The following is a 60,948-nucleotide window of genomic DNA, read 5'->3' on the forward strand; positions in this document are numbered from 1 at the left end:
CCTTGTTCCACGGTACCCAGATGCCACCCAACTTGTTTAGTGTTCAACTGGTTCGGGTGCTGCCAGGCTGCGACGAGTTGTTACCTCCGATTCGACCCGTCGGGGCCGACGATGATGACGTGATGACCCTCAGCGCCTGCCTGAGCTGGCCCCTGCTTTGGCCGAAGAGCCAGATTCGTTTGGGGGCGGGGGACACCACCCCAAAGACAACACCGCCAGTCGTGCCGGCGCCAAGTCGGCCCCATGGCAAGACCGCCGCAACGGTGCCGGACATCCCTATGCCACTGGATCCAAACATGCATATGGCACAGGATCAGAACGACGACGACGACGATACATTTGGCAACGTCGATCAGTACTTTGCCGAACATGGGTACGATGGCGACTTCATGGGGCCTCCTTCTCAAGAACCCAACCCAACAAAAGACGTGCGCGATCTAGCTGGTACCGCGGAGAAGCCAAGTTGCAACAGGCGTCGTCTGCCGTTCAGCTCTCAGGAGACGCCTCCAGCTGCCGACTTCACCGAGCCTCAGATAGGCGAGGTGCGAAATATTATCAGCCCAAACACACTCAAGAAGGCGGTCTGTGAGCAGAACTCGGTCCCATTACAGGAGAAGAAGAAGGCACGCAAAAGAAAGACTAACAAGGGTGCGAGCCAGCCGGCACCGAGTACGATCCGTGCTCAGGACGGGCCACCTTCACCTAAGGATATCTCGAGGAGGGTGCATGTGGCGGGTAGGGCGATGCTACCGACAAATATGCTCAATGCTGCAACCGGTGCTATGCGGAGTCTGCATGACAGTGTTCTTTCTTTGGAGAAGCGGCGTCTCAGAGAGAAGGATGTGGCATACCCGGTTTTCGCGGCCAAGGTGCCAGAGGGCAAGGGCTTTGTGGATAACTCCATCGGGCGTACGATCGTCCTGCGGTTTGATGACATCCACGCTATGTTGAACCTTCATCCGCTGCACTACACCTTCGTTCGGCTATTTTCGCTGAGTATGGAGATGCGGATCATTCGCGACAAGACCCCGGACATCGTGATAGTCGACCCCTTCTACATGCGTGCCAAGATCTTGGGCAGCGCTGGGGACCGGCAAGTCGCGAGTTCTTACCTCGAAGGCGTCATTCTGGCAAACCAAGATAAGGATAACTTCCTCGTGCCTTACTTTCCCGAGTAAGTCCTCCCCTCAACCGGCCCGTAACATATGAATTCTTAGATTTCGATCGTTTTTCTTTTAACATTCCGTGTTTTCTGCAGTGACACACATTGCACGCTCATCCTCCTAAGCCCCAAATATTCCATGGCCACGTATTTCGACCCGGACCGTCAGTCGAACGTAGACTACACAAATGTCAAGAAGGTTCTTGATGATGTTCTCCCCGGCTACGCCAAATCTGGAGGCACCTTCACCAGGCCTATTCGTAAGTACGGCAAGCACGTGTTCTCCCACAATACGACGTTCTGCTGCGTCAAGCAGCCGCCTGGCGGTCAGAAGGGTGCCTACTACGCCATCCATCACATGCGGGCGATCGTACGGGACCATCATCAACTTCTGCTACCGAGTAAACTCAAAGATTGGGCCGCGAGCGTGTCGGCAATCCAGGACGCGGACATCAGACAAGAATTCTTTCGCATCCAGTCGGAGTTTGCGGAAATCATCCATCAAGATGTCCTTCGTACCTCGGGGCAGTTCTACCTCAGAAATCAACCGTCCAACAGTGACATCGACACAATGCTACAAATGCAGGCTGACAACGCCCGTTATTTCATGACTCCCACGATAGACGGCGGCTTCATCCACGCTCCGGTCCCTTGAGTCGAGTCGAAAGCAGTGATGCTGTGTCTAGTTCTGAAACATCGATTGGCTCATGTTGTAATTAAACTTTAATGAACTTGTAGTATGTCTCTTTGGTTTCGAGAGTCGTTCAACTTAGATGTAATCGATGCTATTAATGTCTTGCTTTTCTCTTCCGATCGTTCTGTTGCATACTTATATATTGCTTATGTATTGTCTGTGAATTGGTACTAACGTTTCGTTTGGCTAGTGCATAGCGATGCCGTCGTATGTCGTGTACAAGGGTAAGGTTCCCGGAGTCTACGACGACTGGGAGGAGTGTCGGAGACAGGTTCACCGATTCAGCGGTAACAGTTACAAAGGGTACACCACTAGGGCCGAGGCCGAATCTAGATACGCCCGCTATCTAGCGGGAGAGGGGAGGGAGCGTTGGAGGAACCGGATGAAGACGAGTTTCATCGTGATGACCGCAGCTCTCTTCTATGTGATGGTAGTTTAGATGATCGATATCGACTTGTAATGTGAAGACAAACTCGCTACTCGCGGTCTCGAGACTTGTAATATAATGTTCTATCTTTGTTCGGTCTTTTCAATTCGGAGACTAATATGATGAATTGTATTCGGAGACTAATATGATGAATTGTATTCAGAGACTAATCTTCTATTGTATTCGATGAATCTGTTGTTGATGTGTGCTGTCTATATTTTGTCCAATTATACATTTTGTAACCTGTGCAAAAAAACAGAAAATTAAAAAATAAAAAAAACCTAATATTCATACTAATGGCGCATCACATCACAGTGCGCCATTAGTATGCCAAAGGATACTAATGGCGCATCATTAAACAGTGCGCCATTAGTATGCCGAAGTTACTAATGGCGCATCTTGTTGTTGTGCGCCATTAGTATGCCAAAGCACCTGGGTATACATGGCCCCCTGGGAGGCATACTAATGGCGCACTGCTGTATATACTAATGGCGCATCTGAGGTCCGCCATTAGTATACCAGATACTAATGGCGCACCAGTGGTGTGCCATTAGTAAAATATACTAATGGCATGGCACTAATGGCGCACCACTAATGTGCCATTAATGGCCAAATTAGGTGCGCCATTAGTAGGCCTTTTCCTAGTAGTGGGAGGTCTTGCTGGACTTGTTTTACCATTGTCAAAATGTCTTGTGAACCGGGATTCCGAACTTGATCGGGTTGTTCCGTATTGGAGGATTTTCCTCCGCGGATCATGAGAGTTTGTGATGGACTAAGTTGGGACACCCCTGAAGGGTTTTAATCTTTTCGAGAGTGGTGCCCACGGTTATGTGGCAGATGAGAAATTTATAATATCTGGTTGTCGAGAACTTGACACCAGACCAAAATAAAATACACCAACCACGTGTGTAACCATGACTGTCTATTTTTGAGGGAGTTTGGGAAGAGAACATGGAGGGGTTATGATTGACTCGTAAGTAGTTCAGGATCACTTATTGATCATTACTAGTTTGCGACCGTATGTGTAGTTACTCTTCTTACTCTTGTACTCGTAAGTTAGCCACCATACAATGCTTAGTGCTTGCTGCAACCTCACCACTTATCCATTCCATACCCATTAATCTTTGCTAGTCTTGATACCCATGGTAATGGGATTCCTAAGTCCTCGTGGCTCACAGATTACTACAACAACATTTGCGTGTATAGGTAAAGCAATGCTTTGACGTGAGAGTGATGCTTGCTTGTTTTGGAGTTTTTCTGCTTCTTCTTCTTCGATCAAGGGATAGATTCCAGGTCGGGAGCCTGGGATTAGCAGGGTGGATGTCGTTCCTATTTTTTGTTCGATTTCATCCGTAGTCAGATCCTGCTCTTTTGTATGATGCTTTCTATGCATTGATGTATTCATGATGTAGCTTGTGGCGAGTGTAAGTCTTTATCTTGTATTCTCATCTATTTAGTACATGGTATGTTGTAATGATATCCACCTTGCTATGCGCTTGAAATGTGGTTGTGCCCCAATCATGAATTCATCACCTGATTGGGATAGGATCGCATCTTCGGTGCTACAACCCCCTACCCGAGGTCTGTGGTTTTAACACCGACACCACGCCGGAGGGTTACGACTGCAATGCAGTGATACCTCCATGAAGGTTAGCGATGGCCAGAGCTGCCGCCATCGTTGGTCATGGACACAACCAAGATAGGGTCTTCATGAGGCTCTCGACACCACCTTAGCAGCACATCAGCTCACCCCGGTGCCGACAAGTACACCAACCACCACCACCATGGATCATCTAAATGACTAAGGAGCATAGAGAGCAACCACAGTCAGCTGCAAATCGCAGAGACCATCGGCTGGCAAGCTTCATGACAAGCCGCCAAATCTGCTAATGGTCGACTGGACGCAATGCCACCGGATACAACAGAAGATACCAACCCTACCGAGCACCATGGCAACAAGGAACAGAGGATCACTATCCGAGACTAAGAACTGCCATAGTTCAAAATAGCAACCTTGTATCGGATGCACCAACGCGCTCCACGTGCGTCATCCCATGCCCACTAGAGACCATATCCGCAACACCTGGACCATGAAGCCATCCATCCATGCCATCCTAGGCCAGTAAGTCGTCCGAGTACAGAACCTCCAGGCGGCAAATCTGTGCCGCCCAACCCCAAGTGCGCCCACGCTGCGCATAACAACGTCATCCATCCCCTCGCGCATCCATACCATGCCTCTTGCTCACTCGGGCTACATGCCACCATCCGTGCAGCCCAGGCCCCCTGGCGCATCCACGTCACGCACCCGTGACGCTTGCCTTCTCATTTCGGCCCCTCATGGCTGATGGCTCTATATTTTACGCAGTTTAGAGCTCATTTTTTTGCATATTCTCTACACATACGTTGAACTAAATATATGTCCATTATGCATGATCTCTGGTTTTCACCCTTTTCATTGTGACTATTGCATAATTAGTGTTTTTTAGTTTCCCTTGATTTTTTGTGTATACATGTGTGTTGGAGCAACCTAGGACCAAGCACAATAAAAAGGCCAAGGTTGGGTTTAATATGGAGGACGACAAGCACTAGACTTAGGCGTTTCAGAAGGTAAAAAATGATTTTTTCCCAAAGTGCTCTCAATCAAGATCTAACGCCACATGTGCATCTCCGTCATTCTCGTGATTCTAGCGAAACCAAGAACGTCGAAAATGGAGTTCATATGAGAATGTTATGACTGTTTCACCGAAGGAATCTAGATTGTTTGACGGCCTTCAAGTGGCTGGTTCTACCAGGACTAGGCCCCGAAAGTTGCCCTTTCAGATTAGATTCTTCACCGCTTCTGTCTCCATTGTTCATATGTGATCCTTAGCCGATAAGAAGGGTTTGGAAGAGGATTAGGCTCTTATTGAGCATGAGCCCTTGAATCAAAGGAGAGAATCTACATTTATGTAGGAGGTGGCTAGGTTTTCACCATGGGAGCTGCCTTATTTTATACGCTTATATTATCCTGGAATAGTCACGGCAGATGTCCTAGCGAAAGGACTTAGTCGTGGAGCCATCGCAGCTAGGTTAGATTAAAGGGGTTAAACGGGACAAAGGACACATGAGTTTATACTAGTTCAGCCCCTTGCGGTGAAGGTAAAGGCATAATCCAGTTTGAGGTGGTATTGCTTATGTCTCGATTACCAAGGAGCGAATTCGCTTGACCTAGCTTTCGATCTGTTGTTTCTTGCCTTGAACCGCCGCCGGATCGTCCCTTTATATACACAGGTTGTCGCCCAGCAGCTCATGGAGTCCCGACCGGCTCATAGAAAACGTGTCCGGCTCGGTGACTACCTATACATGCCTTACAATACAAGTCTTACACGTATGGAGGTTTACTTCTATGGGCCTAGAGTCGCCCTTGGGCCTTGGGCCCTCACCTGTGAACTGCCATCTTCAATGTCTTTGTGGGCTTCATACTTCATAGGTATAACCCGGCCCCTCCTGGGCGGGTCATACCTAATAGTTATATCCCAAACATTATGCCCCAGGTTGATTTGAACTGGTTCATGTCAATCTTCAACACTTAGAAAAATCCTCCCTTCTTCATTTGTGCGAGAATTCATAACCCGCCATGACGTCATCTCCTGGGCTTGTGATAACCCGCCATGACGTCACCTATCATTAATTCACATAATATCCAATGTATCTCAATGGATCATTATCTTCAATAGTTGTCCCAAAAATCGAGGTGCCCGAGCAGCTGGATAACCATGTTTTAGCCTCCTTGTTTTTCGCGCCCACTTATTAACCTTCTCCTTATAAATAGGGTCGAACGGCCTCTTCTCATTCTCCCCCCTTTCCTTTGTCTTCCTCCTCATCATGACTCTCCTGCCACTCAAGCTCCACCGCCGCCGCGAAGTTCACCGTCCTCCCTGTCCTCGGCCGCTGCATCAACATGAACGGGACCAGAGATCGGCGGCGCTCCAACGCAGTTCACCTGCCTCTGTAAGCGTTCCTCCTTCCCTGCTCTAGATCGCATTAGGGTTTCAGCAGTTCTTCGTGTTCTTCATAGTTGTTCGTAGTTCATCTTCAACCCTAGCAACCTTTGATCTGTAGATAGCGTATAACTCGTGCGGTAGTAGTTTTGCCCTTGCTTTCAATGCGAGCGGACCCTTTTTCCTTGAAACAAGATCTCCTCAGAACCTATGAACCCCCTTGTTCTGCTTTTAGGCTTTGCTTTATTTTCTTTTTCTTAACTGCCACTTATCCAAAATAATAATTGTAATATGTGAAACATGTTCATACAGTACTTAGAAAAAATTCGCATCCTGATAGATCCACCTGTTCATGGTGGCTTACACCACCGACTGTAACAAGATTTAACACTTTAGCCAGCTTCACCTTTGATGGATATCAATTTGTTCATGGCGGCTTACATAACCCGCTGTAGCTAGTCATATACCATTAGGCCCCTTTTAAGCTGCCATTCTGAATATGTGATGTAGTACTTTTCCTCCGGCTTAACTTGAACCGGCAAATTTGTTCTTTTTCTTTTTAGGTTACTTTCTTTGCAATGGCCCCAAAGACAGCCACTTCCTGCAACTGGGTTCCCTCCATTGTCAATGAAAAAACACTTCAGGACTTTGTGAAAACCTGCTATTTGCCAAAAAAGACGGTTATGCATTATCGCGCCCCAAGCCGGAAGAAGAGAAACCTCATCCAAAGGATGATGAAGTCATTGTCTTTACTGATCACATGAACCGGAGCTTCTCACCGCCTGGCTCTAAATTCTTCCGGGACGTTCTGCACTTTTTTAACCTTCATCCTCAAGACATCGGACCCAATTCCGTGTCAAATATATGTATTTTCCAAGTTTTTTGTGAGGAGTACCTTCAAGAGGAGCCCAGTGTGGAGCTATTCAGATAGTACTTTTATTTGAACCACCCGAACGAGTACTCAAATGGACCCATCTAGGAACTTGGTGGGATCTCAATTCAGCGAAGAAGAGATGCTATTTTCCCTTATGCACACCTGCTGAGTCATCCCAAGGATTGAATAAGACATGGTTCTACAGCAAGGATACCTCTCCGGCTGACGAGAATGGACTGCACGGCTTTCGCGCCCTATGTTTCGATTCAAATCATCCTCTCCCTGACAAGCTGACAGCCGTTGAACGCAAAAAACTCGCCCCTACTATTGCCAAGGTTAAGGCTCTATTGGGAAACGGCTTAACTGGCATTGACTTGGTTCGATGCTGGGTTGCATGGCGGATCATCCCCTTGAGTCGCTGCACTGGCTTAATGTGCGCCTACACGGGTAGCAAAAAGGATCCACTTTGGCACAGCTCCGAGGATTTAACTGACGACACCATCACCGAGATGACGAAGTCTCTTCTACACGAAAGCCCGGTAGACTGCAACAAGGTGGGCCTAAGCCCTTTCTGCAAATCTAACCCGGCACCAGAAGTAAGCCGCCAAGTTACTACTTTACCTTCATCCTTAAATACTTTGTTTTAACTAAACTTTGATGACTTTGATAGGCTGATGATGACTTCTAGAAGAAGGAATATGACCATGAAGCCGCCAAAAGGGCCAGGAAGACCAAGAAAGCCGCCAAGAAAACCACCAAGAAGAGGGGAAAGAAACCCAATGCTTCTGAGATGCTTGAACTAGACGACAACTCTGAGTTGGAGGTAGCCCTTGACTCTCTTGGCTCCTTTTTCAACCATCTTATTGACATTGATTATCATCAGGATGACACGTGGACCAGTCAAGCAATCGAAGAAGAGGGAACTATCATTTCCTTCGACACCGAGCCCTTGACAAGACAGAAATTCGAAGATTAAGCCGGAAAGTAAGCTTTTCACACCCCTTAGCTCATCTGGATCCTCACTTTCTTTCGAAGCAACAGCAGCACGAGAGACGGTGACAGACTCAGACTAGCAGGGATTAAGAACTATCCTCCGGCTTGCCGAATACTCTGAGGAAGCGTTGAAATGAGGTCACCCCAGACATAAACTCTTTTTATCCTCTGGCGGGTCTCATCCGCCAACCACTTAATTCTTTCGACTCAAATTATCAGGAAACGTCTCATTCCTCTTCCGGTGACTCATCTTAATCTCATCTGCCGGCTTTCAAGACTGCTCCTGGGTAATAACAATTTACTTATCATTTGCTCATTATGATCCTTTGATACTTATCCTGGCCTCTCATGATTCATGCAGTGGAAAAGCCAAGCCTAGCAAGAAGGCAAAGGTGACAGAGCCGGCTGAAGACCCAAAAGTCAATAAGCCGGAGCAACAAACCCCAGCACTTGAGATCTCCGTTCCTCAATCATTGGAGCCGGTTCTTAATGTTCCACCAGTGACTTCCGAGCCTCCTAACGATCAAACCAGTGATGATCCTTTGAACCCTGAAACATCCAGTCCATTCAAGACAACTGATACACATGATGATGACGTGTTGATCACTAACGCCGGCTTTAGAGAGACGGGAAGGCCTACTGTCTTGGCCAAACACTCTGCCAAGGAGGAGCACATTGAACGGCGCAAAGTAAGATTTGATGTTGATGACTACTCCCAACTAAGCATTGGCGAAGTATATTTTGGTTATCTCAGTCAAGTACACAACAGTCGTGAACTTGAAGTTGATGATACGTCTCCATCGTATCTACTTTTCCAAACACTTTTGCCCTTGTTTTGGACTCTAACTTGCATGACTTGAACAGAACTAACCCGGACTGACGCTGTTTTCAGCAGAATTGCCATCGTGTTATTTTTCTGCAGAAATAAAAGTTCTTGGAATGACCTGAAACTTCACGGAGAATATTTTTGGAATTAATAAAAAAATACTAGTGAAAGAATCAAGACCAGGGGGCCACACCCTGTCCACGAGGGTGGGGGGCGCGCCCTACCCCCCTGGGCGCGCCCCCTGCTTCGTGGGCCACCTGATGCTCCACCGACCTCAACTCCAACTCTATATATTCACGTTCGGGGAGAAAAAATGAGAGAGAAGGTTTCATCGTGTTTTATGATACGAAGCCGTTGCCAAGCCCTAATCTCTCTTGGGAGGGCTGCTCTGGAGTCCGTTCGGGGCTCCGGAGAGGGGAATCCGTCACCGTCATCATCATCCACCATCCTCCATCACCAATTTCATGATGCTCACCGCTGTGCGTGAGTAATTCCATCATAGGCTTGCTGGACGGTGATGGGTTGGATGAAATTTACCATGTAATCGAGTTAGTTTTGTTAGGGTTTGATCCCTAGTATCCATTACATTCTAAGATTGATGTTGCTATGACTTTCCTATGCTTAATCCTTGTCACTAGGGCCCGAGTGCCATGATTTCAGATCTGAACATATTATGTTTTCATGAATATATGTGAGTTCTTGATCCTATCTTGCAAGTCAATAGTCACCTACTATGTGTTATGATCCGGTAACGCCGAAGTGACAATAATCGGGACCACTCCCGGCGATGATCGTAGTTTGAGGAGTTCATGTATTCACTAAGTGTTAATGCTTTGGTCCGGTACTCTATTAAAAGGAGGCCTTAATATCCCTTAGTTTCCAATAGGACCCCGCTGCCATGGGAGGGTAGGTAAAAAGATGTCATGCAAGTTATTTTCCATAAGCACGTATGACTATATTTCGAATACATGCCTACATTACATTGATGAACAAGAGCTAGTTCTGTGTCACCCTATGTTATAACTATTGCATGAGGAATGGCATCCGACATATTTATCCATCACTGATCCAATGCCTACGAGCTCTTCACATATTGATCTTTGCTTAGTTACTTTACCGTTGCCATTGTCACAATTACTACAAAACTGCTACTGTTACTTTTGCCACTGTTACCGTTACATCCATATTGCTTTGCTACTAAATACTTTGCTGCAGATATTAAGTTTTCCAGGTGTGGTTGAATTGACAACTCAACTGCTAATACTTGAGAATATTCTTTGGCTCCCCTTGTGTCGAATCAATAAATTTGGGTTGAATACTCTACCCTCGAAAATGGTTGTGATCCCCTATACTTGTGGGTTATCAAGACTATTTTCTGGCGCCGTTACCGGGGAGCATAGCTCTATTCTTTGAGTCACTTGGGATTTATATCTACTGGTCACTATGAGGAACTTGAAAGACAAGAAAACCAAGATTTATCCCTCAACTACTAGGGGAGGTAAGGAACTGCCATCTAGCTCTGCACTTGATTCGCCTTCTGTTTTGAGTAAACTTGCAACACCTAAACCTACTTCTGCTATTAATTCTGATATGTCGCATGTTATTGATGATGCCACTTCTGCTATGCGTGATGCTTATGATGAAACTACTTCTATGCTTGATAATACTGTGTCATTAGGTGAATTTCTTGATGAACAACTTGCTAGGGCTAGAGAGAATGAAATTATTGAAACAGATAATACTGATGAAAGTGATGATGAAGATTCTCCCCCTAGATATGAATTGCCTGTTGTGCACGAGGGTTATGTTATGGATGAAGAAACTGCTAGAGATTTTCTTGCTTGCAATGATAGATCTGATCTTAAGAAATTATTAGCTAACCTGAAAGAAAAGTCTATGAATGCTAGAATGAAATATGACACTGCTTTTGCTACTTCACCTATCTGTATTACTGTCGGTGGGAAATGACACCTATGGGATCACTGGAATCCCTTCTGCAGTTGCGGGGCACAGAATCGTGAGAAGAGCGGGACTAGGGGATGGCACACAAAGGATTTACCCAGGTTGGGGCCGCAAATATGCGTAAAACCCTACAATCCTACTTTGGTGGTTGTATTAGTGCTCTTGAGATCTCGAACTAGCTCTGGGTGCTGTGAGGTTCAAAAGAGCCGAATCCCTTCTCAGCATGCCATGGGCCAACTTTTATAGGCGAAAGGGGTTGCCACAGTGGCACACAGGAGGTGGAAAGTGCTACAGTGTTGCGAGGTTATCGCTAGTATTACAGGACAAAATGCATTAAATGCGGGGCTTAGGTGTCCATCACATTATTGGGGGACGGGGGTGAGGCCCGTCCCATCCGTCACCGCCCCTCATGGATTCAACACACTCCCCTGCCAGCAACGCATGCAGCGCCACGTAGGCAGGCAGGCAGCTGAGGTGGCGCAGTGGTGGAGCCTCCACGAAGGTCTGCATGCTACCACGCAGGTGCCTGCCCAGCTGGTTGGGTTGGCGGCTGCGCACGAACGGCAGTAGGAACCTGGCTGGTGCGGGCCTGGCGGTGGCCTTGCCGGGATGCTTGGCGACGGTCTTGCCGGGTGGCCCGGCAAGGGCCTTGCCGTGGCGCGTCGGCTTCCTGGGCAAGGATCTTGCCAGGGGATGCTATGGGTTTCTTCGGTGGGGACGGCCGCCTTCCTATCCCCATTTGACCTTGATTGTTCTATGTCTTCACAAAGATCTGCATGCCACCACGGAGGTACCTCCCGAGCCCTGTCCCGATACGACTGCTCAGTGTTGGTGGGCTCGAGGGTGGTTCCCTTAGTGAGTGCGGACGAGCTGCCCCGGCAAGGATCTTGCCGGGGCTGCTGGGGCTGCCCTCGGCAAGGGTCCTTGCTGGGGCAACCTGTATTGCCCATGCAACCTTTGTGGTCTTGGTCTTTTGTTGTTTTTCTTTGCTTGTCCCTGTGGCCTTGGCTTTTCTCCGGCTTCCCTCCCTTGCCTTGCTCATGTGCGGCCGTGGCAGGCGGCTCTGACTGCCCGTGCACAAGTAAAGGGGTCAAAAGCTAGGCCCCTACTTTTGTACACCGACAGGAGCCCCCGGGCCTGGGTCACACATAGGCGCAGCGCGTTGTTGGGCCAGGCCCAGAATGGTGCGCGGGCAGTTGAGGCGGATTTTACCGCGGCCACTGTTCCACCCGCTGCACTTCCCCACAACCTGCGTTGAACGCGCGACATGGGGGTCATGCGCACGCATGACGTGGGCATGCTGGCGTCACTTTTCGGTGGACAGTAAAGGGGCGGCTTGCGTGTCTCTTCGAGACTGCAGGGCCGCCTCCCATTTACTGCCCTTGCTTGGGACCCGTCGTTCCATGCGCCTCATCGCGCCCGCTCCTTGCGCCACGTTCGCTGCATGCAGAGCGAGTGACAGGCGCAGGGGTCGTGGATAGTCTCGCGCGTGCGGGTTGATTCCCACGCGCCTTCAATGGAGCGGGGAGGGCAGTCGACGGCCCCGCACGCTATCACCTCAAGAGGCCGGATTGGCCGAGAGGGGGCGGCCAAGCCTCGCCCCTGCCCCTTTATAAAGAGGGGCACGGGAGGAATGGAGCCTCCCAACCTTTAACCATCTGCCTCTTCCCATCTCTACTTCCTTTCTTCTTCTGCTATGGCGAGGGGGCGTGGCGATGCTTCATCAGTGACGGCAAGGGTTTTGGCCAGACAGCACCCCTCCCCAAGAACTCGTAGCGGTGGAGCCAGCCGCTAGAGGGAGGGGAAGGGGGCGAGGCCGAGGCCGCCATGGAGCCCGGGGGAGAGGAGGACGGGGCGGCAGATCCGCCTCGCCCCCTCCAGCAGCCCTTCCCCCAATGGAGGGCCATACCGGGGATAATCCCTGCGAATTCTTCGTCAGGCTGCGCCATCCGCCACACCGTCGCCTTCGCCTTCCGACCCAGTTTGCACGGGAGATGGAGCTGGATCCGCCGCAGGCGCTGCGGCTACACATGAGGGCTTGCGGGAATAGCGGCACGTGGGTCAACGTTGAGTTCCCTGTCCCTCATGTCAAGACCTTCGCTCACCTTAACAGCCTGACAGACGGGCTCGCTCTCCATTTCAAACTGATGGAGGGTGGCCTCCTCTTTGTTAAGATCTTCGGGCACTTTGGGACCCGTGTGAGGTGCTGCGTAGAGAGCTCCTCTGACGATGAAGAGTTCTCCTCGAGCGAGAGTGGCGAGGAGGACAACGGCAGCGATGACGAGGGCAGCGGGCGGCAGGATGACGGGTCCGACTAGGTGTCGGGCACCACACCGAGTGGCACCGGCGACCCCATCATCCGTGTTGCCGTCTCCTTGAACTTCTCGGGGTCGCCTCCTTGGGCGGCTGGTGTAGGGAGGCTGCGGAAGAGGAAGAGGACGAGCGGCAAGGCCGTCATGTCAGAGTACGCGGACACCGATGCCTTCGTCACGCGTTGGCGTCCTGCCGCCTCGTCTTCGAGCTCTGCCTCTGGCGCCGCCATCACCATCCAGCCCTTGGATGGCCACCGAGATGTTCTCTCGGTGTCTTCTGCCACTCTTAGCTCGCTTAGGCGCCCCTTTTGCCTTTCTGCTTTCTCGTTCCATTTCCTGAGGAGAGGGACAAGAAAGGGATTACGGGCACCTTATATCTTTTAGTCTTGTAAGCCTTCGGGACTTTGCTAGCTTTAGAACTTGTAATCCCCTTTTTCATGTTTTTCATTTTGTTTGAATTGTTCCTGTACGGGATGTTTTTTAATGAAAAAGCGATGTTTGTCGGGGATTTCCGTTCGTGGGAGGAACCCACGACAAGGGGTGAGTCCTTGTCATCCTTAAGACAAACATTTTTTTCCCGACAACAGGCCTTGCCGTCTTCCCACATCGCTTGACCTTTCTCACGCTCTTGGCGGAGGCAAGGATGAGGTGGGCTCAGGCCCCTCGTTCTCCTCCTCTGCTGCCGCGGCTACGACCAGATCCAGACCCAGGAAATAATCTTGAGTGCCGAAAAAGGGGGAGCACGGTAGCTTAGAGATAGAACGGGGTTTCACGCATCCCAGTCCAGAATGGAACACATGATAGGGGATAAAAGACTTATCTGGATTTGCAACCCCCGGCGATTCTGGCTTGCCGCAGAAGGATCCTGTTTCTCGCAGCCCCTCGGCATCTCTGGCTTGTCGGGGCCCGGGTGCCAGTCCGTTCCTTTTCTTTCAGGACAGCTTGGCAAGAATACTTACGTGCCCTGCGAACCAAAGAAAGACAGAAAAGAACAGAGAGACACGCACTCGAGCTCTAAGCTAGGGGTTAGCCTCCGCTAAGCACTATCAACCCTAACCTAGGAAGAGACTCAACCTAGCATGCATGCTATAACTTAGGGTGCCAGCGCTTCGTTTATTTATGCTCAGGGTCTGCACCTGGCTTTGTACAAAGGGTTACATGCCTCGCCGACAAGGCTTGTACAAAAGGGTGGCTTGCCGGGAGGCCCGGCAGCCGCACCTTATGGGTAATACTTGCGAAGATGCTCAATGTTCCATGAGTTGCTCACTGGAATGGCATCTTCGGTCTCCACCCGGACTGTGCCGGGCCTGGTGACTCGTGTTACCCGATAAGGACCTTCCCAGTTCGGTGTCAACTTGTTGGAATTCTTGGCCGACTGAACATGCCGAAGAACAAGGTCGCCTTCCTCAAGGCTCCGGGCATGAACCTTGTGGCTATGATAGCAGCGCAAAGCTTGCTGGTAGCGTGCTGCTCTCACAGCCGCCCGGAGACGATCTTCCTCAAGTAGCGTTGCGTCATCTTGGCGCAATTGCTCTTGCTCAAGCTCATCATAAGCGAGCACTCGAGGTGACCCGTATATGAGTTCCGTGGGGAGAACTGCCTCTGCCCTGTATACCAGGGCAAAGGGTGTTTGGCCGGTGGCTCGATTTGGCGTCGTTCTGATCGGCCAAAGAACTGCCGACAACTCATCAATCCAGTGCCTTCCACTCTTGCACAGACTATCAAAAGTCTTTGTCCTTAAGCCTCGCAGGACTTCTGCATTCGCCCTCTCCGCTTGGCCGTTGCTCCGTGGATGCTCCACGGGAGCAAAACAGACTCTGCTGCCGAGATCTTCAACATATTGCATGAAGGCGTGGCTCGTGAATTGTGTGCCGTTGTCGGTGATGATCCTGTTGGGTACCCCAAAACGGCACATTAGTCCCTTGAAGAACTTGATGGCTGACTGCGCTGTCACCTTCCTCACTGCCTCCACTTCCGGCCACTTTGTGAACTTGTCGATCGTGACGTACAAGTACTCAAAGCCCCCGACTGCACGGGGGAAAGGGCCCAAGATGTCGAGCCCCCAGACCGAGAAGGGCCAGGAGAGAGGGATAGTTTGAAGGGCTTGAGCTGGTTGATGAAGCTTCTTCGAATGGAACTGGCACGCTTCACACTTGGTTACTAGTGCCGTCGCATCCTGGAGGGCAGTGGGCCAGAAGAAACCTTGCTGGAAAGCCTTGCCGGCAAGGGCCCTCGACCCTATGTGGGAGCCACATATGCCTCCATGTATCTCTGCCAACAGCTTTAGTCCTTCCTCCCGGGAGATGCATATCAATTTCACTCCGTTCGGCCTTCTCCTGTACAATACGCTATCAACGAATTGGTACAGAGCAGACCGTCGGGCTACTCTTTCTGCCTCTTCCTGCTCCTTAGGAAGCTCCCCTTTTTGAAGGAATCGGACGGTGTGTTGTGCCCATGCCGGAGCCTGTGGCTCGACGGCAAGGACCCAAGGCATTTCTTCTGCCGCGGGAGCGGCCGGCTCCACGGCCATGACCCGAGGTCCTGCCGGAGTCGGTTGCCCTGCGGCAGGGTCGGCGTCCATGGCAACATCTTCACCAGCAGCTCCGGGGAGCTCGGTCGGGAAGTACTTGCCGGGGCCTAGCTTCCTCCACTTGCTCTGCCCGGTCAACGGTTCAACGGATGGTTGGGTTAACTGAAGCACAAAAGTACCTGGTTCCACAGGTAGCTTGAGGGCAGCGCGCTTTGACAGGTAGTCGGCGATGTCGTTCTCCGCTCGAGGGACATGTTCCGCTTGTATACCGTCAAAGCGCTCCTCCAGTTTCCTCACCTCATCTACGTAAGCTTCCATCAACGGGCTTTGATAATCTTTGTTGATCTGCCTGACGACGAGCTGTGAATCGCCCCTGACGATGAGCTTCTTAACTCCAAGGTCTGCCGCGATCCTAAGACCGGCAAGCAAACCCTCGTACTCAGCGGTGTTGTTGGTTGACATCTCCCGGGGGAAATGCATCTAGACGACATACTTGAGGTGCTCTCCGGTGGGTGCGACAAGCAGCACACCAGCACCGGCGCCTTGCAGCGAGAAGGCACCATCGAAGTACATGATCCAGTTGCAACTCGCTTCCTTGCCGGGGAGAGTGGTCTCCTGTACCTCTTCGTCGGGCGTCGAGGTCCATTCCGCAACAAACTCCGCCAAGACTCTGCTCTGAATCGTTGAGGTGCTTTCAAACTTCAAACCGAAACTCGATAGCTCCAGGGCCCATTCCACGATCCTCCCCATTGCATCTGGGTTGTGTAGCCGTTGCAATGGGAGGCAGGTGACTACCGTGATCTCATGCGCTTGGAAGTAGTGGCGCAGCTTCCTCGAGGCCATAAGGAGGCCGAAGAGCAGTTTTTGCACACCTGAGTACCTCGACCTAGCCCCTGCAAGAGGGAGCTGATGAAGTACACTGGGTGTTGCACCATTTTCTTTTTCTGCGCCTCTTCACCCGGTCGTGTGGGTCCTGTCGTGCTGGCGCCGGCCCCTGCCGGGGACTCGATCTTGTCGGGATCGGGCCCTGCCAGAGAGGGTTTTGGTTTGCCTTCCTCTGCCGCTATCACTGCCTTCTCGTCGACCTCCCTCTATGCCACCAGTGCGGCGCTAACCACTTGATTCATTGCCGCTAGGTAAAGAAGCAATGGTTCTCGTGGTTTGGGCGCAACCAGCACCAGGGTAGAAGAGAGGCATTTCTTCAAATCTTGCAGTGCTGCCTCGGCCTCTGGGGTCCACTCCACTGGCCCTGCCTTCTTCAAGGTCTTGAAGAAAGGTAGGGCATGCTCCATGGACTTGGAGATGAACCGGCTCATGGCAGCAACGCAGCCAGTGACCCGACGCACGTCCTTAATCCGCTTGGGTGCCTCGATCTGCTCGATGGCCTTGATCTTATCCGGGTTTGCTTCAATCCCGCGCTGGGACACAAAGAACCCGAGAAGCTTGCCGGACGGGACGCCAAAGACACACTTCTCAGGGTTCAATTTGAGGTTGATCCTGCGCAGGTTCCCGAATGTTTCCTCCAGATCTTGCACAAGCGTTGCTTTGTCCTTGGTTTTGACCACTATGTCGTCCATATAAGCTTCCATATTTCTATGTAGCTGGGGTTCAAAACCAATTTGGACCGCTCTTGCAAAGGTCGAGCCAACATTCTTCAACCCGAAGGGCATTCGTAAAAAGCAGTATGTACCACATGGGGTGATGAATGTTGTCTTTTGCTCATCTTCTTTCGTCATGAAGATCTGGTGGTATCCTGAGTAGGCGACAAGGAATGATAATAGGTCACATCCAGCCGTGGAGTCAACAATCTGGTCGATGCGTGGCAATGAGAAGGGATCCTTTGGATAGGCCTTATTGATGTTTGTGTAATCAATACATAGCCTACACTTCCCATTTGCTTTGCGCACCACTACCGGATTGGCAAACCACGTCAGATGGAGTACTCCCCTCACCAAGCCTGCCGCTTCTAGATTTCTGATTTCCTCCGTGATGAACTCTTGTATTTCTAGAGCTTGCTTTCTGACCTTCTGTTTGACGGGCTGCGCGTGAGGACAGGTAGTAAGGTGGTGCTCAATCACCTCCCTAGGAACTCCGGGGATGTCGGAGGCTTGCCATGCAAACACATCGACATTCGCCCGTAGGAAGGTGACGATCTCGCTTTCCTATTTGCCGTCAAGGGTGGAGCTTATTGTGAATGCTCCCCCTGTGCCATCCTCCTTGACGGGCACCTTCTTAGTCTCTGGTGGTGCAGCCCTGGACTTCTTGCTCTTGCTGGCGGAACTCTCTGGCACGTTCTCAACAGAAGCGCGACACCCCGAAGAGGTGCACTTACCGGAGTGGGTGCGAGGGATCTTGCCGGTCTTCTTCTCCTCCGAGGCCCCGTCGACAGGAGCGGGTGCCTTAGCGGCAGCCGCTGCAACTGCTTCCCGGTAGAGTTGGTCGGCGCAGATCGGCACATCTTTCTTGTCGGAGGGGACGGTGATGATGTTCATCGGCCCGGGCATCTTCAGCATGTTATAGGTGTAGTGTGAAGCCGCCATGAACTTGGCTAGCGCCGGGCGACCGAGGATCCCGTTGTAAGGCAAGGGGATCTCGGCCACATCAAAGACAATCCTCTCCGTCCTGTGGTTCAGCTCGCCTCCAAATGTCACGGGCAGCGTGATCTTCCCCTTCGGCTGGTTCCTCCCTCGGTTGACTCCTTAGAACGTACCCGTCTCCTCGAGGTCTTCATCAGGGATCTGCAGCCTTCTGACCACAACGGGCGAGATTAAGTTCAGGCTGGCCCCGCCTTTGACCAACATCTTCGTCACCTTGAGGTTGCGGATTGTCGGTGAAACCAACAACAGCAAGCACCCAACCGCGGTGGTGCGGTCAGGGTGGTCCTCGGTGTCGAAGATGATGGGAGTGCTGGACCATTTCAGCGGCTTTCATGCGTCGAATGATGGTTCCACCGCCGCGACCTCACGCGCCCACTGCTTGAGATGGCGGTGAGACATATGTAGCGAGGCGCCACCATCGACGCACATGGCCTCTGTGGCTTTCTGAAACTCGTGGTCGCCAGTCGTCCTCGTCATGATCATCGTCTTCCTGCTTCTTGTCGCGGCCCCGGGCGGGCCTCTCTTGTTGATTATCCTTGCCACGGCGGCCTCCCTGGCCGCCATGTTTCTTGCCGGATCCCTCAGCACCGTCTTGGCATTTCTCCTTGTCCCGCTGCTCATACTCGGCTTTATGCTTCTCGGCGAGCAGCTCTACCTGCCGGCAGTTTTGGAGATCGTGGCCCTTGGTGCGGTGGATCTTGCAGTACTGCTTGTCGGAGCCTCCTGACTTATCGGTAGCCGCCAAGGCCCGGCAAGCGTCACACTCGGCGACCTCCTTGCTGGGGTTGCTTGCCTTGGTCTTCTTGGTGGTACCGGTGTCGTCGGATCCCTCAACGGCAAGCACGGCCTTGGCCTTGCACTTCCTATTATGGCATCGGCCTTTCTTGCTGGGGCGGTGGTATCATCGGTGGAGTCGGTTTCCGCACCGGCATCTTCGCCGGGGTACTTCCTTCCTTCCTCGACACGAGCGCACCGATCGGCCAGAACATAGAGTTCGGCCACATCCTTAACCTTGTTCATCGCCAGTTCTTCACGCATCTTGCAATTGCACATGTTCTGATGGAACGCGCTGATCACGGCGGCGGGAAGAACATCGGGGATGTTGTACTGCACCCGGCTGAACCTTTGGATGTACTTGCGCAGGTTTTCTCCTTCCTTCTAGGGGATGATTTGTAAGTCACTCGCCTGGCCATGAGCTTGGTGACCTCCAGTAAAGGCGCCAACAAACTCATGGCACAGATCCGCCCAAGAAAAGATGGAATCCACCAGCAAGTGCATCAACCATGACATGACATTAGGCTTGAGTGCCAACGGGAAGTAGTTGGCAAGCACCTTATCGTAGCGGGCCCCAGCAGCTTGCATCGCGATGGTGTAGATGCTGAGGAACTCTGACGGGTGGGTCTTGCCATTGTACTTCTCGCCAATGTCAGGTTTGAACGTACGGTGGGAGGGCCACTGGAACTGCCGCAGCTCACGGGTGAAGGCCGGACAACCCACCTCCTAAGGTAGGCCACCATAGCCTCCCGATGCTGGGTGGTCCGCAGCGGGTCCAGCCCGCCTGTCCGATTGGTGGCACGCGTCGCCTCGGCGCTCAATCATAGTTCGAGCATCCTCGTGAGCCCGCTCCTGGAGGACCTGGCGCTGATCGTGGTTGATTCACGGGTCGGACGACGCCATGGAGATATCATCACGAGCGTCGCTGCGGCAGGCGACGCCCGGGGCGGTCGGGATGGAGGCGGGGAATACACCGTGGCCACGTCGCCTCCTGCGTGGTCTCCGCTAGCACGTGGCAGCCCGGCGGAGCAACGGCCGACGGGTTCCGCCGACCGCGGCCCGTCGTTGTTGGCGATGTCGAAGAGGCTCCAGACGGTGGCCCTCCATTCGTCAAGCTTCTCCACGGCAGGAGGAAAATCAAGGAGCAGCTATGAGCGCGCTAGGGCTTCTGCTGGCGTGGGCGGCGACGAAAGCTGGGTGGACCGCGATGCACCTCAACTCCTAACCATGTTAGAAGGAGCTGCATCACGGTTTCGCAGCCGTTCGCCACCTCCGTCAGCACCCCGGTGCGCACGCTGGCCCTCCTCTTCATGTGATGCGCGCACGGGACTCTTCCCAGGGCGGCGCGCAGGATCTTCGGCAGGGTGACGCTGCTCGTCACGCACAACCTGAGAGGAGCGCGCCATGGGCGCCGGTGTTGGTGTCTTGGAGGTCGCCGTGCCGCCGCCTGGCGGGACGACGGCACCCCTGAAGGGCCCCGCGCCGCCTGCAGGGGGGCCCGACTCCGTCTCTGGAGTCCGCGACCGGTGGCTCATCGCCTGGCACGCGAACGTCGCCGCTCGCCATGCCTGAACCGCCAGGGTAATGTGGATGTTCGCGGGCTGCGCCACGGGTTCTCTCCGCGACTGGCCCGCTGCTGGCTCGCACCAGTGCCGGCAACTTGGTCCTGGATGAACCGATCATCGTGGTCATCTTCTTCTTAGGAGCCATGGCGATGAAGAACAGCTAGGCCAACTGCTAGCCCAGATTCTCGCAACAGCGCTGCCCCCTACCTGGCGCGCCAAAGATGTCGGTGGGAAACGACACCTATGGGATCACTGGAGTCCCTTCTGCGGTTGCGGGGCACGGAATCGTGAGAAGAGCTGGACTAGGGGATGGCACACAGAGGATTTACCCAGGTTCGGGCCACAAAGATGCGTAAAACCGTACGATCCTGCTTTGGTGGTTGTATTGGTGCTCTTGAGATCTCGAAATAGCTCTGGGTGCTGTGAGGTTCAAAAGAGCCGAATCCCTTCTCAGTATGCCATGGGCCTCCTTTTATAGGTGAAAGGGGCTGCCATAGTGGCACACAGGAGGTGGAAAGTGCTACAGTGTTGTGAGGTTATCGCTAGTATTACAGGACAAGATGCATTAAATGCGGGGCTTAGGTGTCCGTCACTTTATTGGGGGACGGGGGTGAGGCCCGACCCGTCCGTCGCTGCCCCTCCTGGCTTCGACACGCCCCCGACCAGCAATGCATGCAGCGCCACATAGGCAGGCAGGCAGCTGAGGTGGCACGGTGGTGGAGCCTCCATGAAGGTCTGCATGCTGCCACGCAGGTGCCTGCCTAGCTGGTTGGGTTGGCGGCTGCGCACGAACGACAGTAGGAACCTGGCTGGTGCGGGCCTGGCGGTGGCCTTGCCGGGATGCTTGGCGACAGTCTTGCCGGGTGGCCCGGCAAGGGCCTTGCCGTGGCGCGCCGGCTTCCCCAGCAAGGATCTTGCCGGGGGATCCCGTGGGTTTCTTCGGTGGGGACGGCCGCCTTCCTATCCCCATTTGACCTTGATTGTTCTATGTCTACACAAATATCTGCATGCCACCACGGAGGTGCCTCCCGAACCCTGTCCCGACATGACTTCTCAGCGTTGGTGGGCTCGAAGGTGGTTCGCTCAGTGGGTGTGGACGAGCTGCCCCGGCAAGGATCTTGCCGGGGCTGCTCGGGCTGCCATTGGCAAGGGTCCTTGCCGTGGCAACCTGTATTGCCCGTGCAACCTTTGTGGTCTTGGTCCTTTGTTGTTTTGCTTTGCTTGTCCCTGCGGCCTTGGCTTTTCTCTGGCTTCCCTCCCTTGCCTTGCTCATGTGCGGCCGTGGCAGGCGGCTCTGACTGCCCGTGCACAAGTAAAGGGGTCAAAAGCTATGCCCCTACTTTTGTACACCGACAATTACTGATAAGGATTATGATTTCTCTGTCGATCCTGAGATAATTACTTTGGTGGAATCTGATCCTTTTTATGGCTATGAATCTGAAACTGTTGTGGCACATCTTACAAAATTGAATGATATAGCCACCCTATTCACTCACGAGGAAAAAATTCGTTACTACTATATCCTTAAGTTATTTCCATTCTCATTAAAGGGCGATGCTAAAGTATGGTTTAATTTTCTTGATCCTGGTTGTGTGCGTAGTCCCCAGGATATGATTTATTACTTTTCTGCTAAATATTTCCCCGCTCATAAGAACAAGTTGCCTTAAGGGAAATATATAATTTTGTGCAAATTGAAGAAGAGAGTCTCCCACAAGCTTGGGGGAGGCTTCTACGAGTACTTAATGCTTTGCCTGATCATCCTCTCAAGAAAAATGAAATACTTGATATCTTTTATAATGGACTAACTGATGCTTCCAGAGACCACCTGGATAGTTGTGATGGTTGTGTTTTCAGGGAAAGAACTGTTGATCAAGCTGAATTGTTATTGAATAATATGTTCACTAATGAAACCAATTGGACACTTCCTGAACCAACTCCTAAGCCAACTCCGAATAGAAGGGGTATTCTATTTCTCAGTCCTGAAGATATGCAAGAGGCAAAGAAATCTATGAAAGAAAAGGGTATTAAAGCTGAAGATGTTAAGGATTTACTACCTATTGAAGAAATACATGGTCTTGATAACCCGACACAGGTAGTAAAGGTAAATTCTCTCTATAGATTTGATGAGGTGATATCCCTCGTAATAAGTCTGCTAGCCAATGCTTGGACGAGTTTGATAATTTTATTATTAAACAAGAAAACTTCAATGCTTATGTTGGTAGATAATTGAAACGTAATGCTTATATGATTGAACACTTGAGTGATTATATGTCTAGATTTAAAGGTGAACTTAAACTTATTAGTAAACATGCTTCTATGGTTACCACTCAAGTAGAACAAGTGCTTAAAGCTCAAAATGATTTTCTCAATGAATTAAATAACAAGAAAAATGATAATGCTGTTAGAGTTATGACTAGAGGGGGTAAAATGACTCAGGAACCTTTTATCCTGAAGGCCACCCTAAGAGAATTGAGCAAGATTCTCAGGGGACTAATGTTGACACACCTAGTCCTTCTAAGAAGAAGAAGAAGAAAAATGATAGAACTTTGCATGCTTCTAGTGAACCTGTTGTTGACACACCTGAGAATCCCAATGATATTTCTATTTCTGATGCTGAAACACAATCTGGTAATAAACATGAACCCAGTGATGATGTTAATGATGATGTTCATGTTGATGCGCAACCTAGCAATAACAATGATGTAGAAATTGAACCTGTTGTTGATCTTGATAACCCACAATCAAAGAATCAACATTATGATAAGAGGGACTTTGTTGCTAGGAAGCACGGTAAAGAAAGAGAACCATGGGTTCAAGAACCCATGCCTTTTCCTCCTAAGCCATCCAAGAAAATGGATAATGAGGATTTTGAGTGCTTTGCTGAAATGATTAGACCTATCTTTTTGCGTATGTGTTTGACTGATATGCTTAAAATGAATCCTTATGCTAAGTACATGAAAGATATTGTTACAAATAAAAGAAAGATACCGGAAGATGAAATTTCCACCATGCTTACTAATTATACTTTTAAGGGTGGAATACCTAAGAAACTTGGAGATCCAGGAGTACCAACTATACCATGCTCCATTAAAAGAAACTATGTTAAAACTGCTTTATGTGATCTTGGAGCCGGTGTTAGTGTTATGCCTCTCTCTTTATATCATAGACTTGATTTGAATAAGTTGATACTACTGAAATATCTTTGCAAATGGCCGATAAATCAATTGCTATACCTATCGGTATTTGTGAGGATGTGCCTGTTGTGGTTGCAAACGTTACTATTTTAACAGACTTTGTTATTCTTGATATTCCCGAGGACGATAGTATGTCAATTATCCTTGGTAGACCCTTTTTGAATACTGTAGGGGATGTTATTGATTGCAACAAAGGCAATTTCACTTTCCATGTTAATGGTAATGAGCATACGGTACACCCTCTGAGAAAACAACCTCAAGTCCACAGTATCAATTGTATTGGAAAATTTTCAATGATTACTATTGGAGGTTTTGAATTTCCTCTACCTACTGCCAAGAAGAAATATGACATTCTTATTGTTGGGGACATACATATCCCCGTTGAGGTAACCTTGTGCTATTCGAAAATTCTTCGGTTTCATGCGATTCGGAATGGTTTTGTTAACAAGACTTGATCAACCTTGTTAGTGGATTCCTTTTGATGAGCATGAGATGGATGAAGTTAGAAAGCACAACTCTTTGTACCCTCCTTTTACTTTCTGTTGTTTAGATTAAATAAAGCAAAAAATAGTATTCTCTGTCTGCTTTCTGAATTATCCTTGCAATAAAAAATACCCTAAAAATAAAAGTTCTCCAAATGCCCTGAAAATGAAATATGATCTTTTTTTCTAGAATATTTGAGAATATATGGCACTGAGAACACATTAGGGGGAGCTCGCACCTGGCCACGAGGGTCCAGGGCGCGCCCACCCCCCTGGGTGCGCCCCCTTGCCTCGTGGCCCCTGGTGGACCCCTCCACTTATTCCAGCATCCACACACTCCTTCTTCCTCCCAAAAAAATCACCAACCAGCTCAAGCACGAGTTCTAACTCACCTTGCTGCCGTTTTCGATCTCCTTGCTCAAAGCTCCACTCACAAAACTGTTTTGGGGGATTGTTCTTTGGTATGTGACTCCTCCAATGGTCCAATTAGTTTTTGTTCTAGTGCTTTATTCATTGCAAATTTTTACTTCCTAGGTGACCCTGTTCTTGACCTTGCATGTCAAATTTATTTGGTCTCAAGTAGTTCTAATGCATGATATAGTCTCTAGGCACTTGTGGGAGTAGTTGCTATCAATTTTGTTGAGTTTGGTTCACTTTTATTTTGAGTTACTAAAAATTTCAGAAATTGATGAAGAGATTATTGAGGTGCTCTTCGAGCCGAAGCTCGAAGGATAAACAAAATGAGGAGAATAAAAAGCCCAAATACAATCTGCCTCGCACTGTGGAGGTTCGGTCGTGCGAATGGCCTTGCGAAGAATTCTTGAGAGCTGCCGGAATTTATGAAGACTTTTATTACTTAGCTGAGAATGCGGGCCTCACCGACTTCCTCCGCGACCAACGCGAACAATATCTCCTACTCACTAATATTTTTGTGCAAATTTTTTATTTCCATGCTAGGAAATCACCACCTTCAGTGGAGCTTCACTTATATGATGAGGTTAAGGAGATGTCACTGCATGATTTTTGTCGGGTCTGCAAGATACCCTTTGTGGGCAGCATAGAGGAACCACATCGTAGTGATGTGGATGGATTTATTGATAGCATTACTGTAGGGGAAACGAGGAAGGTTTCCAATGCAAGAATCACTAGTATACATTTTCCTGTTCTACGTTACTTCACAATATTTGCTAGTAGATGTTTAATTGGTCGCGGGAACAGTGGAAATCTTAGTGCCCCTAATATTTTTATTTTGCGCCATGCTTTGTTTCGTGATACAACTTTCAGTTTAGGCATTGTTATTGCTAAGCGATTAAGTTTGAACTGTACAAAGGGCCCCATCTTCAGTGGTATCTTTGCTTCGCGCCTTGCTGCACACTTTAAGATACCTATTAGGCATTATGAGAAAGAGGAAAAGTTGTTGCCCCCTATTTTTCTAGATTATAAGAGTATGGTAGCACATGAATTTATTATTAAAAATAATAAGAAGATGCTTAAGTATAATTTGATATTTAATAAAACTCACTGTGAGACTATTATCTTGCATGCGCCCTCTTTGTTTGACATACTTTCAGGCACGTACCTCATCTTGCCCGAGGCCATTTATGCATACTGGAGGCTGAAACAAGTCCCAGAGCCTGAGCCTGAGCCACCACTTGACCCTTATCGGCAATCTATTTATCAGTGGGATCCGGAGGAGATTGCCAACCAGTGGCAGCCTAAGGACCCTCCTCAGTACACCGAAGAGAGTAGCTTCGATCCATGGGCATAGACCAACTTAGGCCAAAAGCCTAAGCTTGGGGGAGTACGTATTTCTCACGACATTACATTCATGTTCACACACTCATGCTAGTTGTCAGTGCTCATACTTTTTCATTGTACTATCCATGCTAGTTTATTTCCTTTTCTTGCTTTCTTCTTGTGTTTCTGAAAAACCTTAGGAAAAACCAAAAAAAATAGTTGTAGCCTTTAGCTAGTTTACTTTCCATGCTTGTAGTAGTAATATTAAAAGAAAACCCAAAAAGATTTCTTGTTCTTCTTTTGCTTGTTGGGAATTTTCCGTGTAAATAGTTTTATTTCTTTTCTTTTCTTTGGGGGTCGAGAGGAGAAGACCACAATGAAAATGTTGAAGTGGCTTTTATGCATTATTGTTGATTTAACAAAGAGCCCATATCACCTTGTCTTCTCCTGTGTATTAAGATGCTTGCAGATTCTAGCTTAGTCCAATGCACATGCACTATTATTATTTTACACAACGTTCTGTTGTGCAAGTGAACGGCAATAATGACGATATATGATGGACTGATTGAGATGAGAGAAGCTGGTATGAACTCGACCTATCTTATTTTTGTAAATATGATTAGTTCATCATTCCTGATTCAGCCTATTATGAATGAAACATGTTTGCATTGACAATTAGAGATTATAGTTGCTTATGCCATGCTTAATTAGCTAGGAGTTTATAATGGTTTACCTTGCGTGCCAACATGCTATTAAAACGGTTGTGATGTGGTATGATAGGGTGGTATCCTCCTTTGAACGATTCGTGTGACTTGACTTGGCACATGTTCACACATGTAATTGAAACAAAATCAACATAGCCTACACGATATTTAAGTTCATGGTAATTTATACCCTACTTATGCTTGCACTCAGTGTTGATTAATTTTAATGCATGTTCATGACTGTTGTCACTCTCTAGTTGGTCGCTTCCTAGACTTTTTCTAGCCTTCACTTGTACTAAGAAGGAATACTGCTTGTGCATCCAAAATCCATAAACCCCAAAGTTATTCCATACGAGTCCACCATAGCTTCCTATATGCGGTATCTACCTGCCGTTCCAAGTAAACTTGTGTGTGCTAAACTCTAAACCTTCAAATGAAATTCTATGCTCGAACAGCTCATGTATCAACTAGGGATGTCTATATCTTCCATGCTAGGTGGGTTATTCTCATGAGGAGTGGACTCCGCTCCTCACTCATGAGAAAATGGTCGGTAATCGGGATTCCCAGTCCCATGCTCAAATCAAAATAATTGCAAACAAAACTCCCAAGGATTGTTGTTAGTTGGAGGCACCTGTTGTTTTGGGCAAGCCATGGATTGATGCTTGCTGGTGGTGGGGGAGTTTAAACTTTACCATTCTGTTTGTGAACCGCCTATAATGTGTGTAACATGGAAAATATCGAGATCTCTCGGTTGTTATGTTGACAACGAAAGTATGCTGCTCAAAATATTTTTTATCTCTGTTTCAAACTCGAGCTCTGGCATCTCTACAAATCCTTGCTTCCATCTGTGAAGGGCCTATCTATTTAGTTTTATGTTGAGTCATCATCCTCTTATTAAAAAGCACCAGTTGGAGATCACCACTGTCATTTGCATCCATTACTATTAATTTATATTGAGTATAACTATGACTGGATCTCTTTTACCATGAATTAAAATGTCTAGTCAGTCCTTGATCTTCAGAGGTGCTCTGCATTTATGTTTTGCAGTCTCAAAAAGGCTAGCGAGATACCATCTTATTATATCATATTATGATTGTTTTGAGAAAGTGTTGTCATCCGAGATTTATTATTATTGCTCGCTAGTTGATTATGCCATTGATATGAGTAAATATGAGAGCTAAATGTTATTGTAAATGTGGTTAGTTAATAATCTTTGCTGAAACTTGAATGCTGGATTTACATATTTGCAACAACAAGAGCAAACAGAGTTTGTAAAAGTTTTTCTTTATCACTTTCAGTTTGTCAACTGAATTGCTTGAGGACAAGCAAAGGTTTAAGCTTGGGGGAGTTGATACGTCTCCATCGTATCTACTTTTCTAAACACTTCTGCCCTTGTTTTGGACTCTAACTTGCATGTTTTGAATGGAACTAACCCGGACTAACATTGTTTTCAACAGAATTGCCATGGTGTTATTTTTGTGCAGAAATAAAAGTTCTTGGAATGACCTGAAACTTCACGGAGAATATTTTTAGAACTAATAAAAAATACTGACGAAAGAATCAAGGCCACGGGGCCCACACCCTATCCACGAGGGTGGGGGGCACGCCCTACCCCCTGGGCGCACGCCCTACCCCCTGGGCGCGCCCCCTGCCTTGTGGGCCCCCCTGATGCTCCACCGACCTCAACTCCAACTCTATATATTCACCTTCGGGGAGAAAAAATGAGAGAGAAGGATTCATCACGTTTTATGATACGGAGCCGCCGCCAGGCCCTAATCTCTCTCGGGAAGGCTGATCCGGAGTCCGTTTGGGGCTCCAGAGAGGGGAATCCGTCGCCGTCGTCATCATCAACCATCCTCCATCACCAATTTCATGATGCTCACCGCCGTGTGTGAGTAATTCCATCGTAGGCTTGCTGGACTGTGATGGGTTGGATGAGATTTACCATGTAATCGAGTTAGTTTTGTTAGGGTTTGATCCCTAGTATCCATTATGTTCTAAGATTGATGTTGCTATGACTTCGCTATGCTTAATGCTTGTCACTAGGGCCCGAGTGCCATGATTTCAGATCTGAACCTATTATGTTTTCATGAATATATGTGAGTTCTTGATCCTATCTTGCAAGTCAATAGTCACCTACTACGTGTTATGATCCGGTAACCCCGAAGTGACAATAATCGGGACCACTCCCGGTGATGATCGTAGTTTGAGGAGTTCATGTAATCACTAAGTTTTAATGCTTTGGTCTGGTACTCCATTAAAAGGAGGCCTTAATATCCCTTTGTTTCCAATAGGACCCCGCTGCCACGGGAGGTAGGACAAAAGATGTCATTTAAGTTCTTTTCCATAAGCACGTATGACTATATTTGGAATACAGCCCTACATTACATTGATGACTTGGAGCTAGTTCCGTGTCACCCTATGTTATAACTGTTGCATGAGGAATCGCATCCGACATAATTATCCTTCACTGATCCAATCACTACAAGCTCTTCACATATTGATGTTTGCTTAGTTAATTTACTGTGCCATTGTTACAATTACTACAAAACTGCCACTGTTACCATTACTTCCATATTACTTTGCTACTAAATACTTTGCTGCAGATATTAAGTTTTCCAGGTGTGGTTGAATTAACAACTCAACTGCTAATACTTGAGAATATTCTTTGGCTCCCCTTGTGTCGAATCAATAAATTTGGGCTGGATAATCTACCCTCGAAAACTGTTGCAATCCCCTATACTTGTGGGTTATCAGTTGACATGGTGAAGAAAATGCACCAAAAATTTGAGGTATGAACCCTTCCTTTATTGAGTTATGCACATCCTGTCAGCCCCCAAGTCTACTATTTATGATGAATATGTTGTAGACTTAGATTAACCATGAGCATAAGTAATACCCTTTGTCAGACTCTTTTAAAATCCGTCTTAAAGCATCTAGTTTAAAGTATAGTTGTAATGATTAACAGTGAATCCGTAGCCCCCAAGGGCCGGTTTTATCAGCATGAATGAGCCGGTCCTTTATATTCTTGTGTAGAAGACAGTACTTACTTGTGTAGTTCTCATGAGCCGGCTGTGACCGCTTGGAGCACAGCCGGGTCACCGTAAAGTAGTAAGAAAACAAGCAATATGCATTAGCCCCCAAGTGCCAAGTATTCTTGCTCGCAAAGTGCTTGGGACTTATTCACATAAGCCGTTGCATGAGTAGTTTTTTCGGTAGACATTATCCCCCAATTGCCAAGTGTTGTTTCTTACAAAAGGCTTGGGACTTCATGTTTATAGCTAAATCTGACTTATGATTTTGATCCGGTGTATGTACAGACCACCACTGCTCATCTTCAATCAGAGCTGCCTGACTTGAAGACTCGTGTGGAGCTGCAAGAGACTGAGACCCGGAAGGCGAACTCAAAGTTCGAATTCAGCGTGGCTGAAGCAGAAAAACTGATGACCGGCTTTGAAGTTGAAAAAAGCGCCTGGGCTGAAGAGAAGATTGCCTTAACACAACGGGCTGAAAAGGCGAAGGCGGCTCTTGAGGAGGTGACCACTAAACTTTCCGGCTAAAAATGCCATGTGTCTCAGATATATTCGGCTATCTTTGGTAAGTCGCCTTATGATTGTCAAATTTGAATATCTTCCTGGATGATATGAACCGCCTTTAATCCATCCACGATTATTTTGCAGGCCCTAGGAGCACCAATCTCAACCAAGATATGCTTGTGAAGCTGAAGGCGTTTACACACTAGTGGAGCAGCTTTATACTCGGGCTCAGCGCGCGTTGGCCACAATTTCTCCATCTAACAAAGCCCCCACTCTCTTGGTTGATGTGTTGAGGAAACTTTCCATTCTGCCTAAAAGGTTTAGTGAGATGAAGCGATCGTCTCCAAGAGCCGAAGCTATGACGGCTTTAAGCCGGGCCAAAGCATGGTTACCGGAGCTAGACCCGGCCGATATATCTATCGGGTATCCAAGCTTTAAGGAAGACGACACCCCTTTTGACAAGAAAGACTTTGCCGCCTGCATGAAGAACATACATCCCCTGGCCAGTCTGATTGCCAATGAAACAGACCTTACCAAATATTAGTCGGCTTATAACTTGGAAAATCAGAAGATGCCGACGTCGTCTTACAAAGTGAAGGATCTAATACCCCCCAATCCGTAAGCACACTTTTGCTCCTGAAGTTGAACCATCCGAGCTTATTGATGATGAAGCTGAATTCCAAGCTTTGAATGGCATTGACTGGTCATCACCAACCTTCCAGGAAGTAGAATAGGATGAAGAAGCGGAGAGGGATGATCCGGAAGCGTCAGGCCATCAGAGTCAAGAAGATTGATCCGACGGGTGGTTCATATTTGTGATCTTCTAAAAATAGTTAATCATTTTGACTATTTTGGGTCATGTAATAGGGTAACAATAACTTTGCTTTGTCGTGCCATCGTGCACGTTTATGTTGTGCTCAACGTTGTTAAGCCGCCACTTGATAGTTATCCTTTTAGACTTATCGTGATGTTGACTGGTGCAGACGAAAATTTTGAATTATCCTACACACAAGTAGATCACAAGAGCCTTTGGTGGTTTACCGCAGGGCGGGTCATAATACCTCACATACAACCATTGATGTTTTAAAACAGTTATAGATAGGGCTGGTTTAACCAGAATTTAGACATAATTATAATAACAATATCATACATGTGATATTGAATCATACTGCCGGTTTATGATACTTGTGTAGTAAGGGTGATAACCCAAAACATTTAGAAGCCAAAACTTCCAAGTACTTGATATCATCATGTATGGGCGACTTGTCACCTCTCCTTAAGCTGGGTAATAGAAACCACATGCATGCTTCAAATATGAGCTGTGAGATTGAAGGCTAAATGGCCGGAATCACTTGAAGCCAAAAAAGGCAAGATAATATCAAGAAGAACCGGAAAAATCTTCAGAAAATCAAGCCAAATGAGGAAAAACGAGGATATGTTTGAAATACGAGCAAGAAGCCGGACCATAAGGGTTAATAGCTATGATTCGAATAAGATCAGGAAGCCCCCGAATGGTTTTTGGCATTACACTGATCAAAGGGGTATCGACAGCTATGATTCGAATACGATTAGGAAGCCCCCCCCCCCAAGTGACCATAATGATTAATGGCTATGATTCGAATACGATCAAGAAGCCGGACCAAGAGGGTTAATGGCTATGATTCAAATACGACCAAGCCCCCAAGTGGTTTGTGATGTTTAATGGCTATGGTTCGAATACGACCAGGAAGCTGGACCAAGAGGGTTAACAGATATAATTCGAATACGGCCAAGCCCCCAAGTTATCAAAGTGTTTTAACGGCTATGATTCGAATACGATAAGGAAGCCGGACCAAAAGGGTTAATGGTTGTGATTCGAATACGATCAAGCCCCCTAGTGATCAAAGTGTTTTAACGGCTATGATTCGGATACGATCAGGAAGCCGGACTCAAACAGTTAATGGCTGTGATTCAAATATGATCAAGCCCTCTAGTGATCAAAGTGTTTTAACGGTGATGATTCTATTATGATCAGGAAGCCAGACCAAAAGGGTTAATGGCTGTTATTCGAATACGATCAAGCCCCCTAATGATCTTGAAATCATGATGAAGAAAACTCATTATTGAAGATGAAAACGACAGAGGCCCTGCTTTATCCGGGATGCCGACTTTATTATAATCCTCATAATATATACATTGTCAAAATATGTACATCATAAGAGCCGATGGCTCAAGTGTAGTAAGGTCGAAGGTGAGCAATATTCCACGGCCGGCGGGTCTCCTCCTCCGACTTGCGTGAGTCCTTGTACTCTCGAATATCGATAAGGTAGTATGACCCGTTGTTCAAGTTCTTGCTGACCACAAAGGGTCCTTCCCAAGGTGGGGATAATTTGTGCATGTCAATTTGATCCTGGATGATCTGGAGCACTAAATCACCTTCTTGAATGGTTCTGGACTTAGCCCGGTGGCTGTGGTAATGGCGCAGATATTGTTGGTAAATCACTGAGCGGGCTGCCGCAAGGTCATGCTTCTCATCTAACAGGTCAAGTGCATCCCGACGTGCTTGTTCATTATCAGCTTCAACGTAAGCCGCCACACGGGGTGAGTTGTGACGGATGTCACAATGAAGAACCGCCCCTGCTCCGTATACCATGAAAAAAGGCGTGTAACCTGTAGATCTGTTAGGGGTAGTATTGATACTCCATATCACTGAAGGTAACTCCTCCACCCAACAACCCGGCGTCCTTTGCAAAGGAACCATAAGCCGGGGCTTGATGCCTCTCAAAATTTCTTGATTGGCTCTTTCAGCTTGACCATTGGATTGGGGGTGAGCTACTGACGACACGTCAAGTCGAATATGCTCACGTTGACAAAACTCTTTCATAGCACCTTTGGACAGATTAGTGCCATTATCAGTTATGATGCTGTGGGGAAAGCCAAAGCGAAAAATCACCCTTTTAATGAATTGAACCGCTGTTGCCACATCACACTTACTGATCAGCTCTGCTTCGACCCACTTTGTGAATTTGTCAACCGCCACCAAAAGGTGAGTCTTTTATCCTTGGACATTTTAAAAGGTGCAACCATATCGAGCCCCCAGATAGCAAACAGCCAAGTAATTGGAATCGTCCTCAATTCTTGAGCCGGCACGTGAGCTCGCCGTGAAAATTTCTGACAACCATCACATTTACTGACCAAATCCTCAGCATTAGCATGAGCCGTCAGCCAATAAAATCCATGACGCAAAGCTTTGTCCACAAGGGACTTTGAGCCAGCATGATGACCACAATCTCCTTCATGAATCTCACAAAGAATCTCACGACCCTCCTCGAGAGAGACGCAACGCTGAAACGCCCCAGTGACACTGTAATGGTGTAAGTCGCCATTGGCAATTGCCATTGACTTAGACCGCCGGGTTATCTGTTTGGCCAAAGTTTCATCCTCAGGTAACTCACCCCTGGTCATATAAGCCAAATATGGTACTGTCCAATCTGGGATAGCGTGAAGAGCCGCCACCAATTGTGCCTCCGGGTCAGGAATAGCCATATCTTCCTCTGTAGGCAATTTGACAAAAGGGTTATGCATAACACCCATGAAAGTGTTAGTTGGCACCGGCTTACGCTGAGACCCCAACCGGCTTAAGGCATCAACCGCCTCATTTTTCCTGCGATCAATGTGTTCCAATTGATAACCCTTGAAGTGCCCAACAATAGCATCAACTTCGCGGAGATAAGCCGCCATGAGGGGATCCTTAGAATCCCATGTGCCTAAGACTTATTGAGACACCAAGTCTGAATCGCTGAAACATCCCACCCGGCTTAAGTTCATTTCCTTAGCCATCCGAAGACCATGGAGCAAGGCTTCATACTCAGCTGCATTGTTAGTACAGGGAAACATCAACCTTAGAACATAACAAAACTTGTCACCTCGAGGGGAAGCTAAGATAACTCATGCCCTCGAGCCCTCCAATTGCCTAGATCCATCAAAGTAAATAGTCCAATATGTGTTATCTGCCTTCTCTTCAGGCATCTGCAGCTCTGTGCAGTCGTTGATGAAATCCACCAGTGCTTGAGACTTGATGTCAGTGCGAGGCATATAATTCAAACCATGAGGCCCAAGCTCAATGGCCCACTTGGTTACCCGCCTTGTGGCTTCTCTATTTTGAATAATATCCCCTAAGGGAGCAGAACTGACCACGGTGATGGCAAGACCCGGAAAATATTGTTTAAGCTTCCGGCTGGCCATGAACACCCCATAAACGAGCTTCTGTCAGTGTGGATACCTCTGCTTGGACTCAATAAGCACCTCACTGATATAGTAAACCGATCGTTGAACCGGATATTCCTTGCCAGCCTCTTTCCGTTCCACCACAATGGCTACACTGACGGCCCGAGCGTTAGTAGCCACATATAACAATAACGGATCCTTATCAATAGGAGCAGCAAGTACTGGCGGCTCAGCGAGCTGTCTCTTCAAAGCCTCAAATGCGTCATTAGAAGCATCACTCCAGACAAAGTCATATGTTTTCTTCATCATCTGGTATAGCGGTATGGCCTTCTCACCCAACCGGCTTATGAACCGGCTTAAGGCAGCAATACGACCCGCCAGACGTTGAACATCATTAATACACGCCGGCTTTGCCATGGAGGTAATGGCCCTGATCTTCTCCGGGTTAGCCTCAATGCCTCTGTTAGAAACCAGAAAACCCAAAAGCTTGCGTGCTGGCACACCAAAACGCATTTGGTCGGGTTAAGCATCATCTTGTAGACCCGGAGATTGTCGAAGGTCTCCTTCAAATCATCTATCAAGGTTTCTTTCTCTCTGGATTTCACCATAATATTGCGCCCAATCTGACTGTGGAGACAGTTCTGCACACACCGCTGGTAAGTCGCCTGGGCACTCTTAAGCCCAAAGGGCATAGACACAAAGCAGAAGGCTCCAAAGGGAGTGATGAAAGTTGTCTTCTCCTGGTCCTTAACTGCCATCTTGATCTGATGATAACCAGAATAAGCATCCAAAAAACTCAACGCTCACAACTCGCCGTAGCATCAATGATTTCATCAATACGAGGGAGAGCAAAAGGATCAGCCGGACAAGCCTTATTTAAGCCTGTGTTGTCCACACACATAAGCCAAGTGTCGTTCTTCTTAAGCACCAGCACTGGGTTAGCCAACCACTCAGGATGAAAGACTTCAACATTGAACCCAGCCGCTAAGAGGCGGGCCACTTCTTCTCCAATGGTCTTCTGTCTCTCCTCATTGAAGCAACGAAGGAGTTGCTTGACCGGCTTAAACTTTGGATCAATGTTAAGAGTGTGCTCAGCGAGTTTCCTCGGTACACCTGGCATGTCAGAAGGTTTCCATGCAAAGATGTCCCGATTCTCACGGATGAACTCAATGAGCGGCTTTCCTATTTTGGATCCAGGTTAGCACTGATATTGACCTGCTTGGATGAGTCGCCAGGAACAAAATCAACCAGTTTAGTGTCGTCGGCTGATTTAAACTTCAGCACCGGATCATGCTCTATAGTACGCTTTTTCAGAGATGTCATATCAGCCGAATCGACATTATCTTTATAGAACTTCAACTCCTTTATTGCGTAGACAGACTCAACGTAAGCAACATCACCGTCTTGACACTCCAAAGCTATTTTCCGACTCCCATGCACTATAATGGTCCCTTTGTAACCCTACATCTTGAGCTGCAAATAAACATAACATGGTCGTGCCATGAACTTAGCATAAGCCAGCCGTCCAAACAGAGTGTGGTACGGGCTTCTGATCTTGACCACCTCAAAGGTCAACTTCTCGGCCCTGGAATCATACTCATCTCCAAAGGCCACTTCCAGCTCAATCTTGCCTACAGGGTACGCTGACTTACTAGGCACCACTCCATGGAAAACAGTATTGGACGTCTTGAGATTTTTATCAGTTAATCCCATACGACGGAAAGTATCATAATAAAGGATATTAATGCTGCTACCTCCATCCATGAGTACCTTAGTGAATTTGTATCCACCACCCTAAGCCGCCACCAACAAAGCTAAGTGACCCGGATTATCAACCCGGGGCGGGTGATCCTCTCGGCTCCACATAATGGGCTACTCAGACCATTGCAAGTATTGGGGAACTGCCGGCTCAATGCCGTTCACATCCCTCTTGTGAAGCTTCTGGTCCCACTTGCATAGACTCATGGTGAAACGTGGTACTGTCCTCTATTCAACTGCTTCGATTGACTTTGATATCCAGACTGTTGCTGTTGCTGATTCCCTTGGCCGGATTGTTGATTGTAACCACCCTGATTACCTTGATTATAACCACCTTGATTACCTTGATTATAACCACCCTGATTACTTTGATGGTGTTGGTGGCCCTGGAAGTTGGAATTAGAACCGACACCTCCGTAGCCCGGGCCATGGGAATCGCCACCACCGGAACCTGAGCCGCCGCCCGGCCCATGATTGCTGTGAAGCAAGTTAGAATTTTTGAAATCCATCATAATTGAACAATCTTTCCAAAGGTGAGTGGCTAGTTTCTCCTACGTGCCATGCTTTGGACAGGGCTCATTCAGTAATTTCTCAAGAGTAGGACCTGATCCACCGGTCCGAGGAGGCGGCCTCCCCTTATGACACTGATTATTGCTCTATGCATTGGTGTTAGCCACAAACTCCAAGTTACCATCAGCCTTGCATTTACCGTTACCCCCCTGATTCGTCGGGTTATGTTGTGGACCCTTGGCGTTGCCATTCTTCTTTCCCTTTCCCGGCTTGTCATCATCAGACTCGGGGTCCTTGGTACTATCAGAGTCGGCATATTTGATTACAGCCGCCATCAGCTGCCCCATATCATTTCAATCACGCTTGAGCCGCCCACCTTCTGTTTAAGCGGCAAAAAACAGCAATTTTTCTCCAACATTAAGACCGCTGCTGACCCGGAAGTCATCGCTGCCGCGGTTGAAGAATTTTGCCCAGGCTGCGTACCAGCCATGAAGATCGCAACCCGGTTTGGCGACTCATAGGGGTCCGGAATACTATCGCCATCGGAACAGCCCCCAAGCCCGCCGTCTTGCAATTGGTACAAGGAAGTAGTCTCGCCCGTGGACGACTCACAGTCAGAGTAGATGGCCGTCTCACCACCAGACATTGACCCTTCATCAAATTCCGCTCCATGGATGAATCCCACGAAGGCACGCTTCACGGCGGGCTGAGCGCGAGCGGGTCTCGCACGCTGAGCCGTCTCGATGATGTCGGTGTAGATGTCCGGCTCAGGGCCCGGCTCGCCGATCTTGCCAATGAAGACGTGAATTCCGCCGAAGGGGACCCGATACCCGTACTCAATTGAGCCGGCCTCGGGGCCCCAGCCTGCATTGTCGATGTAGAGCTTGCCGCGACAACTCTTGGTCATTTGGCCCACATCGTATCCCTTGAGCCCTTCGAAGCTGCCCTTTAAGAACTCGAAACCACCGTGCGCTGGCCCCATGGTGGGCGCCAACTGTCATGGAATAGTCACGGCAGATATCCTAGTGAAAGGACTTAATCGTGGAGCCATCGCAACTTAGGTTAGCTTAAAGGGGTTAAACGGGACAAAGGACACAGGAGTTTATACTGGTTCGGCCCCTTGCGGTGAAGGTAAAGGCCTAATCCAGTTTGAGGTGGTATTGCTTATGTCTCGATTACCAGGGAGCGAATCCGCTTGACCTAGCTTTCGATCTGTTGTTTCTTGCCCTGAACCGCCGCAGGGTCATCCCTTTATATACACATGTTGACGCCCAACGGCTCACGGAGTCCCGGTCGGCTAATCGACAACGTGTCTGGCTCGGTGACTACCTATACATGCCTTACAATACAAGTCTTACACGTATGGTGGTTTACTTCTATGGGCCTAGAGTCGCCCTTGGGCCTTGGGCCCTCGCCTGTGAACCGGCATCTTCAATGTCTTCGTGGGCTTCATATCATGAGTCGTCATAGGTATAACCCGGCCCCTCCTGGGCGGGTCATACCTAATAGTTATGTCCCAACATATATGGAAATGAGCAAATTGCCCTGGCGGGGACATGTATATTACAAAGGGATGCAACTGAAAGTTTATGAGACGGTTGATAGCGCCCTGGGTAAAGATCTAATGGCCTAGACCAAATCGACCTCCGGTTTGTCGAGAGTGCCTGAGGGCTCAGCTTCACTCCGGTCTTCACTTCTAATTTTAACCTCAGTGATTTGACCTAATTCTCTAGTCGGTTCTTCAAAACAAGATGCACATTTGTCTCCAAATTTTGGTACTACCTCTGTTTTTTAAACATAAGACATTTTGGCAGTTTAGATTTGAACTGCCAAAATATCTTATATTTAGATAGAAACAGAGAGAGTAGTATTCTGCTTAGGTTTAGAGTCCGAATCTTCGTCATAAATATATATATACAAATTTATATCCGACAGCGCCACCAAAGTTCAATTCATTTATACCGCTAGTAAAAATGCAAGTTTGCCTTGTAAGTACTAGCAAAACTAAAATCCAAAATGTATTTTTGAACAAATACATAATCCTATTATTACATGTATACAAGGTAAAACAGAGTCTAGAAAATTCACACAAGTATGGCCGTTGATTCCATCCTCCAACTAGAATAAATTGTTGCCTAAAGTCACTAGAGATGTGGAGTGGCATGATCACCCTCTGCCCCTGATTTTCATCTGTTTTTATAAATTCAGACCTTGAATTCACGCGCAGCCCAACTAACCATGCCCCTCGCCTTTGCCAATTCTGACACTCACCCTCCCACTGATCAAAGGCTGGGATTTGATCCCGTTCGAAGTACACATGCACGCGCAGACTTGCATCGCGTATCACTCCTCCCACCCCATGCACCGGCGAGCAGTGGTCACGACGCGCCGGAGGCGCTGGCGACCTCTTCCACCATCCTCGCCACCTCTGCCATGTTGGGCCGGCTCTCCGGCGCGGGGTCGGTGCATTCAATGGCGATACGCACCAGCTGCACGGCGGAGCCCCCGCCGGCCGCGGCGATGACGGGGTCGACGACCTCGTGCTCGCTGCCCTCGGTCACCGCCGCAGCCGCCCAGTGCACGACATCTGTGCCACCGCGCGCATTGAGGAGGTACTGCGAGGGGAATCTCCCCGTGATGAGCTCCAGCAGCACGACGCCGAAGCAGTACACGTCGGACCTGGCCGAAACGGGCACGCGCTGTTGCTGCTGGAGCGCGGCGACAGCCTCCGGCGATCGGAACGCGAACAAGGCCTGAGGCGCCTGCGGCGCGTTGACGAGCGGGAAGAAGCCGTAGTCCACGATGTGCGGCTCCAGGTTGGCGTCAAGGAGGATATTTCCGGACTTGAGGTTCCCGTGAGGCGGCGGCGGGGGCGGCGCATCGAAGTCGGCGCCGTCCATGCTCACGAACCGCATCGTCGGCATGCCGAGCTTCTCGTGGAGGTATGCCATGCCCCGCGCCACGCCGAGGGCGATCCTCAGCCGCGTCGGCCAGTCCAGCACCACCCTATTGGGACTCTGGTCCCCTGCACCGATCGATCACACAGACGTCATTTTAGTTACACATAGACATTATAGTAAACATTAACCAAGTGATTAACTATCTGTGGTACTCCCGCCGTTTTTTAGTCCTCATAAAAGATCTGCCTTGAGTCAAACTTTTTATAATTTTCGTATTGTATATCCCAGGATTTAGATGTTAATGTTTTTAATATAAATTTGATCAAACCTTACAAAGTTTGACCTAAGATGTATCTTATATGCGGAGTAAAAATAAATGGAGAGTCCATACATCATGCGGTCACTAAAGCTAAAACAATCTGAAAATATCAAATCATTAATGTAGTTAATTGGGCAGGCAGTTAGTTAAATATACCGTTAATTAGGTCAATTTACATAGTATTTTTTGTTTTCAATGGTTTAATAATAAAAAGAAGCGCTAATTTATGGCTGCCATCCATATAATCCCGCAAGGAGTAACTTAACCGATTGTTTTTCTTTTTGAAGTATATTGAAGTAGGTCAACTGGTTTATTTATGTGTAATGGAATTAAGCTTTTCGTCTAAATAATCAACAGATCAAGCAGCTGCAAGGGTTTCTACACTAGGGCTTCTACGCCACCATCTCGTCTCCCTCTACTTTGTGGTCGGTTTTGACGGTGTTGCGATGATTGCTCATCAACCATAGGCACAAAGTTAGCTCCCACGACGACTATGCATGGTGTACAGGTTAGCCATGCATGGTGTACCAGTTACCTGCACTGGTGGCCGTACTTGGCTGCGCGACCTCGCTTATTATCCAATCCATTGTCGGTGTGCAACAGAGCCTAGGAAGACTTGGTTGGTTTGGGTTCAACGACAGCCGTCGAGGATCAGATCCGACACCTACTTCATCTCATCTCTCATCTGTCCACCCTTCTCCGGATAAGATCTGAAGAGTAATGCTAGACCGCCGTAAAATAACTTTTAGTTTTTATAAAAAACAATGTGGGGTAGGGGCCACTCCTGTGAAATTAGGGAGGGGGGAGGGGGTGTTTGAGAGGGTAGGTTTGATACCATCATGGCCGAGCACAATCGATCACACACGACATCACTTTTTAGATGTTGTTTTCTGCCATAGCAACATATTTAGCTAGTAATCCCTTTGTAAACTAATATATGAGCATTTAGACAATTAAAGTAGTGATCAAAATGCTCTTATATTAGTTTACGGAAGGAGTAGTATTACTCCCTCCGTCTAGGTGTGTAGGTCATTTTACGAAAACCAAATAATCCCAAAACATTTTGGCGCGGTGCATTAAATTCTACATCGTTTCTTGTTTCTTGACATATCAACCTGTGACGTCCGGATAATCAAGCTACCGTAACCTCTGCTAATGACACCACGTCACCTCCGTTACTGTCGCTAATCTCGTGTTAGTTCGAAAACGATTCAAATTCAAATTTGAAATCAAGGCAAACAACAAAAGTTTTCCAAAAATAAAACTAAAATGTTCTAAATGTGTCGAATAAATCATAGGTAAATGGGGTGGTGAAACCAAATTTTTATGAAATGCTTAACTACACCATAATGATTTAAATAGTAGCAAAACTAATTATTTAAATGCCTTCACTAATTAATAAAATGTCAAATTAAGTTATTTGGGGTCTAGACTTTTTGTGACTGTGGACTAGGTTGTAATACTAATTTAGATACTAAGTGTATGTTTTACTAAAATAAAATGCAAAATACAATAAAGCAGGAAAGAATAAATAAAAGGAAAAGAAAATACAAAAGAGAAAAACTAAACTAACAAAAAACAGAAAGCCCCCCCCCCCCCCACGCTGGGCCAACCGGCCGGCCCAGCCGGCCCTCCTCTCTGGCCTACAAGGCCACCCCCCCCCCCCCCCGAACCCTAACCCCCACCCGATCCCCACTCTCCCCCACTCGTCCCACCCCCGCGCGTCTCCCTCGCCCCTCCCCGATCTGGATCGGGGGAGACGGCGCCTCGACCCCGCCGCCTCATCCCTGCGCCCCGTCACCGGCCGGCGCCGCCCGTCTCCGCCGGCGCCTCCTCATCGCCTCCCCACACCGCCTCCTCAACCCCCCCCCCCCCGACCGGCCTCCTGGCGCCTCTGCTTCCTCCCGGCGCCGCCCCGCCATCGCCGCCTCGACCCCGACCTCGTCGCCCGAAGCCGTCCCGGACGCCGCCGGACTTCGCCGTCGCGCAGCACGTCGTCCCCGTCCTCCTCCTCGTCACCCGCTGCCTAGCCCCTACACCGTACGGTGAGGCCCTCGGCCTCCTCTTCTCCTCTCCGCTGCTCGCTGATGCCTGCGACCACCGCATCGAACGGATCCGGCCGCGCTCACCCTCGCCCGTGGCCGCATCTCGCACCTCGTTCCCGACCGGCCAGTGCGTGTCCATGGTCCCGCGATCGCCTGCTCGCTGCAGCTCGTCGCCCGCCCCTGCTCCTCTGTCCGCCGCGGCCCGCTGTTGCTTCGTCGCGTCCGCCGTTCCCCGCACGGGCCACAGCCCCCTGCTGCCCGGCCCCGCTGCTCGCCGGAGCTGGCCGCCCCTTTCCCCCCTACCTCGCCAGATTCTGGCGCCCCGCCTCGCCCCTGGTGGCCTCGCGTGCGGGTGTCCCTGCGCCCGCACCGCCCGATCGGGCGCACCCGATCCGCTAAGGCCCAGTGGCCCTATGACAACGGGGCCCCACCCGCAGAACGTTTTAATAAAAAAAAAGGAGAAAAAAACAATAATAAATAAAATAAAATAATAATAATTAATTAATTAGTTAATTAATTAAGAAATTAATTAAGTTTAATTAAACGGTAATTAGATTAACCTAAACCCTAATTAACCTAATTAGAGGATGATAGGTGGGTCCCCCCCCCTGACCCACATGTCAGGTTGACCAAGTCAACTCTGTTGACAGCCGATGTCAGCATGACATCATGCTGATGTCATTAAATCATTTTCGAATTAATTAAATAATTAATTAAATCTCAGAAATTAATAAAATCTTTAGAAAATCATATCTTTTAATCCGTAACTCGGATTAAATATTTTCAACATGAAAGTTGCTCAGAACGACGAGGCAAATTTGAATACGCGGCCCGTTTATCCGCCACGCATCCCTAGCATAGCGAACACACAACTTTCCCCCTCCGGCTCCTCTGCTCGGAAACACGAAACACCGGGGATATTTTCCCGGATGTTTTCCCCACTTCACCGGTATCACCTACTACCGCGTTAGGGCACACCGAACACCGCGTATTGCCTTGTTATATTTTGTGATGCTTTGTTTGCTCTGTATTCATTATTTCTTCCCCCTCTTCTCTCCGGTAGACTACGAGACCGACGCTGCTGCTGACCAGTTCGACTACGGAGTTGACGACCCCTCTCTCTTGCCAGAGCAACCAGGCAAGCCCCCCCCTTGATCACCAGATATCGCCTATTCTACTCTATACTGCTTGCATTAGAGTAGTGTAGCATGTTACTGCTTTCGTTAATCCTATTCTGATGCATAGCCTGACATTGTCGCTACATCTGTTGATACCTTACCTGCAATCCTATATGCTTAGTATAGGATGCTAGTTTATCATCATTGGCCCTACATTCTTGTCAGTCTGCCTTGCTATACTATCGGGCCGTGATCACTTGGGAGGTGATCACGGGTATATACTATACATACATACATACTATACAGATGGTGACTAAAGTCGGGTCAGCTCATTGAGTACCCGCAAGTGATTCCGACGAGAGGGCTGAAAGGACAGGTGGCTCCATCCCGGTAGAGGTGGGCCTGGGTTCCCGACGGCCCCCGACTGTTACTTGTGGCGGAGCGACAGGGCAGGTTGAGACCACCTAGGAGACAGGTGGGCCTGGCCCTGTTCAGCGTTCGCGGATACTTAACACGCTTAACGAGATCTTGGTATTTGATCTGAGTCGGCTACGAGCCTATACGCACTAACCATCTATGTGGGAGTAGTTATGGGTATCCCGGCGTCGTGGTATCAGTCGAAGCACTTCAGACGTCAGCGACGGAGCGGCGCGCGCCGAATTGGACTGGAACGCCACTAGGCTAGGTCTGCTTTCGGCCGCGTACGCAACGTGCAGGTGTGCTATGGGCGATGGGCCCAGACCCCTGTGCGCTTAGGTTTAGACCGGCGTGCTGGCCTCTCTGTTTTGCCTAGGTGGGGCTGCGACGTGTTGATCTTCCGAGGCCGGGCATGACCCAGGAAAGTGTGTCCGGCCAAATGGGATCGAGCGTGTTGGGCTATGTGGTGCACCCCTGCAGGGAAGTTAATCTATTCGAATAGCCGTGATCTTCGGTAACAGGACGACTTGGAGTTGTACCTTGACCTTATGACAACTAGAACCGGATACTTAATAAAACACACCCTTCCAAGTTCCACAGACAACCCGGTGATCGCTTTTCCGCAGGGCGACGAGGAGAGGATCGCCGGGTAGGATTATGCTATGCGATGCGACTGGAGATGCGCTTGGAGATGCTACCTGGATATGCTACTTGGAGATGCTACTGGGAGGACTTCAATCTACTCTCTTCTACATGCTGCAAGACGGAGGCTGCCAGAAGCGTAGTCTTCGACAGGATTAGCTATCCCCCTCTTATTCTGGCATTCTGCAGTTCAGTCCACTGATATGGCCTCTTTACACATATACCCATGCATATGTAGTGTAGCTCCTTGCTTGCGAGTACTTTGGATGAGTACTCACGGTTGCTTTCTCCCCCCTTTCTCCCCTTTCTTTTCTTTCTGGTTGCCGCAACCAGATGCTGGAGTCCAGGAGCCAGACGCCACCATCGACGACGACCCCTACTACACCGGAGGTGCCTACTACTACGTGCTGCCCGCTGACGACGACCTGGAGTAGTTTAGGAGGATCCCAGGCAGGAGGCCTGCGCCTCTTTCGATTTGTATCCCAGTTTGTGCTAGCCTTCTTAAGGCAAACTTGTTTAACTTATGTCTGTACTCGGATATTGTTGCTGCCGCTGACTCATCTATGATCGAGCACTTGTATTCGAGCCCTCGAGGCCCCTGGCTTGTATTATGATGCTTGTAAGACTTATTTATTTGTAGAGTTGTGTTGTGATATCTTCCCGTGAGTCCCTGATCTTGATCGTACACATTTGCGTGCATGATTAGTGTACGATTGAATCGGGGGCGTCACAAGTTGGTATCAGAGCCAACTGCCTGTAGGAATCCCCCTTCCAACTCCTTGGCCGAGGTCGAGTCTAGACTTTACAAAACTTTTACTAACTTGGATGTGTGCCTTACGGGCCCACGTCGCCATTGGGTGGTACTAGGATCTTTTACTCCTCGACCTTTACTTTGGGACTCTGAGCTCTCTTCTATTCGGGTTAAACGATTTTGCTAAAAACAAAACTAACTTTAGGTTCTCGCAAGTACTTACTCCCGGAGAGCCCCTCACTTCAGATGACCGTCTGCTAACCAGAAGATTCCGAAGTACTCTACGATGTGCTCTCGAGACTATGTACCATCGCTTTTGCAATTCACTTCCATCGATAAATCCCTCTGGATAATTACTTACACCTATCGTTCATATTGCCATCCCCAGTTGCTCTTGTTATTACCAGATGTCCTGAAATACTCTTCGTTATTCCGAGAATTCTTTACGCTTACTGCCCTGCAGTTCCTTGCTGCATGAATACCCCTACGGATAATTACTCGCGCTTGCCGAGTATCCGCTCATCCCCAGTTGTTCATGTGTTTCACAAAAGTCTTTAAAATAATATTCGATCTTCCTAAAATCCTCTGGAGCCTTTGGCTCTTGAAATTCTTGCTTGCTTGCATTATGGTTAATCCCATAAGTCTCGTAGTCTTAATGACATTCCTTGTCATTATCATTTTGAGTCTGTTGACTCAATATGTTTGCGAATGCACGCAATCATCATTGATCTTTATAAATTACTTCTCCGGCTAAGCTGCCATTCTTTTAACTGGAATTGGTTCTCGACCAATCCAATTGTCATTGATTGTACCGTAAGGCTATTCAACTTATCCATCCCTACTCAGAGCATTGCTTCTGATCCCTTGATTTGGAAATCATAATTCCTTTGCATTTGACAATTGAGTTAGTCAGTTGTTTCTATAATCTGATCTCCTTGCAATCTTCTTCCTCTAGTTGAGTACCGATGCTCACGTCAGATCCCTTGTGGACCACCAGATCCTTTGTTGGATTTTATCTGACAACGCCCTTCATATTCAATAAACTTGTGAGCTTTCCCTTGGAATACATAACGCCCTTGGTAGTTGTATCATCTACTTTCTCAACCTTGCTCTACTTTCGAGCTTGTGTTATTTACTCTTGAAACTTGTGGTATATGTTTCTAAGAAGCCCCTGTGGGTTGAACATATGCCTTCTCTAAACCGTGTGAACCCGAAAGTTTTCACGAGTCATACTCTTCTGGTGCTTCACCAGATAAAATTTCAACACTGCATCTTCATCGAACGTGAGAAGTGAATGAAAGGTTATGCATTGGAGAAGTGGGAGTCGACCTTGAACTTTGTGTTCATGCCCATGGACGCGATGTATATCCTATCATGGAAACTTCTTGTAATAATAACTATTTTCTTGATAAATATCATCTGGTATCCGTGAATTGATCCTTCGCACCCGTGGTTCCGACCATGTTTGTTCTCCCTTGATTCTATTTCTCAGACAAGTTAGAGTACTTGTCTTCTGCAGAGCATTACCCTAGTCCAACCTCTACTTTGATCTGTCGTTGAGTATTACCCCTCTGGTATCTCGAGATTATCATGGAACTGCGTAACTTCTTATGAGTTCTTCATCAAGTGCTACCTTCCCACTGATTCCAATTTTTCACGGGCTCTGAGTTATTAAACACTCAAAGACACCGATAACTGAACCGAGTCCGCACTACGGTTCAACAACTCTCCATTAAGCTTCTATAAGTACGAGTTTGTACCCGATCACGCCATTCCTAGCCTGTTTGGCTATATCATTGCCTTGATGATTTCAAACTGTGCCACCTGGTCCTTATTCCGGGAGCACCAGTTTCGACGATGAGCTAAGCTTACGTCGATCTTCCTCGTCATACCATTTCTCCTTGACCAACAAACTTGATTTCGAGTTTGTGTCGTACCCTTGGTTCCAATAACCTTTCGCTTCGCCAATTCCTTTGACTTGTTGACGTTGCCGATTGATTACATCTTCATGAAATCTCTCGACAAATGCGTCGTGATCATCATTAACCTTATGAGCTCTTCCAGGATATCAATTGAGTTCATGTGGAGAATTACCATCCTTGCCCCTGATGATTTGTGTTACCTTTGACCACTTATTTGCCTTCCGTTCAACACAAACTCGTTCGTGTTTTGAGTTATACCTTGAGATCCCTACTATCCAGCATTTGTTCTTTCTTACCTTGGAGTATTACCATCTTTTAGTATCAAGGATGTTGTGAGGACTGCTCCACCTCTTAAAGAGTTCTTGGTATAGTGATACTACTCACCATCACCACTCTTTCATGGTCCTCATGTTGATTCCAACCGGGGTACCAACAAGTGAACGGTGTTGTTTGGATCCTGCACTTCTAGCAACCCTATTGCTTTGAAGTTAATAGTCGGCCGTTCATTCTTAGTCTATTGATTATTGAATCACCATTCCGACATTGGTCGTGCAACCCAACCCGTATTGCGGGCGCACCGTTCAACCAATGTTTAATTATGTATGTTTTCCTCGAGCATATCCCATTATATCGTTTAATCTGACGGATGTTATCCCCTTATCCACATAATTGTGGAGATCCATCTTTTGGATACCTTGTTGAATTATCGCTGAGTCCATCAGCCACCTCATCATCCTCACCTTGGGTTAATGATGAACTCTTGTTAACGGAAATCCCTTCTTAGTTCATTTCCCGAGAATCTTATAGTGTCATCCCGTCAATTTGTGTTGCACCTTTCTTCTCAGGCATCCTGAGCCTGAGGTATCCTGACACCCATCATATCTGAATCTCCATCAGATATGATGGTTGGAACATATTTTCAAGAGTTATAACATTGGTCCTTTGATGACCCGGTAACATGATGTCATGCCTAGCACCCCCCCTGGGTGGAGGACCTATTATTGTAGTATCCTTTTTAGCAAGTTTAGCCATTCTTCCCTGAGGAAATTGTAAGACTTATCCTACAAGTTGTTCCTAATGGATCCTTCCTATATCCAAAGTCTGACCTTTTGCTTGAAGACCATGTCAATGCTATCTCGAAGCATGTCTATGGTACTCCAATTTTCAACAAGAACATTTGAAGCCCAATGTTAAATGTTTCCTGCTCAATTATCCAAACACCGCTGTATGGGTAATATCATGAAATTTCTCTCCCCTACCTAAGGAGTTTTCTACATAATATCCTGCCACGGATATCATGCTCTGCTTGTCCTTGGGAAGGATATACCCCTGATATACGTGTTTAAGCACATTTTCCTTCCCGTTGTTTTGTTCAAACTTACTTGTAAACTACTTAACCGAGCAGTGGTAATCCCCTGCTTAGGTAAACACCTCGGTGTACCTTCCTGTCTGGTGTAACCCTGTTTCTACTGTTGATGACTTCCGGTAACCGCTGATGGACGAGAACTTTGCCTATTGGTCCGCCTCGTTCAACGAGTAGGAAAATGGTTCTCTTCGTCCCTCGCCCTTGGTACCGACATTGTTGACAGCAAAACCAACAGGCTATCCTCTGACATACCTTGTTATCTTGACCGTGCAAATATTAGCGCCTTCCTGCTTTTAACCCACATGGTGGGCCCATAACCCACAGTTCCACAGGATCGAAACCTGACTCTCTTGTACACCCTGTTGTCAGAGTTATCCCTCGTGCTTGACTTTGTATGTAATTCACGGGCCACTTGCTTGTTGATCTATTCTGGTATCGGACACAATACTTATTCTCGTTGCTCTGAACCCCTTTCGCACTCTGCTTCAGGCAATGAACGATTGCCTATCCGCTTGAAACCTCTTATTACACCATCTTACTTTGCTTTCGATGTGTGTCATTTGTTCAACTCGAGAGTTACTCATATGTTTATTCCTGGGATACCCCAGATGAATTTCCCTTATAACATCCTATCATTGTAGAGCTGCCCCTTACCTGTTCGTAAGTACGATGGAGTTTCCGAAGAAAGGATGCCGACTTCATCTTAATGACCTAAAGCAGAAAAATGAAGACATCAATGTAATGGATCGACCACTTCGAGAAGAGCAACCAAGACCGAGAAGACTCGTTAGTTTTTTCGCTACCAACACCTTCGCCCCTTACTCCACCGCTTAAATCTCGGGACGAGATTTCTTGTAGTGCAGGAGAATTGTGACGCCCGGATAATCAAGCTACAGTAACCTCTGCTAATGACACCACGTCACCTCCGTTACTGTCGCTAATCTCGTGTTAGTTCGAAAACGATTCAAATTCAAATTTGAAATCAAGGCAAACAACAAAAGTTTTCCAAAAATAAAACTAAAATGTTCTAAATGTGTCGAATAAATCATAGGTAAATGGGGTGGTGAAACCAAATTTTTATGAAATGCTTAACTACACCATAATGATTTAAATAGTAGCAAAACTAATTATTTAAATGCCTTCACTAATTAATAAAATGTCAAACTAAGTTATTTGGGGTCTAGACTTTTTGTGACTGTGGACTAGGTTGTAATACTAATTTAGATACTAAGTGTTTGTTTTACTAAAATAAAATGCAAAATACAATAAAGCAGGAAAGAATAAATAAAAGGAAAAGAAAATACAAAAGAGAAAAACTAAACTAACAAAAAACAGAAAGCCCCCCCCCCACGCTGGGCCAACCGGCCGGCCCAGCCGGCCCTCCTCTCTGGCCTACAAGGCCACCCCCCCCCCCCCCCGAACCCTAACCCCCACCCGATCCCCACTCTCCCCCACTCGTCCCACCCCCGCGCGTCTCCCTCGCCCCTCCCCGATTTGGATCGGGGGAGACGGCGCCTCGACCCCGCCGCCTCATCCCTGCGCCCCGTCACCGGCCGGCGCCGCCCGTCTCCACCGGCGCCTCCTCATCGCCTCCCCACACCGCCTCCTCAACCCCCCCCCCCCCCGACCGGCCTCCTGGCGCCTCTGCTTCCTCCCGGCGCCGCCCCGCCATCGCCGCCTCGACCCTGACCTCGTCGCCCGAAGCCGTCCCGGACGCCGCCGGACTTCGCCGTCGCGCAGCACGTCGTCCCCATCCTCCTCCTCGTCACCCGCTGCCTAGCCCCTACACCGTACGGTGAGGCCCTCGGCCTCCTCTTCTCCTCTCCGCTGCTCGCTGATGCCTGCGACCACCGCATCGAACGGATCCGGCCGCGCTCACCCTCGCCCGTGGCCGCATCTCGCACCTCGTTCCCGACCGGCCAGTGCGTGTCCATGGTCCCGCGATCGCCTGCTCGCTGCAGCTCGTCGCCCGCCCCTGCTCCTCTGTCCGCCGCGGCCCGCTGTTGCTTCGTCGCGTCCGCCGTTCCCCGCACGGGCCACAGCCCCCTGCTGCCCGGCCCCGCTGCTCGCCGGAGCTGGCCGCCCCTTTCCCCCCTACCTCGCCAGATTCTGGCGCCCCGCCTCGCCCCTGGTGGCCTCGCGTGCGGGTGTCCCTGCGCCCGCACCGCCCGATCGGGCGCACCCGATCCGCTAAGGCCCAGTGGCCCTATGACAACGGGGCCCCACCCGCAGAACGTTTTAATAAAAAAAAAAAAAGGAGAAAAAATAATAATAAATAAAATAAAATAATAATAATTAATTAATTAGTTAATTAATTAAGAAATTAATTAAGTTTAATTAAACGGTAATTAGATTAACCTAAACCCTAATTAACCTAATTAGAGGATGATAGGTGGGTCCCCCCCCTGACCCACATGTCAGGTTGACCAAGTCAACTCTGTTGACAGCCGATGTCAGCATGACATCATGCTGATGTCATTAAATCATTTTCGAATTAATTAAATAATTAATTAAATCTCAGAAATTAATAAAATCTTTAGAAAATCATATCTTTTAATCCGTAACTCGGATTAAAATATTTTCAACATGAAAGTTGCTCAGAACGACGAGGCAAATTTGAATACGCAGCCCGTCTATCCGCCACGCATCCCTAGCATAGCGAACACACAACTTTCCCCCTCCGGCTCCTCTGCCCGGAAACACGAAACACCGGGGATATTTTCCCGGATGTTTTCCCCCCTTCACCGGTATCACCTACTACCGCGTTAGGGCACACCGAACACCGCGTATTGCCTTGTTATATTTTGTGATGCTTTGTTTGCTCTGTATTCATTATTTCTTCCCCCTCTTCTCTCCGGTAGACTACGAGACCGACGCTGCTGCTGACCAGTTCGACTACGGAGTTGACGACCCCTCTCTCTTGCCAGAGCAACCAGGCAAGCCCCCCCTTGATCACCAGATATCGCCTATTCTACTCTATACTGCTTGCATTAGAGTAGTGTAGCATGTTACTGCTTTCGTTAATCCTATTCTGATGCATAGCCTGACATTGTCGCTACATCTGTTGATACCTTACCTGCAATCCTATATGCTTAGTATAGGATGCTAGTTTATCATCATTGGCCCTACATTCTTGTCAGTCTGCCTTGCTATACTATCGGGCCGTGATCACTTGGGAGGTGATCACGGGTATATACTATACATACATACATACTATACAGATGGTGACTAAAGTCGGGTCAGCTCATTGAGTACCCGCAAGTGATTCCGACGAGGGGGCTGAAAGGACAGGTGGCTCCATCCCGGTAGAGGTGGGCCTGGGTTCCCGACGGCCCCCGACTGTTACTTGTGGCGGAGCGACAGGGCAGGTTGAGACCACCTAGGAGACAGGTGGGCCTGGCCCTGTTCGGCGTTCGCGGATACTTAACACGCTTAACGAGATCTTGGTATTTGATCTGAGTCGGCTACGAGCCTATACGCACTAACCATCTACGTGGGAGTAGTTATGGGTATCCCGGCGTCGTGGTATCAGCCGAAGCACTTCAGACGTCAGCGACGGAGCGGCGCGCGCCGAATTGGACTGGAACGCCACTAGGCTAGGTCTGCTTTCGGCCGCGTACGCAACGTGCAGGTGTGCTATGGGCGATGGGCCCAGACCCCTGTGCGCTTAGGTTTAGACCGGCGTGCTGGCCTCTCTATTTTGCCTAGGTGGGGCTGCGACGTGTTGATCTTCCGAGGCCGGGCATGACCCAGGAAAGTGTGTCCGGCCAAATGGGATCGAGCGTGTTGGGCTATGTGGTGCACCCCTGCAGGGAAGTTAATCTATTCGAATAGCCGTGATCTTCGGTAACAGGACGACTTGGAGTTGTACCTTGACCTTATGACAACTAGAACCGGATACTTAATAAAACACACCCTTCCAAGTTCCACAGACAACCCGGTGATCGCTTTTCCGCAGGGCGACGAGGAGAGGATCGCCGGGTAGGATTATGCTATGCGATGCGACTGGAGATGCGCTTGGAGATGCTACCTGGATATGCTACTTGGAGATGCTACTGGGAGGACTTCAATCTACTCTCTTCTACATGCTGCAAGACGGAGGCTGCCAGAAGCGTAGTCTTCGACAGGATTAGCTATCCCCCTCTTATTCTGGCATTCTGCAGTTCAGTCCACTGATATGGCCTCTTTACACATATACCCATGCATATGTAGTGTAGCTCCTTGCTTGCGAGTACTTTGGATGAGTACTCACGGTTGCTTTCTCCCCCCTTTTTCCCCTTTCTTTTCTTTCTGGTTGCCGCAACCAGATGCTGGAGTCCAGGAGCCAGACGCCACCATCGACGACGACCCCTACTACACCGGAGGTGCCTACTACTACGTGCTGCCCGCTGACGACGACCTGGAGTAGTTTAGGAGGATCCCAGGCAGGAGGCCTGCGCCTCTTTCGATTTGTATCCCAGTTTGTGCTAGCCTCGAGGCCCCTGGCTTGTATTATGATGCTTGTAAGACTTATTTATTTGTAGAGTTGTGTTGTGATATCTTCCCGTGAGTCCCTGATCTTGATCGTACACATTTGCGTGCATGATTAGTGTACGATTGAATCGGGGTCCGGAATACTATCGCCATCGGAACAGCCCCCAAGCCCGCCGTCTTGCAATTGGTACAAGGAAGTAGTCTCGCCCGTGGACGACTCACAGTCAGAGTAGATGGCCGTCTCACCACTAGACATTGACCCTTCATCAAATTCCGCTCCATGGATGAATCCCACGAAGGCACGCTTCACGGCGGGCTGAGCGCGAGCGGGTCTCGCACGCTGAGCCGTCTCGATGATGTCGGTGTAGATGTCCGGCTCAGGGCCCGGCTCGCCGATCTTGCCAATGAAGACGTGAATTCCGCCGAAGGGGACCCGGTACCCGTACTCAATTGAGCCGGCCTCGGGGCCCCAGCCTGCATTGTCGATGTAGAGCTTGCCGCGACAACTCTTGGTCATTTGGCCCACATCGTATCCCTTGAGCCCTTCGAAGCTGCCCTTTAAGAACTCGAAACCACCGTGCGCTGGCCCCATGGTGGGCGCCAACTGTCATGGAATAGTCACGGCAGATATCCTAGTGAAAGGACTTAATCGTGGAGCCATCGCAACTTAGGTTAGCTTAAAAGGGTTAAACGGGACAAAGGACACAGGAGTTTATACTGGTTCGTCCCCTTGCGGTGAAGGTAAAGGCCTAATCCAGTTTGAGGTGGTATTGCTTATGTCTCGATTACCAGGGAGCGAATCCGCTTGACCTAGCTTTCGATCTGTTGTTTCTTGCCCTGAACCGCCGCAGGGTCATCCCTTTATATACACATGTTGACGCCTAACGGCTCACGGAGTCCCGGTCGGCTAATCGACAACGTGTCTGGCTCGGTGACTACCTATACATGCCTTACAATACAAGTCTTACACGTATGGTGGTTTACTTCTATGGGCCTAGAGTCGCCCTTGGGCCTTGGGCCCTCGCCTGTGAACCGGCATCTTCAATGTCTTCGTGGGCTTCATATCATGAGTCGTCATAGGTATAACCCGGCCCCTCCTGGGCGGGTCATACCTAATAGTTATATCCCAACATATATGGAAATGAGCAAATTGCCCTGGCGGGGACATGTATATTACAAAGGGATGCAACTGAAAGTTTATGAGACGGTTGATAGCGCCCTGGGTAAAGATCTAATGGCCTAGACCAAATCGACCTCCGGTTTGTCGAGAGTGCCTGAGGGCTCAGCTTCACTCCGGTCTTCACTTCTAATTTTAACCTCAGTGATTTGACCTAATTCTCTAGTCGGTTCTTCAAAACAAGATGCACATTTGTCTCCAAATTTTGGTACTACCTCTGTTTTTTAAACATAAGACATTTTGGCAGTTTAGATTTGAACTGCCAAAATATCTTATATTTAGATAGAAACAGAGAGAGTAGTATTCTGCTTAGGTTTAGAGTCCGAATCTTCGTCATAAATATATATATACAAATTTATATCCGACAGCGCCACCAAAGTTCAATTCATTTATACCGCTAGTAAAAATGCAAGTTTGCCTTGTAAGTACTAGCAAAACTAAAATCCAAAATGTATTTTTGAACAAATACATAATCCTATTATTACATGTATACAAGGTAAAACAGAGTCTAGAAAATTCACACAAGTATGGCCGTTGATTCCATCCTCCAACTAGAATAAATTGTTGCCTAAAGTCACTAGAGATGTGGAGTGGCATGATCACCCTCTGCCCCTGATTTTCATCTGTTTTTATAAATTCAGACCTTGAATTCACGCGCAGCCCAACTAACCATGCCCCTCGCCTTTGCCAATTCTGACACTCACCCTCCCACTGATCAAAGGCTGGGATTTGATCCCGTTCGAAGTACACATGCACGCGCAGACTTGCATCGCGTATCACTCCTCCCACCCCATGCACCGGCGAGCAGTGGTCACGACGCGCCGGAGGCGCTGGCGACCTCTTCCACCATCCTCGCCACCTCTGCCATGTTGGGCCGGCTCTCCGGCGCGGGGTCGGTGCATTCAATGGCGATACGCACCAGCTGCACGGCGGAGCCCCCGCCGGCCGCGGCGATGACGGGGTCGACGACCTCGTGCTCGCTACCCTCGGTCACCGCCGCAGCCGCCCAGTGCACGACATCTGTGCCACCGCGCGCATTGATGAGGTACTGCGAGGGGAATCTCCCCGTGATGAGCTCCAGCAGCACGACGCCGAAGCAGTACACGTCGGACCTGGCCGAAACGGGCACGCGCTGTTGCTGCTGGAGCGCGGCGACAGCCTCCGGCGATCGGAACGCGAACAAGGCCTGAGGCGCCTGCGGCGCGTTGACGAGCGGGAAGAAGCCGTAGTCCACGATGTGCGGCTCCAGGTTGGCGTCAAGGAGGATATTTCCGGACTTGAGGTTCCCGTGAGGTGGCGGCGGGGGCGGCGCATCGAAGTCGGCGCCGTCCATGCTCACGAACCGCATCGCCGGCATGCCGAGCTTCTCGTGGAGGTATGCCATGCCCCGCGCCACGCCGAGGGCGATCCTCAGCCGCGTCGGCCAGTCCAGCACCACCCTATTGGGACTCTGGTCCCCTGCACCGATCGATCACACAGACGTCATTTTAGTTACACATAGACATTATAGTAAACATTAACCAAGTGATTAACTATCTGTGGTACTCCCGCCATTTTTTAGTCCTCATAAAAGATCTGCCTTGAGTCAAACTTTTTATAATTTTCATATTGTATATCCCAGGATTTAGATGTTAATGTTTTTAATATAAATTTGATCAAACCTTACAAAGTTTGACCTAAGATGTATCTTATATGCGGAGTAAAAATAAATGGAGAGTCCATACATCATGCGGTCACTAAAGCTAAAACAATCTGAAAATATCAAATCATTAATGTAGTTAATTGGGCAGGCAGTTAGTTAAATATACCGTTAATTAGGTCAATTTACATAGTATTTTTTGTTTTCAATGGTTTAATAATAAAAAGAAGCGCTAATTTATGGCTGCCATCCATATAATCCCGCAAGGAGTAACTTAACCGATTGTTTTTCTTTTTGAAGTATATTGAAGTAGGTCAACTGGTTTATTTATGTGTAATGGAATTAAGCTTTTCGTCTAAATAATCAACAGATCAAGCAGCTGCAAGGGTTTCTACACTAGGGCTTCTACGCCACCATCTCGTCTCCCTCTACTTTGTGGTCGGTTTTGACGGTGTTGCGATGATTGCTCATCAACCATAGGCACAAAGTTAGCTCCCACGACGACTATGCATGGTGTACAGGTTAGCCATGCATGGTGTACCAGTTACCTGCACTGGTGGCCGTACTTGGCTGCGCGACCTCGCTTATTATCCAATCCATTGTCGGTGTGCAACAGAGCCTAGGAAGACTTGGTTGGTTTGGGTTCAACGACAGCCGTCGAGGATCAGATCCGACACCTACTTCATCTCATCTCTCATCTGTCCACCCTTCTCCGGATAAGATCTGAAGAGTAATGCTAGACCGCCGTAAAATAACTTTTAGTTTTTATAAAAAACAATGTGGGGTAGGGGCCACTCCTGTGAAATTAGGGAGGGGGGAGGGGGTGTTTGAGAGGGTAGGTTTTATACCATCATGGCCGAGCACAATCGATCACACACGACATCACTTTTTAGATGTTGTTTTCTGCCATAGCAACATATTTAGCTAGTAATCCCTTTGTAAACTAATATATGAGCATTTAGACAATTAAAGTAGTGATCAAAATGCTCTTATATTAGTTTACGGAAGGAGTAGTATTACTCCCTCCGTCTAGGTGTGTAGGTCATTTTACGAAAACCAAATAATCCCAAAACATTTTGGCGCGGTGCATTAAATTCTACATCGTTTCTTGTTTTTTGACATATCAACCAATAAGAGATGTGGGGTGTGCATGCTTTTAATGACTTGAGACTATCAAACACGACATGCAGTGGTTAGTTCATTGCATGCAATGCTATTAATTAGCAAATGAACATTAAGTTCTCTCGTTTTCCTCTCCTCGTTGGTCACGGTGCACAACCTAAGATGACTTACTCACCTAGACGGAGAGAGTAAGTACTAGTAATCATATTGGTTCGTAATTACGGTCTTACCGTGGAGGACATAGAGGAGGCTGCCGCGTGGCATGAGCTCAGAGACGATGAGCTTCTCCTCCTTGCGGTAATGGTAGCCGAGGGGAGCAAGCAAGTTGGGGTGGCGTAGCTCTCCGAGCACGCGCAGGTGGTTCTCAAACTCCTCGCGGCCCACGCGGTTCATGTCGCGCATGCGCTTCACGGCCACGGTGATGCCGTTTCGCATGGCGGCCTTGTACGCGGACCCGAGTGTGCCGTTGCCGAGCACCTCCGCCGAAGCCTTCATCATGTCCTGCAGCCCGAACTCGCCGCTCGACTTGCTCATCAGGACGAACTCGTCCATCCGCTTGCCGACGGCACCACCACGTGTCGAGCCCTGGCTGCTGCTGCCGCCGCGGCTGGACCCGCCAGTTTCCATCGCCACCCCTGAGGTGCGAGGCGCGGCTGTCACGGCCGGCTTGGGGGCGATGCCGCCGCTGGCGACAGGGGCGTCGTAGTACGCCGGCGGCGGCGCGCTATTCCGCTGCTCGTCTTGCTGCAGCATGAGGACCATCGCCCCGGAGACCAGCGCGATGACGAGCAGGATGATACCGATCACGACGACGATGCTGGTCTCCTCCTCCACGGCGAAGTAGTCCGCCGCCGTCATCGGCGGCATCGACAAGGGCGCTGGCGCGGCCACCGCGGCCACCGGTGCGGCCACCGGCGCACAGGCCTTGGCGTCGCTCCCTGGGGCCCCGCACAGGGCTGGGTTACCGGCAAACGCAGACTCGTTGAACCGCGTGGCGACAGCGCGCGGGAGCACGCCCGTGAGGCGGTTGTGCGACACGTTGAACAGCCGGAGAGACTTGGGGAGGAGCTCGGGGACGGCGCCCTCGATCTTGTTGTGGTCGAGGTGGAGCTCGATGAGGCGCGGCGCGCCGGCGATGGCGGCAGCTGGCAGCGGGCCGGACAGGTCGTTGTTGTCGAGGTAGAGCTTCTTGAGCCAGCGCATGTTGGCAAACACGTCGCCGGGGATAGGGCCGGTGAAGCCGTTGTGCGACAGATACAGCGCACGGAGGCTGCGGACGGTGGCGAGGCTCGCCGGCAGCGGGCCTGCGAAGGCGTTGCGCCTGAGGTTGATTGAGTGCAGGCCCGGTAGGTTGGCGAGCGCAGCAAAGTCGAATGCGCCGGAGAGGTTAAGGTGCACCAGCCGGAGGCCGATGAGGCTGCCCTTGAAGCACTGCACCCCAGGCCAAGGCCTAGAGGCGTTGCACGGCGCCGGGGGCAACAACGGCGACCACGCCTCTAGCGCGTTGGTCGGGTCCTTGAACGACGCCTTGAGGCGCAGTAGCGCCGCCGCCTCGGTGCCTGGTGGGGAGGCATCAGGCTCAGCGGCGACCACAACCCGGCCGGCCGCGAGGAGGAGGAGGAGAAGAATGGAGAGCCGGAAGGCTAGGATGAGGATGACCATGACCATCTTGGTGGAGGTCAGAGCCTTTCCTCTATTTTTCTTCCAGCCTCTGTAAATGTTTCCTGCCTTTCTTGGCATTGCCTCTTCTGCTTTTTGTCAATGCCTCTTCTGCTCCAGTGGTTTGGCATGCAGTTTTGGAGCCTAAAAATAGTACGTATGGTATGACGCACGCTGAGATAACAAACAGGTCAGCAATGGATATGATGCAAATGCAATAGGTCTGCCATTATATTCGTCCACAAAAGAAAAGAAAAGAAAAGTGTAGATTTGTACTGGAGAGTAGATTGGTTGTTTGCTTCTCCTTGACAAAAATGAGGCAGGTAATATGGCCCTAAAAATAGCAAAGATGGCAAATTAGGCAAAGATTAATATAGTAAACTTATTAATCAGCTGCATGTTCCTTCTTCAGGTGTGTATACCATGTTGGAAATCAGTGCAGTGTGCTCTGAAACATGACCATCAGTATATCATAGCACTGCTGTATTTAACTTTTTTTTTTGGCGGGAGAGTGCTGTATTTAACATGCTTCCGCGAAGACGAGTATGAGGCTCCTGTACTTTCTTCAGCAGCCATCTTACTGTTTTTCATGTTCTAGTTTTATCTCTATAATACAACAGAAGTTGCTATGCTTGCTTCATTTTTGTGGAAGAATCACGAGGTACGTGCAAGGAGAAAAACGTGATCCGGTGATGCCTCTCCTCTCCCCCCTCTCGCCCCTCTCCTCCCCCTCCCCTACCCCTCCGCCGCCGTTCCTTGCTCCTCCGGTCTGCCTTCTCCTCCGAGTCTGGTTCCTCTCCCTCCGTTCGCTCGCCGGTGCCACGGGTTTCGGCTCATCCCCCGACGCCACTTGGCTCTCGCTTTTGGGCCCTCGACTCCGATGAGGATTGCTCGTCGGATGAGGCGGCCTCTTGCTCGCCTTCGCCGGTCCTTCCTGTGCGGGCTCCTTCTCCCACCGCTGCGCCCCGCTCCCGCAAGTTTGCGCCTGGGGGTCGGGGCCGGCCGGTGCCGTCGCCGTCGTCTTATGCTGGTTGGGTTCGGATCTCTCATCGCCGTCGCAACTCTGGTAAGTTCTCCTGTCCCTCGCCTGGATCTGGGATCCTGGGTGCTGCTCCGGTCGTGGTATGCCCTCCCTCCCCTTCCCTTGCCTCTGGTCCGGCTTCCCCATCTCCGGCGGCTGCGGCGTCTGGTTGCATCGTGGAGACGGCGGTGCCTGCCTTAGATCTGGTCTCCCTCTCGTTGACTAGTGGGTCGCGAGGTGGGCCGGGTGCTGGGCCTGTTGGGACTCCTGATCTTTCTCTGGCTATCCAGCCCGTTCCTACTATCCTGTCGTCAGTTGACGATTCCTCCCCCCTACCTACTATGGGTCTGGTGTGGCTTCCACCTGTCTCTAGCCTCCCCCCTCCCCCGGCCCGCGTGGCTCGCCTGGCCCATGTGGGAATGGCTAAGTCTGGCTATATATGGGTTCCCCGCGGCTCCTCTCCCCCTTTCTAGGGTTTCCGGCTTCTGCCGCTGACTTGCGTAGACACCGCAACCCCATCCGCTGTCTAGTCAGATCCACTCCCCCTCCCCTCCTCCTCTCCTTTGCGACGGTGATCTCCATGGACAAGTCGAGGGGTTCGTCCTGTGATGCGGTCTCGGGCAACAAGCGCCGACGTGAGGACTCGTCGGGCTTGGCTGTGGATCTGGAGCTCGAGGCCTCCCTGCGCTCCAAGCTGGAGGCAGAGCAGGCGGCTCGCGAGCAGGTGGCTCACGACCGTGCTGCATGGGCTGCTGGTCCGGAGTGGCTCCGGCGCTCGGAGCGGGAGCGTGCTCCTCCTGGATCTGGTCCGCAAGGATCTGGATCTGGGCCTTCTCTCTCTCTCCGGCACTGGATCCCTGGGAAGTGGTGGCGGCGGCTAGTGGGGGGCGTTCGTCCTTGTCGGGCTCCTTGCCTGTCCTGGGCCCGGGGCGTGGCGCTCCTGCCTCGGCGCGGCAGATCCCTCGCCCGGTGGGCGCTGGCGCTGGGCCTCGTCCCCCGTCGTGGTCCTTCGCTGGCCCGGCCCGACGTCCTGTTGGCCCTCACTCCGGCGCGTCCTCGTCGGGGGTGGGGGATGGGATCCTTCCTCCTCCTCCCTCCCTTCCGCTGCATCGCCCCAACCCCTCCACCCCGAGCAATCCCTCAACGCTTACTTGCTTTGCCTGTCATAAGCCCATGCATTTCCAATCCAGATGCTACAATCCCCCTTTCTGCTTGATTTGCCGTTCGGATGGGCATCTCACTGTCAACTGTCAGAATCGCCAGAAACCTCACTCCTTCCTCCAATTTGGCTTGGGTCTCCCTGGATGCTCTTTTTCTCTTTGGATAGTGATTTGCCTGTTTTGGTGGCGGCCCCCTCCCTTTCCAATGCTGCCATAGTCACGGTGCAAGAGTAAAAGATCTCCTCCCAAACTCTGCTTGAAGGGCTCCAGATCTGGGATGTCGAAGGCTGGGACTGGCAAGTCAATCAGTTGTCTGACTTTGAGTTCTCTGTTGTTTTCCCCTCCAAGGACTGCCTCCGTATGATTGCGTCTTGCACCAGCTTCACCCTCCCCC

General features: G+C 49.3%; 2 protein-coding genes across 2 annotated transcripts; both read right to left on the reverse strand.

Annotated features, from left to right (window-relative positions):
- Positions 1 to 38,764: 38,764 nt before the first annotated feature.
- On the reverse strand, positions 38,765 to 50,237 carry LOC123090063 (pollen receptor-like kinase 3). Its single transcript, XM_044511538.1, has 2 exons — positions 49,994 to 50,237; positions 38,765 to 39,848 (listed from the first exon to the last, which is right to left on the reverse strand). Exons 1-2 carry the CDS (start codon positions 50,235 to 50,237, stop codon positions 39,202 to 39,204), a joined length of 891 nt encoding a protein of 296 aa, XP_044367473.1. The 3' UTR covers positions 38,765 to 39,201.
- A 4,090-nt stretch (positions 50,238 to 54,327) lies between these two features.
- LOC123094734 (pollen receptor-like kinase 3) lies at positions 54,328 to 58,447 on the reverse strand. The gene is made up of 2 exons (XM_044516665.1): positions 56,945 to 58,447; positions 54,328 to 55,411 (listed from the first exon to the last, which is right to left on the reverse strand). Exons 1-2 carry the CDS (start codon positions 58,380 to 58,382, stop codon positions 54,765 to 54,767), a joined length of 2,085 nt encoding a protein of 694 aa, XP_044372600.1. The 5' UTR covers positions 58,383 to 58,447; the 3' UTR covers positions 54,328 to 54,764.
- Positions 58,448 to 60,948: the final 2,501 nt, after the last annotated feature.

Source organism: Triticum aestivum, chromosome 4B, assembly GCF_018294505.1.
Source record: "Triticum aestivum cultivar Chinese Spring chromosome 4B, IWGSC CS RefSeq v2.1, whole genome shotgun sequence".
In the NCBI taxonomy this organism is placed as follows: Eukaryota; Viridiplantae; Streptophyta; class Magnoliopsida; order Poales; family Poaceae; genus Triticum; species Triticum aestivum.

What these genes read in the sequence shown, in the direction of transcription:
- LOC123094734 (XM_044516665.1), bottom strand. Translation starts at nt 58,382, where the DNA reads ATGGTCATGGTCATCCTCATCCTAGCCTTCCGGCTCTCCATTCTTCTC. An exon ending in CCTCCTCTATGTCCTCCACG is followed by an intron (nt 55,412 to 56,944) that starts GTAAGACCGTAA and finishes CGATCGGTGCAG; the next exon opens with GGGACCAGAGTCCCAATAGG.
- LOC123090063 (XM_044511538.1), bottom strand. Translation starts at nt 50,237, where the DNA reads ATGGACACGCACTGGCCGGTCGGGAACGAGGTGCGAGATGCGGCCACG. An exon ending in GGACGGCTTCGGGCGACGAG is followed by an intron (nt 39,849 to 49,993) that starts GTCAGGGTCGAG and finishes CGATCGGTGCAG; the next exon opens with GGGACCAGAGTCCCAATAGG.